The 60948-nt window shown below is 36.8% G+C and overlaps 3 protein-coding genes across 4 annotated transcripts; 2 read left to right on the top strand and 1 right to left on the bottom strand.

The window, feature by feature from the left end:
• The first annotated feature begins 3768 nt into the window (after positions 1-3768).
• Positions 3769-4790, top strand: LOC142619044 (uncharacterized). The gene is made up of 2 exons (XM_075792121.1): positions 3769-4119; positions 4218-4790. The coding sequence occupies exons 1-2, from the start codon at positions 3769-3771 to the stop codon at positions 4788-4790; spliced, it is 924 nt and encodes a 307-aa protein (XP_075648236.1).
• Positions 4791-9003: 4213 nt separating this feature from the next.
• On the top strand, positions 9004-14421 carry LOC142618636 (replication factor C subunit 3). Its single transcript, XM_075791585.1, has 9 exons — positions 9004-9349; positions 9912-10128; positions 10749-10828; positions 10924-11083; positions 11766-11847; positions 12698-12827; positions 12969-13032; positions 13112-13180; positions 13976-14421. Exons 1-9 carry the CDS (start codon positions 9004-9006, stop codon positions 14073-14075), a joined length of 1248 nt encoding a protein of 415 aa, XP_075647700.1. The 3' UTR covers positions 14076-14421.
• Positions 14422-15942: 1521 nt separating this feature from the next.
• LOC142618698 (protein CELLULOSE SYNTHASE INTERACTIVE 3) lies at positions 15943-29372 on the bottom strand. 2 transcript variants are annotated; one of them, XM_075791687.1, is made up of 9 exons: positions 29231-29372; positions 28689-28900; positions 28083-28238; positions 27659-27758; positions 24281-27350; positions 20702-23246; positions 18275-18729; positions 16775-16891; positions 15943-16565 (listed from the first exon to the last, which is right to left on the bottom strand). In XM_075791687.1, the coding sequence occupies exons 4-9, from the start codon at positions 27718-27720 to the stop codon at positions 16404-16406; spliced, it is 6411 nt and encodes a 2136-aa protein (XP_075647802.1). In that variant the 5' UTR covers positions 27721-27758; positions 28083-28238; positions 28689-28900; positions 29231-29372; the 3' UTR covers positions 15943-16403. The 2 variants fall into 2 exon arrangements, with proteins under 2 accessions (XP_075647802.1, XP_075647803.1); XM_075791688.1 differs by lacking the exon at positions 28083-28238.
• Positions 29373-60948: the final 31576 nt, after the last annotated feature.

The raw sequence follows: 60948 nt of genomic DNA, 5'->3' as shown, positions 1-60948 counted from the left end.
TAGGTTTTATAAAATTTTAGACATGTATCATCTTCAATGCCCCCAATGGCATTGCCAAACCACTTCTCTATGGAAAAACTAATGGATATTTAGAATTCAAGAGGATATCTTTATATGGTAAAGCTACTCTTGTCCAAACTGTTACCTTCTCGTGACTCAATCCACCTTTTGTTGTTGGGTACCAATAGTTTAGAGAGTGGGTACCTTCTGACCAAGGTTGTCAAAATCGGGATCCTACGTAAGATCGTGGGAGGTAGGTAAGATCGTGAATCGTAGGATTGGATTGTAGATTGTAAGATCCTACATGTTTTTAGATTTAAATCAAAAAACACATTCATAATGACTTTGTAGTTGAATAATCAAGTAAATTGTGAATTTATCCATAAAAAACAAAAATTTGCATCGTATGATATAATATACATGTCATACATTGCTACGTTTATATTAACAAAACAAACATATTTAAGTTTTGACCAAATATATCTAAAAAGTTCGATAGACGTTTAATTAACAGCCAAATACAAAAATATTTGCCAAAAGCCTTGTAGCTGAATTGACACATCCCTATGCACAAAGTGCTTAGGGGTCTAGAGGGGGAAAAGGTTCGAGCTGCGGGGTTAGCAGCATATTGTAATTATCTCTAAAAAAAATACTAAAATATTTATCAACACATATAATATTTTCTAAGTCAAGTTCCAAGTTTAAAATTCAAAATAAGTTATCAAATGAAAACTAGCTAACTAAAATATGAAATCCAAAAGTAAGATGAATATTAAGGTGAAGTGAACATTTAATTATTTTCATTCTAGGGTTCTTATAACCATTGTCATAATCAACATCATCCATTTCATCATCTATGTATATGTTGTATATTTGTATACTAGACCTGTAAAAGAGATCAAGATGCAACTTCATACTTAATTATTCAAGTTATACTACACTCAACAACAATTACAGAGCATGCCCAAGAAAATCGATCAATCAATCAATATACAAATACAAGCATACTAATAAAATTATATATAAGAAAAACAGTTTAGTAATATTAGAACACAAATTAGTATATTGATCACACAAATTTAACAAAATTATAGCTTAAAAAGTAGCAAAACTAATATAAATTCTTTATTTAGAAACGATGAATCATTCCTTCATTTAGATTACAAGTGAATTAGAAACTAAAAAACAATTGCTTAGGTTAACATAATTTTATATATATATAAAGTCATACCATCACAACATAGAAAAATAAAAACCCTTAAAGCTTCATCAAACACAAAAATTTATCTCATAAAAAAAAAACCGAAAATTAATGTTTTGGTAGGATCTCATACAATCCTACGACCTTATATGATCCTACCATTTTTACGATCCTAGTGCGATCTTAAACGTTTTGGTGAGGTGAGATCATAAAATCATGTAATCTTACAATATAGATCGTGATTTTGACAACCATTCTTCTGAACCTAGCATTTTTAGGTGTCAAAATGGTTAAGACAATCGCACATAGGCAATGGATTTTTGGGGCACACCTGCTTTGCCTTCGCCTTAGAGTTGCTCTTATATCTCACATATATAAAAAAGGCTTACTTCTGTCGAGTCAATCCTGCCAGAACCACACTAGTGGAGAGATCATAGACTATATGATAGTAGATATCCAAAGAATCAAAGACTTCATTTAGTACTTAGTGCCCGTTTGGTTGGGCTTTTAGGGGCTAAAACGCAGCTTTTACATAAAGTTGGGTTTCTTTGGGTGTTTGGTGAAGCAAAAACGCAACTTTTGGGTAAAAGTTGCATTTTGGGCCAAGGCAAAAACGCTGAATCTGTTTAGGGAGGTCTGGAGGTCCATAAGCAAAACGTCCATCAACGTTTTCAGCTATCCGTTGGGCTGAATCCTAAAATTACCGAATCACCCTCTCATCTCATCTCTCTGCTCCGCTGAAATCCCTGACCCTCATTCCTCTCATCTCTTCTCTGCTCTGCCCTCTCTGTGCTGCTATCGATCTCTCTGTGGTAAGTCATCCGTGACTTCTTCTTCTTCTTCCTCTTCTGCTTTCTTCGTTTTCTCTGATCTGTAATTTTTTTAAAAAATTTATTTATGAGACTTTCTGATCTGAGAAAGTCTTTTTGAAGGTACGCATTTGATCAAAAAAGCACCAAGCAATACTGATTTGCTACCGAAAACCACCAGGTACCAACAGTGATCTGAAATTTTTCTTTTTCTTTTTTTTACCGAGTGTGGGAAATTTTTTTTCAGATCTGAACAAACAGGGTGTATTTGATCTACTTACCAAAAATTTACTGTATTTTGTATTTAATCTTTGATCTACTTACCAAAAATGTATTTGATCTTTTGTCTTGACCACTATCTACAATTTCAAAACTTTATACATTGTGGATTCCATATTTATTAGTCATATACCTTCACGGGTTTGAACTTTTCTTAATTATTATATGGCACTGAATGTGTATGAAAGTCTTTACGCTAGCTATCACATGAATTGAAAGGGTTGAACCAACAAACCTAAACTAAGATTATATATATTAATGTTGGCATAATCGTATATTTTAGGTTTATAAATTCAGAAAGCTTGTGTTCTTTTCTACATCACATGTCTGAATCAGTATTCTTTTCTGACAGCTTGTGTTTCAATCATGATTGTGTCTCTAATCTTAAGTAAATATCCATGTTTAAGATGTGCAAGCTAGATCAACAAGTGCACATCAAGACCTAAAAGTAACAAAATTCATAAAAAGGAAACCTTGATGTATGATAATCCAACAAAGAATAGCCTTTGAGTTGTGTAATCCTGAGTTATTTGTTGTGAATTTTGCGTTTTATGTGTTGCTAACTTTCTCTTTAATTCTCTAGTTTTGTGCAATATAGGAGCTTTTTGATTGTAAAGCTGTGAATTATATATTGTTTTAGGCACTGGGTTTCTTTCTGTTTTCATTATTGCATAGAAAAAAAAAACCCTGAACTTTCAGTACTTGAAGTTGAAAGTTTTGTTGAAATTATTATGTGAGAAATTTAGGGAATATAAGAAAAAAAATTGTCCATGGTTTTCCTCCTTTGTCTCTTTGGGTCAAAAAAGAGAGCAGATGAGTATTTCAAAAATTGTTCTCATTTGTTGTTTGGTTGACTTGGTTCCAGCCTCTGCCCAGCAGCAGCAACAGCAGCTGCATCAGCTGCTGCTGCTGGGCATGCCCCATCAGCAGCAGTACATCGCATCGCCAGCGGCTTCATCGCCAGCAGCGCAGCGCCATCGCCGGAGCATTCCAATAAATTGTTTCATAAATAACTTTTATAACAATATGTGTGTGTGCATATATATATATATATATATATATATATATATATATATATATATATATATATATATATATATATATTCCTTTTATATACATAATTAGTGCACAACTTATAGGTAATAAATAGATGGACATAAATGTACTTCCCTCATTAACACATAAAAATGAGTCAACAGATTGACATAAATATCAAGTTTGATGACTTTTTTTGTTTTTTTTTGGAGAAGAATCAAGTTTGATGACTTGGAAGATTAAATGAAGATAATTCACTCTCATTCTCTAGGAATGCACTACATAATAAAAAATATGAACTAGTTACTTGAGCAAATTGACACATATTTAATTATTTTCACTCATTTAAGTGTAAACTTATTTTTTATGTTATTGATTATGCGTTTTTTGCATTTTTTGCAATCTTCTATTTTTTGCATTTCTTATGGTTGGTTAACTTTATAGATGGGTAAAAAGACCACTTCCAACCCTGAGGTAAAAAAGGCTAGAGTAGATTGGGATGTTAATCCAACGTGGACAACTACTTTTTGTAACCTTTGTGTGGAACAAATTCAAGCCGAGAATAGAACAAAAGGTGTTGGCTTTAGTACCAAAGGTTGGTTCAATTTGGTGACCAAATTTTGTGATGAGACCGGTCAAAACTATGATAAGGACCAATTAAAAAGTAGGTGGGATGTATTAAAAGGTGATTGGAGAGTTTGGGAAAAATTGAGGAATCTTGACACAGGTTTAGGTTGGGATGCAGTGAAGGGAACGATTGATGCTCCCGATTATTGGTGGGACCTGAAGTTGAAGGTGAGTTGAGTATTTTATTAATATGTAGTTAGTTGGAGATAGTTTTTTTTTTTTTAATATTATTCTTATATGAGTGAAATTACAATTACATTTTGTAGGAATTACCCAAAGCTAAAAAATTTCGAGAGAAAGGTCCACAGAATCTAGAACAACTTGAGATAATGTTTAGGGATGTTGCAGCAACTGGGGTAGCTGCATGGACCCCTTCTTCAGGTACATTACCTCCAACAATGCCAAAAGAGGGTGCTGGTGATTCAGATGGTAGCTCTGAATTTAAGGATAACCAATGTGACATGAGTTTAGACATTGATAGTTTGCAGCAAGGACATACTAGTCAATCACGTAGTTCAGGACAAAAGCGAGCTAGTGAATCAATACCCTCACAGAAGAAAAAGAAGAAGATAGGAGGAGTTGCAATGTTGGACAATCGTATTAGTCAATTAATAACTGTATGTCAGAATAAGTCTGAAGGTACTTCTCGAGAGTCACCAAGTTCAATTGATAATGTAATGGCGATTGTGAGAGCACTTCCTGGAGTGGAAAGTACGTTTGTGGTTCAAGCTTCCATTATCTTACTAAAAAAGTCATGTAGGGAAATGTTCCTAACTTTCAAGGACCCAGAGTCACAGCTAGAGTGGCTACAAGCAATGATTTATAACCAAAAGAAGTGACTAACCTTATGTGGTATTAACTATGTTGTATTAACTTTAAACTAAGTTAGCTATGTTGTATTAACTATGTTGTATTTGCTATGTTGTATTAACTTTAAACTAAGTTATGTGATATTTAGTATTAGCTTTGGACTAATATATGTGTAATGTAAACATATTTGAAATTTTCATTACAGTGTTATGTACTTAATGTTGTGAATTGTCTTGGTATGTTGTGAATTGTCTTGATTGAGTATTTGTTACTTTGTTGTGTAGCTTAAACCAATGTGGATGATTATAATGGTACTCATGAGAGTGGCCATTTTATGGAACTATTAATGGATGGGGATTATAGAAATTATTGTGATGATCATGATGGTGGTGATTATGACAATGCTGACAATAATAATGATGGTGCAGACAATAATAATGATGGTGATAACAATGATGATGATGATGGTGAAAGTAGTGACGGTGATGATGACAGTGACGGTGATTCTGATGATGATGATAGTAATGACGATTCTGACAAGGAGTTTTACCAGCTTGTGACAGTTACCTGTGAAGCAGTTATGACGTATTTCAATAAGTACATTAATAAGACTCCTTGTTATGATTCTGAACAAACAGGGTGGGATTGGCTGAGACGCTGTATGGAAGGTAATGAGAATTTGTGTTACAATATGTTTAGAATGAGAAATGAGGTGTTTCATAATTTGTGTCAAGTTTTACAACATGACTTTGGACTTCAACATTCATGGAATATAAGGTTAGAAGAGTTAGTGGCAATCTGTTTAGTGATACTTGGTCATGGAACATGTAACTGAATGGTTCAAGAATTATTTCAGCATTCGGGTGAAACCATAAGTAGACATTTTGAGAAGATGATCACTCTGTTGGGTGCTCGCTTTGCAGCTGCATATGTAAAGCCTTCGGATCCAACTTTTAGTGAAGTTCCAACAAAAATACAAGACCATCCAATTTATTGGCCACATTTCAAAGTATGTGTACTATTGTATATTTGAACAAGTGTTATTATCTATAAGATAATACAATGCATGTGAAACTGAAAACTATTAATGTTTTTATTAGGATTACATTGGTGCGATTGATGGCACACATGTGATAGCGATTGTACCTACTGAGAAGTCCATTCCATACTTTGGAAGAAAGGGATATCCAACCCAAAATGTGATGGCTGCATGTGACTTTGATATGTTATTCACATTTGTTTTGCCTGGATGGGAAGGTGCAGCACACGACACCCACATTTTTCTTGATACTATTCGTAAACAAAGTAAGAACTTTTCGCACCCACCACCAGGTTTGTAATTGGTTAATCAATTGTTCATTATAATGACATATTGTGTGTATGTTAATACAATTGAATTTTTTTGTCTAGGAAAATATTATGTAGTTGATTCTGGATACCCAATGATGAAAGGCTATTTGGCACCATACAAAGGGATATCATACCATCTTCAGGACTTTCGAAGGAGAGGTGGAAGCCCTAGAACTAGATATGAAAAATTTAATCATGCTCACTCATCTCTTCGATGTGTGATTGAGCGCACTTTTGGTGTGTGGAAGAATAAATGGAGAATTATTAGAAACATGCCATCTTTTCCATTCCATATCCAAATACTTATTGTATCTGCTACTATGGCTCTTCATAATTTTGTTAGACTAAATGATAGGGATGATAGGGAGTTCATAAATGCCAATCAAGATTCAATTTCTAGAAGAGAACGTAATAGTGAAGCAGGTAGCAGTTATGAGCAGAACTCAGGATCTTTAACAGATCCTGCGATGGTGGTTCTTCGTGATTCCATTGCAAATTCCATTTGGGGGGGTAATAATTAGTAGTTGTATTTTTTTTTATATAATATCATGTAGTACAATTTATATTTGGGTTATTGGTATGTATTTTATATCTTTTTACATTTTTATATAGCACAATTTAAACTTGGATTATTGGTGTATATTTTATCGTCTTTTTACATTTTCATTTTATGCTTCATGATGATGAAAATTATTTAGATTTAATTAATATTAATAAGAAGTCATTAATGGTAATAACAAATAATTATGACACTAAAAAAGAATAATTGCCCAAACATTATTAAAATAATACCAATAATATAAATTTATTATTATTATTATTATTATTATTATTTAGTAAGTATATGAAGTAGTTGATTTAAGTATGAAATAAACTCCCTTATATATACATTGTTCTTTTTGGTAATTTATCCTTCAAACTGCAACTTTTATAGTTTTAGCCAAATACTCAGCTTTTTCAAAAAACACTTTTTAATAGCTTTTACCAAACACTCAGCTTTTTGAAAAATCACTTTTTCATTATGCACTTTTTGAAAACTCAACTTTTTCATTATGCACTTTTTCAAAAAGCCCAACCAAACTCACCCTTAAACATAATATGGATGTTGCCTGCACAAATATCCTTAGCAATCTACATTCTACATACAAATTTAGGTTTGAGATCATTTGCTCTATTAGTTGCAACTTTAATAGTTATGGGTTGCAATATACCCTTTACAAGAGTCTAGAAGAGATACCAATCTAAGATCATGGAAGCCAAGGACAATAGGATGAAATCCACTTTATAAGTTCTTTTAAACATGAAGACTCTTAAACTTCAAGTATGGGATAGTGAATTCCTTAAAAGGTTAGAGAAAAAATATCTAAAAGTTAGTTTTAATTTTTACAAAACCTAACTTTTAGATCTTCTTTTCTCTTGATTTTTTAGATTTTTATGTTTTGAGGGAAGAGAGACATAAAATGGTAGCAAAAATACAAATTTATCATTGTTTTTAACAAAGGTGGATAACTGGAGACAAACATAACTGACTTCTTAATTTTTAAATCCTTGATAGGCAAAAGTGTTTTTTTTGGAAAAACCACAGTTGGCCAAAGTGTAATTTGCCATTTTTATTATTATTATTTTATCTCATGCATTTTTGCTTACTACTGCAACTCAAAAATAATGGTTTTTCCCCCCTATAACTCATTTAGTAGCTATTCTCATGCATCGCACATGTTAGTGACTAGTTGTAATTTTATTATTGAGCTCCAAGACACACTTCTTTTTTCAATTAGATTCTTTGAATTTTTGAAGACTCTTTATGTTCATCATTGTGAGGCCATATTTGCCATATAACACCATTTTCAAACATATTAATTAGTAAGTATCGTTTCTAAACTTATTGGCAAATTAACATCTTGAGTTCGCTATAGCAACTTGAGTTCCATGTGCTGGTAGTGTTGAGGTGGAGTATTATCCACGTGGAACTCGAGTTTTTCCCTCAAACAAAACCAAAACACCAAACCCATAAAACATAGACCACCAAAACCCATAAAACATGGTGGAGGCAAACCTAGAACCTAGAAAACATAGAAACCACCGATGGAAACAAATCCAGAACCCAAAAAACCGATCCTCTTATTCTTCTTCTTCTTCTCTGAACCTCTTCTTCTCCCTCTAAAGAAAAAACCACCAATTCCTGCAAACAACACCATTCTCTTCCACTTCCAGTCCCAAAAACCCAAGAACAAAACCAAACACAAAACCCAAAATAAATACCCGAATCGATCTTGGTAATTTGGCAGAGGAGAGGAAGTAGCTTTGTTGCCCATAACGGCACTAATTTTTCAAATCTTTTCACTAGTGTTTTTTTTTCCTCTTGTTTTTCCTTGTTCCTTGTTGAATCTGGGCAATTATGTGTGTTTGCATTTGGGCATTGAAGGAACTCTCTACATGCAAAACCAAACCTACTTGCAAAAAAATCTCTCCTCCTTCTCTGTGTTCTCTAGTTGTGTAATATTTCTTCTCCAAAACATAAATCGAGTGTATTAGATTCGAGTTCCACGTATACAAAAAATCCACATCAGCCTCTGCCAAAACATTAATAGAGTGTATTAGACTCGATTTCCTTCATTAAAATTGAGTCTTAACAAACTTGAGATGCTAATTTGCTAAAATATTTCAAAACCATGCCAATTAACGAAATTATTACTAAAAATGGAAAAAAAACATCATCGTGAACTTCAACAAATCTTCTCTCATTCTTACTTTGGAAAAAAAAACAAAAAATAAAGGAAAAAAAAATATGAGGCCCGTTTGGTACTTATATTTGAACAACAGTTTTTAAGTTTAAAAGACTTTTTGAAAATACGTAATATCACGAACCGTGTGCGATCGGGCCTCAAATATATGATTGGCGCCATTCATTTGTATTGGCCAAAAGAACCCCGCTTTGTCACCGTCTCACACACACTCCCACTCCCACTTCCTCTTCTTCACTCTCAAAAAAAGAAGAAGAAACACAGCCCCCAAATCCAACAACGCCATAAAATTATCATCATGACGGAGGTAATTTCTCTCATGGACATTGACGACGACGACAACAACAACAACAAGCTTAACAACAACAGCAACAGCAACAACAAGGGCAAAAACGTCGTCGTCCCTGGCGAACCCAAAGCCACTCCCTGGGTCGAGAAGTACCGCCCTCAGTCCCTCGCTGACGTGGCTGCTCACCGCGACATTGTCGATACCAGTTTAGTATCTCTCTCTCTCTCTCATTCATTTCCTAGGGTTTCTCCGTGTCCGTGTCCGTGTTTTTAAAATTTTTTTTTTTTAAAATTTTCCGTTTGGTTCCCGAGAAAATTGTTCGGAAAGAAAAAGTAGAGAGACTTTGCATTTTGGACGAGTCCGATTTTGCCTATTGTTTCTCTAGGGTTTTCTATATTCTTGCTGTAGTGATCTGTTTGCTCCAGGAAATTGGAAAGTCTAGGGAGAGCGTAGTAAATTATATCACAATTCCGTTGTCAAATTTTAGGGTTATGTTTCAATTTGTTTGGTTGCTGAGAAAATTTGGGAAAAGAAAGGAAAACATAATGGTATTGAATTTTAAGATTTGTTGCTTATTTAGGACGCAAGAGAGCAATTTATTATACACAAACGAGCCTAGTGCAAGCTTTACGTCTATGTTGTTTTTCTATCATTTTATTTCTTTTACCAAATTATGGTAGAAAAAGAAAAAAGAAAAAAGAAAAAAGACAATGGAGCTTAAATTTTGATTTGTTTATATATTTGTTTTAATTATTGGGTTTAAATAGTTGATAGGCTGACGAGCGAGAACAGATTGCCCCATCTTCTATTGTATGGACCACCTGGCACGGGTAAAACGTCGACTATCCTTGCTGTGGCGCGCAAGCTTTATGGAGCGCAATACCACAATATGATTCTGGAGCTCAATGCATCCGACGATAGGGGAATTGATGTTGTGAGACAACAAATCCAAGATTTTGCAAGCACTCAAAGCTTCTCATTTGGGTATCTTTCATCATTTTACTCATTATCTTTTTTTTTTTTTTTTTTTAAAATTTATATTCCTTTGATGTTGAGTGTGTCCACTCGGGCTGTGTATATTTCATCAATTCAGCAATGCCTCATACTGGGTTTTGAGTTGTAAATGAACTTAAATATCTGGGCTAATTTGTTATAATGCGTTCCCTGCCCTTAAATGTTACTATAAACGCAAACAATGGAAACTGGCGTTTTGTGGGACCTTCAACACTCTTTGATTTTTTATCCATTCCTATTTCTGATTGTACTTTGACAACTGCTTTAAAGTGTGAAGAAGAGTTCCTATATAATTTATACAATCTGCAAGACAGTAATAAGATTGCCAAAGCTGACTAAACATCATGCATTTCTTCAACTTTCTGGGGGTTTTAAAGTTTTTGTTACATCCTGTGATAGAGTATGCTGGCCAGTTTTTGTATGACCATTAAATTATTTGTTTGTGCTCTAGTTCTAATGTTGCATTTCACATTCAATTCTTGTCAATTTTGCAAGACCCAAGGTATATTGCTTCTTGGCATGAAAAAGTCACTGGGGGAAATGTACTTCATTCCTGTAGTTGATTACAAAATAGTTTTGTTTTTTAACAGTGCAAAGGCATCTGTAAAGTTGATCTTACTAGATGAGGCTGATGCTATGACGAAGGATGCACAATTTGCCTTGCGTAGAGGTATAACTGTATAAGTTGTTACGCTTGCACTTTATTTAATTTTTGCTCCATTTCATTGTACTCATACACCTATTTTATTATGCTTTGTGGTATAGTGATTGAAAAATACACAAGGAACACTAGGTTTGCACTTATTTGCAATCATGTCAACAAGATTATTCCTGCACTACAGTCAAGATGTACTCGGTTTCGTTTTGCTCCTCTTGATTCTTTTCATGTAACTGAGCGACTCAAACATGTTATAGAAGCTGAAAAGTAAGTATATTGTTTTTTAATTATTAATTACATTTGTATTATCTTGAAACTTTTGATGGACTGTTGTGGGAGGATTTCGGCATAAATGTAATTATTAATTACATTTATGTTTTGGATTCTAGTGTTATGCATCAATTGTTATAGGATTACTAGTCATCTCCATCCTTGCTTACGTTTATTGATAGTTGTTCTCTTTCATGACTCCTCTTATTTACTTGGTATATTTCTTGCATACTGATTTTTTTTAATAAAGCATTATTATTCATCAAGGAATTGTTATGAGCATTATTATTAGAATAAATTTGTAAATAGTAAAAACAATTAGCTGTGGTATTTGATTTATAAAGGATATGTTAATCAAGTAGCTTGTGAACAAGCTCAAATTTTTTGACAAGAAAAGATTGAGCTTGAACAACCTATCTAGCTTGGTGGTAAGATTGAGTTTGACTCATGTTTAAAATAAAATTAAATGAACCAATCTTGATCTTTTAATACTCAACTCGGCTCGTATACTACCATACCCTTGGATGGCCACTCCTTTTGTTTTGCTTTAATAACATTGAAAATTCATTGATAAATGATGCCAGAGTACTTATGTTACATTATAAATTTTATTTATTTATTTTTGTTTTGGATTACTAACTAATGATTTGCCTTTTAACAATTTTTGTCATTGGGCTAGGCTTGATGTACCCGAAACTGGCTTAGCGGCACTCGTGCGACTTAGCAATGGTGATATGAGAAAGGCTCTGAATATTTTGCAGGTTATAAGAATTTACCCCCCTCAAATTTTGCTGATGCTGTTGTCTCTATGTGTGTGTTTGGGAGTATAGATGGTGGGGAAGGGTGTTTTATTTTTGTTCCTTACAGACGTGGATTAGGAAGATGATAGGTTGTTACAAAGGTGTTAAGTATGCAATTTATTTCGTAGAAGATGGTACTGGATGCTCAAATGATCATTGTTATTGGTCAGTAACATTGCCAAATTGAATGTGTAGAACAGAAATATGGCCACAACGTTGGTGGTTCAGTGGGTAATCATGATTATCAGTTTGACCAATCAAAGTGGCCCTCAAATTTCTTTTCCTATTCAAATTATTTTGATTAACAACTTATCATAGCCAAAACAGCATATGAAAGAAAATGGATAATTGTGCCATATGTTGATTGGATGAAATGTGATATGTTTTGGGGTAAACTTGAAATTGCTAGTGGTAGGATTTGTGCCCATTGTTGCTAAAGAATGTGAAAGATGTTTCTAGAGTTTCTTGCTTCAAAATGCTCATGACTCGTATGTTATTAAGCTTTGTGCCAATGCATGAAAACATTGACAAGCAAGCATTCTATGAATCTTTATCAACTGTTCTTGTATCTGCATCCCATTATTGTGGCTTTTCAATCTCTCTCCCCCTAAAGAGCAAAAATAAGCCCTTATACTTTTTTTTTTTTTGTTAAAGATCTTAGCCCTTGTACTTGATAATACAGATTTACTTTCTTTGTTCTCATCGTGGGTTCTTGACATTGGAATTCTGGGTTATGTTTGTTTTCTAGTATTTGTTTTTTCTTTGTGAACAGGTCCTAAAGACATTGTCAATATCTTTTTGATGTATGCAGTCAACACATATGGCTTCTCAGCAGATAACAGAAGAGGCTGTATACTTGTGCACTGGAAATCCATTGCCCAAAGACATTGAGCAGATATCATACTGGCTTTTGAATGAATCTTTTACAGAGAGCTTCAAACGTATACACCACAACCCCCTCTTTTTATTTATTTATTTTTTATTTAAAAATATTCTGCTATGGTTAAAACTAGCGACATTTCTGTACAAGTTCCTGTTTCCCCATCCATTAATTTATTTATTTTTGTGCTTAACTTTGATAGGAATATCTGAAATGAAGACAAGGAAAGGATTGGCCTTGGTAGATATTGTGAGAGAGGTGACAATGTAAGTGCTGTTCATTATGCCAGGTGTCCACTGTTAATTTTATTTAGTTGATCTCATCTTCACTGCATTGTTCTAACAGGTTTGTTTTCAAGATCAAAATGCCATCGGATATTCGAGTTCAGTTAATTAATGATATGGCTGATATAGAGTATGTTCCCATATCTTGCTCTTTCATATTTGCTATTTCTGTTCTCAATTATAAAAGTAGATGTTGAACTTCATCATTGTTTCACTTCAGTAAGTGATGTAACCATGCGTGTAAGTGTCCATGATACAATAAATCAGTTCACAGATGTGTACATCTAAAATTGCATCTAGAATATATATATATATATATATTCAATTTAACATGCCTGCATTTTTTACCGTCCGCTATTATCTAGACTTTGATCTATGCAATGGAAGTTTCAAACCATTGGCACCAGAGAAGGGGGCCATGTGGGATCTAGATAGTTATACTAACATGTATAGCTGATGTGTCATTAATTCATTACTAGCAGATATTGGCTAGTGAAGGCATGTACTGTGCATTCATTTTCGGTATTGCATTCATTCTCTCCCACAAAAAAAGATGTTGACTAAAATGACTAATACTATTAAATTTTTTGTTGGTTCGTCTTAATCTCTTACAAATTCTGTTCAAGTTCTACTAGACTTGATAAACCATGAATTAAACATTTGAGGGATGTAGTTCAGTAGTTGTGATTTTGCACAATGCACACATCAAATGTGGTACTTAACTGGAACACCGCTGTTTGGCTGGGAGCTTTTAGTTTTTTGTCTCACTTTTAGCAAATAAGCTACTTGAAATTACATCAATAAGAATTCGGTACTTTTTTCTTTTTGGAGGATTTCATTGGACCTGTTTAAGTGGACTGAAATTGACTTCGGACTTCCTGAGGCTTCAATTGCATTACTCTCTTTTATTGGTTTTTATTTGCAGGTACAGGTTGAGTCTTGCGTGCAATGATAGGTTGCAACTTGGATCGCTTATTGCTTCTTTTACACGAGCCCGCTCTGCACTGGTTGCTGCTGCAAATTAATTATGCCTTGATCTTATTAGGAGGTGTTGCTTTCCCATACGATTTCACTTTTGAGGCATATGGTTTGTTTCATCTCTGTGGGGACCAAAGTTGACAGAATCTCAAGTTGTTCAGTATGATTTTTGACTCTAGAATGGGATGTGCTCACTTATGTAGTCTGCAACACTTGACTAAGAATGTAAAGGTGTAAGTTTGCCATTGTGCATGACAGTCAAGATCTCACTCTCAACTGTTACGTGGGGGATCTCAGCATGTACTATTTGATGTATTTCCATTTGAGGTGCATGATATTTGCTTTGCTCCGTCTTGTGTTAAGGCATATCTGCTCTGATCCATCTTGTGTTCAGTCTTCATGCTGAAATTTCCCATTATAAGCTATACATTAGTCTCATATTCACTTCTGTAGCTCATCTATTCCATCATGTTTGAGAATTATAGAAATTATGATCGATAAGCAGGGTAAACAGTGTAAATGATGGAAATGTTAATTTATGACACGGGTGATTTTTAAATTTTGGTTATTAATTTAGGAGAGCCTAGCATGATAGCATCCCATAGAAAGAACTACAATGGGCCCCGCACTTGATATACAGTATTAAATATATTGTAAGCTTGGTTTTTGAAATCTGAGAACCTTCAGCTTTGAAAACTGCTAACTACATTCATTAACATCCTTTTCTACAAAGCTTCTCGCTGCACTTTTTGTTTTGGGGCTTCTGGCATTTAATGTTTTTTCTTTCATTAAGTATTCTATGGGGTTACCACCGCTCCCCTTTGATGCGGTGGTCATTCTATAAATATAAATGTTTGTAAAGTGTGGGGAGAAAGGGTCGGGGTTCAAGTCCTTTACACACACATGCTCTTAGATTAGGCTAGAATAAAAATTTTATCTTGTATTAAAAAAAAAAAGTATTCTATAGGGTTTGATGGTCTGAATGGAAGAAGAATCTCAGGAAGTGATTGTAATCTCATACAACTGCACTCTTTAAAATTCATGCAATCCATTCAAGGCTTCAAGCCCGTGAGCATGGTTTTGAAATTATGGTAATGCCCTTTTGTTTTTCTTTTATTTTTTTGGGTTTTTGGAGTGGGGGTGGGAGTGAGAAGCAAGGGTTTTGTCCGGAAATTTTAGGTCTTGTGTTTAAATTTAATTAAGGAAAAAAATATTGTATCTAAAGAATTGTATTGGAATTTTGTCACATTCAATTCACTAATCTTCTCAAGTCACTCAAAAAGGGGCTGGAGGATCAGGAACCCTATTAGGAATGGGCGTAGAAATCTCATAATGTATTTATCAGTCTTGAATTGGACTAAATGGGTTTTAGAATTTGTTTAGATATCGCTTATTGCTGAAAACTGAAAATACTGTAACAAAATAATTTTTAAGTGTGTGAATAGTGCCATGAGACCCAGTTTTATTGAAAATTTTGCCAAATTATGTACTTGTGAGTCATGTGAACAGTGCACAAGACCCACCATTCAAAAAGCAAACGTGCTAAAAAACGTTTTCAACACAATCCAAATCAACACTTAATAAACCAAATTAACACTTAATAAACGATTTTCAAAAGCTGGAGTAGAGAACAGTGCCAATGTTCATTGGAAGAGGTTAAAATAAATTAACAGTAGACCAACTCATGATTACAGGATTGAATAATTTACAGCAAATTAACAGTAGACCAATTCATGATTACAGGATTGAATGGATGCACTTAGAGGTTAAAATGGGACTGGGTCAGTGGAGTTTTACCCCTCAAAAATGCAACAGAATCCTTAAGCCTGGCTCTCCATGAATAACTGAGAATGGGTTTAATATAATTGATAAGGAAAAAAAAATGCTTCAAAAAAGCTGTGTCAACTTGAGAGATTTTTATCAGAATCATTTTCTGTATAGCGGCTTTCATATAATTGATAAGTTGCTAGGTACAGCCCAATCTCACTGCAAAGGCACCACTCAGTGCAAAAAAAGCTCAATTCCATCACTTTCAAATACCATTCCTCTCTGGTTTGTTTAAATTGCTAGTGCCTATAAACTGACCTGTACAACAAACTTCTGATCAGCTTTAAAATTCCCTGTACCATAGGACCCCTGTTCAATCCTCTTATGACTTATCACCCCTGCAAATTAATAAATATAATTTACACTTACACCTTGAGCAGCTTAGTCTTTCAGACTACAAAACTGGACCTGCAAAATATGTCAATAATTACAAGCAAACTAATTTCACACGCCCCATCAGGATACCATTAATGCCACCTTTCTCAACTTTCTTTGTAGTTTGCCGCACCAGTATTTACTGTGTTTGCCAATATGGAGATATTGTACCTTTACATGTCTTCATTTGACATCCTGTTGGACCAGATAATCTCTATTTCAAGTGTTCGAGAAGAGCCATCTTTGTTGCTGTCATGATTAAGGCTGAATAATCCGCTGTATACTCCTTCAGTCACAACTTTGTCAATTTGGATGGTCACTCTTCCCAGTGTTGACTGAAAAAACCACCATTATCAATCAGAAATATGAAAACATTGTAAGCGGATTATACTCTACCATTGTGGACAATTACAGAGCACCACATCAAAGTATAAAGGGCACAGTGAAACAAAAGGAGCAAAGGTTTACAATAATAAACTACTTATTTTTCAGTTGAACATCCATACACTGTATGCTAAAAGCATGTAAATGGAAATCTAATTACCTTCCCAAAAGTATTTTTGCTTTTGCAAAGGATATGGAGCTTTTGTCCCTTTGGGGGTACATCAAATGCCCATGTAAACCCTTCTTTCCATTCAGGCGAGGTACTGTGGCTCACTACCTAATAATGATAAAAGGACATTTTAGTATGAAAGTACTTACAGGCTGATTGAAAGATTATATGACAGAGAATAGAATGTGAAACATGTTAGTAAAAGGTCTCTGGCGTGTCAGTCTAGAGTACAAGTTTAAAACTGTGCAATGTGTAGGAAAAATTTACATCATATATTTTTTTTTATGAAGTATTTTCTGGATCCAAGTGAAGGGGGAATGGGAGATTCAAATTAGTGACCTCTACTTTATGAGGCGTTGTCCCCAGCTGATTGTGCATAATATTTCTATAGTTAAACTGTTCAGAAAAAATAGAAAGAAAACTGTGCGAAAACTAAAGTGCAAAGTAGCATTATCCAATAAAGAAACATCATTATGAATTTCATTTACATGTACTGTGTGATAATGATATTAGGTATAATCAAGTTAAAATTTACAGGCACCACATTCAATAAAACTTTAAATAATTCAAATCAATATAACATGCCATGAAATTTTTTTTGATAAAGAAGATTTAGGAAAACGGGGATACACTTCAATTGAGGGTGTCTTTTTGAGAAAGGGAGTGAAAGGTATATGTTTGATTTGCAGGGAAACTGATAAATTGTGTAATGCTCTTACATGAAAAGCAGCATGCAAATTTTTATGAAGTGACATGAATACATGGTTTCATGTGGAAAAAAGGGAACATAGCATATGCGTGTGAGAGAGAGGTTGATACAACTTATTGGTCTACATTTTGCAATTAATACAAATTTATAAGGAAAAATGAAAGAGCAATTGACACATGATAGAGGCTACAGCCTTGCCTGCCCAAGCTTCATTTAACCACATACAAATATCATATTATATATAAGATGTGCAATTCCTGCACTTCTCAAGAAAATTGAAGCCAACTAATTCAAAGGGCAAGTTATGTACCCAGTGAATCCAAGACCCCAGCCTCACCGTCCACCGAAATCTTACAAGGAGAGGAGGTACTTTGAGTTAGAGCCCATTGGAAAATTTACTTGTCATAAAGTTTCAAAAAGATGGGGAATAATATCATTTCCAATGAGAACTAAGTTAGGTGACAGATCAAGGTGCTCCCAAATCATTCAAAGATAATTTTCTAAAACCCTTTATTGCCTTATAACTAGATTGCAACTCCAATGGAAATCAACATAGGGTCTTGCCATCATATGAAACAATCCAACAAAAAGTAAGAGTGAGTCACTTATTCAAAAAAAAAAAAAAAAAAAGCTGCAACAATGAGTCATCATTCCTAACATTCTGCCAAAAGTAAAGAATCAGTATCTGAGCACCCCAAGCCCAAGTTACGATTTCAACCAAGCATATAAGCATGGAAATAAGTGGTTTGTTTTAGCATATATTGATTTAATGGAACAAATACCTTGGTTTGTCGTGGAGGACCATTGCCTATTGTCAATCGACAAAAGGCATTTGTGCCTCCCATTGCCTGCTTTAGGTTGTTCCCTCGCTTAATAGTAACAGTCAAACAGCCTGGTAAGCAGTGCAACAGGCTGTCTGCTCTCTCATGGAAACTTGGAGGGCACGTTTTCATGAGCATTTGCAGGATGGGAATGGCTTCGGCTGCAACCATGGCCTGTGACTTTGCAATATCTATTGGCATGTTTGACCAAGAATGTTTTAATAAGCACAGGGTGTCCAATACAGATTCCTGAGCGGCCTCACTACCAGATTTAAGTGCTCCTACCAAATGGGGAATGCAGAGTGTAGAAGCTTCAGAGATATGGAGCTTAGGAAAGTTTGTGAATATCATATTTAAGGTTCTCAAAACCTCTTCGTTGATTGTTGCAGTGGACCACAACTCTCTTTCTAGTGCAGCTGCAAAACAATGAAATGACAGGATTCAATGTTTAATGGAAAGGAAAGCAAGAGGGTGCCTACTTCTCAACAATCAGAGAATAAACCAGAATATAGGACTTGCATAAAAGAAAATTATAACAATAAGGTAAAAGTTAATTTCTGTTTACATGCTCTGCCAATCCACTATCTTCACAAAGTTTTGTTCATGATCTTTGTCTAGAAGTTTCTTTAATAAAGATATGAAATATTACATTCAGACACGTTAGGCTACTTTATAAAATTGTTATATATAATTATAACAAAAGCAACTTCAGAAGATCAAAAGGTCATTTAGATGTGAAGGGCCAAATCTTGCAACATGCAGTAAGAATTCAGATTTTGTCCATTTGCTCTCTCCCTGATAAGCTTTCCTTTCAAACTTTTATCATAATCAAAACTACAAAGCACTCCATCTCATTGGTGCTCTTAGAGGAGAAAGGTCTATATGCAAAGGGTTACACCAGTCGTCTACTTTTTACTTATGACGTGCCAGGTTTCAGCTATAATAGTGACATTGCCCTTCCATACCTCATTATTTCTACGCTCATCTCAACTAGATTAAATGTGTTCATGTTTCTTCACTTTGCTCTAACAAACAAAAGTTTCCTTGTTCTTTACCTTAATTTGCATGCATCAGTCACGTAGAGCTCCTAAATCACTTTACCAACTGTCTCTTTCGATAAGCCTTTACCAACACTTTTGCCATTCCTTACTTGCAGAAAATCTCTCTCTCTCTCTCTCTCTCTCTCTCTCAAAATCTTTTATGGTTTATTTATTTATATATAAACTTTAGAAATGCTGAGGAAATCAAAATAAGAACAACAATTTACAAAAATCCAAAAAAGGAAAAAAGATCAGTAAGAATAATTAGGGTCAGACTTCACCAAACACGTATTCGCCCTCAAACATTTGGCTATTCTCTTTCAGCCAGATGCAACAAAACAAGCACAAAGGACTAGCCTGCCAAGCTACCCCAGTTGACTCTTCTATAGATTCTCCCATGCCAACCAAAAAATAATTCATGGACTGAACCAGAAATATCCAATGAAACCCAAAGGAAAGAGAGCATAACTCACAATTCCAACCTACTGAACAATAGATTTATTAACCTACTAAACATAGAACACCTGTTAAGAATTGCACCTGTTGATCAAATTATCAGATATCAAAATTTATTTCTGGAGCAATTATCCAGGCAAGTTCTATCATAAGGCTGCTAGTCTAACAATCATGGTTTTGAGAACAGTGCCACTACAAGGATAAGAAGACAAGTTCTAGTTTTCTTGTTGAAATCTTTCCTCTCCAGAAGTTACTCTTTCAAGTAATTTCCTTGACAGATTCTCTATAATTTAGTTCCCAAGCTGAATTCTGTGAGCTCCCAATGATTACACAATAAATGCTTCTCATAGTTTGTTAGTGATGTAGGATACACAAAAAAAAAAATATTTTAATTTATTCTTATTTAATTTTGGATAGTGAATTATATTTTTATTGGTCAATTTTACTTTATTTTAAGTCTTAGTAGCTAATTAGGTTATTAGTATTTAATTTTCTAGAGTCAAGGGTATTAATCTCTTTTACAATCTTAGTCAAATCAATGAATTAACATGTATAACTTTAAGAATATATGGTGCTGACTAAAGAAAATGAGAACTTTAGTATATGATTTTGTAACTGCATTTAAAAATATGCATGAAATTTTACTTGGTGGATATATGATATTGAATAAAAGAACTGAGGACGTGTATTAGTTTGTAACTGCACTTAAATGTATGTACATCATGGAATTTAATTAATATAGTAATGATTAATAAACGCATATAACTTGATGGGCATATGAGATTAAAGAAAAAAATGGGTTTAGTGTCTGGATTTTTTAATGCAATATATCAACACGTATTAAGAAAAAAAAAAAAAAATAGAGGATTAAACCTTTTCAATTGTAACTTACCTGTCAAAGATCTGATGAGCTCATTTGACACATATTCTTGAAGCGTGTGATTAGAAAATAAAAACTTGATCAGCAATGCTGCCTGTCCAGAAACTTCTGGATTAGGAGAGAGTAATAGTTCCTGAATCACCAATATGCCACCTGCTTCTGCAACAGCTCGCCTATTAGTTCTGCTGTGCATGACAAAGTTTTGCAATGCGCAAATAGCCACCATCTTCATTTCTTCTGTTGACTGATCTTCAAGCAAGCTTATTAATGCACGACATGCAGAGACAGAATCACTAGCTCTAGCAAGTCCTTCATGCTGAGAGAGATCTCCTAGAGCGAGAGCTGCAAGAAGCTTGCCAGACTGTGACCTGGTTTGTGGGTCAAGCAGATACTGCGATAAAGGTGCTATTGCATATTTGGAAACCTTCATCTCTCGTACCCTCACATTGTTAAATAGGGCTTCAAGTAACCGTCCAGATTCTTCTTCACACTGATGAGATCTTAAAAGGTCCATTAAGGCATCTATAGCACCAGCTTCAGTAATCTGTTCAGCACTTGAAGCTGCACTCCCTTCATGAACAAGTAATGCGCTAAGAGCCACTGTGATAGTGCTCTCCACTGTTGAGTGCAACATTTTCACAAGAACTATTAAAGGAACTGTAAAGTAATACTCAGCACTGAAACGCAGAACATTAGAGAGAACCAAAGCAGCAGATTCCCACAATGTATGAGGTGGCTGAGGGTCATCTTGAATTATAACCTTTGCAAGCTCAAAAACTCCTCCAGCATCAGCAACTGCCTTTGGCCAGCTTGTGGAGATTTTTTCCAGTGCTCTTATTGCCGTTTGTTGTAAGTTCAATATTCCAATTCCTGCAAGCTGCACAAGGGGCACAACTGCATTTTTTGTTGTTATATCTTGCTGAAAATGTTCCTGAGCAAGAAGATGAGAGAGCAATTCTGTGCCAAGTTGCTGAATGGCCTGAGATGGGGATTCCAGAAACGAAATCAGAGGCTCAATGACTTGACTAGGAGTGAGTTTTAAAGTTGCAAGGCTCTGTGGCTTCTCCAGAATATTTACAAGTGCTTGCAAGGAACTGTGCTGTCCCCACAAATCAAAATCTAGACGACGCAAAAGCAGGAAAAGGGGTTCTACTATGTTTGCAGCATCAGTGCTTCTAGCAATTGCATTACTGTTTGTTAAAATGCGGAAAAGTTCTGCAATTGAGGAGCACAATGAACTGGGTGCAAGTGGTAGTAGCTCAAGACAATTATCGATAATGCCAGATTTGACCATATCCAATTTGCGTGGGGTCCGGTCTTTCCCCAACTTTATGAGTGCAGAGATGCTAGCCTCAATGAGCCGATGGTTTGTCCCAGAAACTAAGCCAACAAGGAGATCCACAACATCGTAGGCTGCTGCAAGCTCCACCTGCTGTTCATCATCCAGCAACCTTTCAAAAGCACAAACACCAGATTCTACTGATGTACTTAAATCAGACTGCATGAGCAATATAAGGGGTTGTATGCATTCAGAGGCAACTGGGTTTTCTCTGAACTTAGTATTACCAAAAAGAACACAACATAGTTGTGCAGCATTTCTCTTCAATTCCAAGGATGAAGCAGAAGATAGTATTTTGTATAAACTCTCCAGTGGGTTTCCTTCCACATCAGTCAACCAGGCAGCTTTAGAAGAACTTCCTGAAGTCAACTTGATCAAGGCAACAAGAGCAGCCTCTTGCTCACTTGCTGATGTAGCATAAAGCATGTCAACCAATGGTTGAACAGCCTGCCAGGCTAATTCAGATTCTCTGATGTTTTCAGCATCAAAAAGCTCATGGAGAGCCCTTGCAGCACTGAATCTAGCACTTCTTGATCCCAGACGCAGAACAGCTATGAGTTGATTTAAGGAACTAGCTGATGCTTCATATCGAATAAGATCAGGATTGCTAAACAATATTCTCAGTAGTTCAGATATGGAGGCCTCAGTTGAATCTTGGGGGCTCAAAGACAGGTACTTTGTCAGAGCATCCAGAGCTCCAGCTTCAGCCATGATTAGTTTATTTGTATCACTTCCATCTGCAATACGGGTCAAGAGCTGAACAGCTATTGGAGGGGCACCTGGCCTATCTGGTATTGGTCTCAAGAGATCCACCAAAAGGGGTATAGATTTGCGTGCAGTGGACCCAACTCTTACATCTTCAATTTCAAAAAGGTGCTCCAGTACAACTTGATCAGGGTTGCGTGCCAGAAAAAATTCTTCTGATAAAGCAACAAGGTTCGGCATATCTGACTCTATGTAACCAATTAGGGTTATTAACCCAGCAACAGCACCTGAATTTGCAATGGCAAGAATTATTCCCTTACTACCATTACAAACAAGACTGGCCATTGCCTGGGCAGCAAAGAATCTATCAATCACTTCATCAGATCTCAGCAGAAGAGCAAGTGAAGGTATGATGCGCATAGTTGCAGGAGAGAGAACAACATTCGGATCTTGGAACAAAATAGCCAGGAGCAAGGAACTAAGCCATATACCTTCTGTATCCTCATATTCTGCCTGTCATTGAATAGAATAATTTGGTTCAGCCACTTAATCCTTGTCAAACAATTCTTAAACATAAGCATGTATGCCAGTTTATCAACTATGAAATCTAACTACAAGAACTATTACAAAAAATCAGAGATACTTTTTAATCTGTGAATGAGTATCTCCATGCATTATTCTGGCGAGAACACCAGTATTTCGCAATTTTTTTTGAGCTACAAGACTCATCTCTTTTTATTTATTTATTTATTTTATTGAAATACAAGATTCAATTCTATAACTACACAAACTCCGTAAACACACTGAAAGCAGCAACCCCCCCCCCCCCCCCTTTCCCCCTCTTTTCTCTCTCCATTCTCTTTTTTATGATTTCCTTACCCTATCAAAATATCAAATGCCAAACTGACATTCACACCTAAGACACAATCCTTAATTGAAAATAATGTTGCAACAAATTAATATAGCATAAAAATAACTTTTCAGCATACAACACATGAGATGAGCCACTAATTTGGATAAGGTAGACTTTGAAAAAAAGAGAAAATGTGTAACGTTTTGTGATAAGATTTCTACTATTGGCCTCAAATTATACATGCAGGGGCATTTCTCTGGTGCAGTGGTAAGGTCTCGGGCAACCACGTGCATGTGCGTATGTTTGAGTGTTGAGAGTGGCTACTTCATGCAAAAAAATGCTGAAGAGTAGGACTTTATCCAAGCTAACCTTCCCACTTAGGTGGGACCAGCAGTGCAGCACTTAGTGATGACCCTTTATAAATGTAGTGGACAGATAAATGTCAGCACCATCTTTATGTATAGGTAAGATTCAGTATTATTGAACCTCACATTTTCAAATAGCCTATCAACTTATGATACCAAATTTAATTCCACAATATTAGCTAGTTATGGGTCTAATAGGACTCAATTTATAGAATGGTAAAGCACTATGAGAGAAACAAATGGTGGCCCAGTACCCACGAGAGAGAGAGAGAGAGAGAGAGAGAGAGAAGGAAAAAAGCTTAACCATTAGAATATCTATTTGGATGTACCTGTGGATTGGAAGTGTAGCTTGCAAGCTTGTCAGAGAGAGCCTCAAGTTCACCAGCTTCCATAACAATGACTTTGTTCTTTGCATGGAAGGAAGCAATTATTGCTAGCAACCACAAGGCAACAGTACCCGCCAAGATAGAGGCTGGATCAGGAACATCAAATTCATCTCCTTCTTGGAACGCAGTTCTTTCCATAAAACCTCTAGGAGTTCTGACTTCAATTTCTAAAGAGGAACAGCTAGAATTTTGCTTCATCAGTTCCACTAAAGCACATATAAGGGGGTTTAAATACCCAGACACATCAAGTGCATCCATTGACTGCTGTTTGTGCTCTTTTGCAGCACAGATGAGCAGTGCAGACCCTCCAACTCTCACTTCTAAACTGGTTGAGTTCATTATCCTATCAGCTAGTGAACCAATGGATCTTGATCTTGCAACCAACAGATCACCCAGCACAACTGGTTGATCCCCACAAAGCCTAGACAAAATTTCTATTGCCTTATCTTGCACAGGAGGTGGCCCCTCAGCCAGACAGCGGACAAGAGGCTCCAACCTAGATGGAACATCGGTAAGGGCAGACCATGGAGGGTAAGTTAAGTGCACTCCTTGTTTTGTCCTAACCAAGAGTACAATTACATCTAAAGCATCAACAGCATCAGCCCCATCCATATCCATTGCATTTAAGGAATCAACAAGTGCCAGAACAGCAAAGCGACACTGAGCATTTCCTGTCAGTACATCACCTACTGGGAAATGCTTCAGCAATTGATGGAGTGCACATGAAGCATTCTGCTTACCTTCTGAGGTTCCTTCTCCCAGTACTCTTGTCAAAGCAGAAACAACATCTTCTGAAAGGGCTTCTGCAGCAATCTGGTGGTCGGATAGAAGATTGGCCAGTGCAGCAACAGCAGTTTCAGCTGCATCAATAGAAGAAGTTTTAGCCAACTTGATTAGAGGCATGACATCCCCTTCAGCAAGATAAGACATCTTGTTCGTAGTTTTGGTCTTGGTTGGGCGGGACAGAGCACCCAATGCTCGAGCTGACTGTGTTGCAACAACTTGAGTTTTGCTAGTTAAAAGCTTCGTGCAAGGATGCACAATCTCATCGGTTGCAAGACTATCACAAATATCTTGCCTTGTGCTGAACAGATCAGCAAGGACAGAAGCTGCATACTCTTGAGATTCTTCATTTGTTGAGTTAAGAACCTCGACAAGAGACCTCAGCCCTTTATTAGCTGCAGAACCCTTCTGCACAAGATCCTTGTGTGATGCCATTATCAGTACATGGCCCAAAACTTTAATAATATGGGCCTTTGAGCTTGGAGATTCTCCTAGGAGCAAAGCCAATAACTGATTTATTGTGGCGGAATCAGCTGTTCGAATAAGCTTTGTCAGTGCCAAAGCTGAGGCTTCTTGCCCTCTTGATCCACCACTTTTAAGGAGCCACAAGAATGCTGGGATGGCTCCAGCACTTTCAACACAGGCACGGATGTCTTCACTATGACAGCACAGGTTCCACAGAACATGTGCTGCATCCTCCTTTGCCTTCTGAGATCCTGTCTCTAACAACTGCACCAGTGGAGGAATCCCACCAGCAGCAGTGATAGCCCACTTGCTGTCATCAACTAGTTCAGTCAAGATTGCAAGCAACTGAACAGCATACTCTTGATGCTGCTCGCTGGATAAGCCCAGCAACGATATCAGTAACTGAATTCCTTCTCTTGTCCCAATTGCATCCCAGATGCCTACCCCATCACAGCATAAGCTTGTTAAAGATAATATCAAATAATCTTGCACATCAGCAGTTGCCATTGTTATAAGTCCGGTAAGCACCTTCTTAGCTTCTGCATGGCTGAGCCATCTTGAGAGATAGATATTGCCATATAGGCTGGCCATAGCCTCAAGGACACGCTCTTGAATCAGTTTCTTATCACGGGGCTTTAGTAGAGCTACCAGAATATCTTCTATCTGCTTCACATCAAAAGGTTCCTTATCCACATCAGAGCTGTGCTCAAAGACCATCAGAGTGTAGGCAAGTGCTCCAACTATATCAGCAACTGGTGCAGCTAGGCGAGGGGAACGTGAAAGATCTCCAAGATACAGTATTAAAGCAGACAGCCCGCCACAAATATTTGCTAAAGCTTGTGTTGCATGACCCTGTAAAGCCTGGCCACACTCACCTTGCATACACTCTTTAGAAGGAGCAACTACCGCCCCTATGAGAACAGGAACACCAACAGCATCCACAATTGCTTTCTTCGCTCTGGTTGACTTCGAAGAAAGAGCCTCTAAAGCATCGGCAGCACTAGCACGGACAGAAGTATCATTTTCTTGGCCTACAAGCTGAAGCAAGGCTTTGACAGCACCAGAATCAATTACTTTTGGGATGCTATCACTGAAAGCCAACATCAGACGGGCCAATAGAGAAGCTGCATTGGACTGAGAAGCAGCATTATCAGAAGACAGAATACCCACAATAATATCCACTCCTCCAGCCTCAAGTGTAGCTCTCCAGTAACCATCCTTATCACCACAAAGATTTCTCAAAGCCCCAGTAACGAATCCCTCCACCACTTTATCCTGCTTGTTCTTTGGATTCAGCTGATCCCACAATGTTGGTACTACTCCTTCTGTAACAAATATTTTTATGCCAACATGATCGTCTGAAAGCCCACCAGAGGAAACTTCATATATCGCCTCTGCCGCTGCCTTCCTAGCCTCAGTTGATTCAGACTTCAAGATTGAGAGTAATGGTGGGATGCAACCACCTAGAAGCACCTTTAATCGAAGGTCTTCATCTTTGCACAGTACACTAAGAGTTGCTGCAACATTGACTTTTGCCACAGGGGTGCCACTCCTGAGAATGCTTATGAATAATGGCATTGCTTGGCCATGGGAACCAATTAGCGTCCGAGCATCCTTTCTTGCTTTAGCAATACCTAGCAAACGTGCTGTAATAAGTTCTTTCTCATGTTGTGAAGACATGTTGGCATGTAGTTGCTCAACAAAATTAGCAACAGTAGCCATTGTGCTTTCTGGATCATCCATTGCTGGTGTTCCATTTAATTCCCTGGAAGTAATGAGCCAGTTCAGTACTGAAAGTCAGAATGAATACCAAAAATTCAAGCATTCAGCACTGCAAAGCAATAAATCTAACATTGATTTAAACTTTTATAGTGGATACTATACATATTATGATGGCAAGTATTATTATGAGTTCAATGTTAGAAGCTTATAAGCTTTTTATTTTTTATTTTTTTAAAATTCACTTTCAATCTATCATTAATATAGGAGTATAACAAATTTACTTTTTAAAGCATGAAAATCGGCAAATTGGGCACCATATTAAAGGGATCAAATACAGAGAAAAATGATAACCTTGGCTGGGAAGTAGAAGAGGATAGGAAATCTCGTGGTTCAGGGGAGGGAGACTTTGACATTTGCACTAAAATGCCAGTTTAGCTCTCTCTTGGGCCACCTGTAAATCAAACTATCCAATCAATTCTACTAATCTAATAAATTGTGGATATGGTTACAACATAAATCTCCTGATAATAAAAATCTTTAAAAGTAAGATAAAGTTTTAAGAGTAGGTGCTCTGTGTTTTTATGTAAATAAAAGTCTTTGGTTAATAGTTGCATATTTTATAGTTAATAAAAATTTAACCGTGCAAGAATCTATGATTTATACATAAACCAAAATATATCAATAAAAAAAAATTCCAATATTTAGCTTTAGATTACTTTCATATGCTATGCCTAAAGAGATGAAATCTTAGCACTCAAGATATAACCATACTTACCGAGAGGTATCAGACAAGTCTATGTCACTTAAAAGCAGCTTCACAATTTTAATTTTCAATTGCTCATGGACTCAATTCTTCAAAACTAAATATCCCAGAGCTATCATAGAGCTACAAGTCCCAATCCTGACCACCACTCAGCATACTGATCTTTGTCTGACATTTAAAAGAGAAGAGAAGTCAGGACTAACCATCCAACTTACAAGCTATATTTCCTATGTGCTTTTCAAGACCCAATTCCCGTAAAATAACAGCAACAACTAATTTTTCCCCAGTATCACAACATGATTACAGTACCCAATTTAAGTACCACCCCAAATCCAAACCTTTGTTTAGAACTCAAAAAACCAGACCCCGACTAACCAACCTTCACTGTATCCACTTTCTATAACCTTGCCCATCCCTGATCCCCAATAACTACTACTAAATTATAACAAAACCCAATTCTAAACAAGACCCAGAATTCAAAACAAACAAACAGATACAAAAGTAGCTAAATTTGCAACAATTCCTTCAAAAAAACGTAAGCAATAAGCAGCACATATCCACAAAAAAAAAGAAAAAGACAACTTTGATCAAGATCAAATCGCGCAAAAAGAAAAGTACCTCGCCGTACACTGCAAATGCCCAAGAACTCCCTCCTTTATACTACACAAAAACCAATCTTTCTTCAATTGCTCACCATCCAACCCAATTTCTCAGAGAGTTCATACAAGCTCTCAGCTAGAGCTTAAAAAAAAAAGAGTGTAAAGAGCACAAGCTCACAGAGTGTAAGCTTTCACTTAAAAACAGTTTCCAAATCAAACCCAGCACACACTCTGCAGACAACCGACATTGACAAACAGGGATCACGGTTTTGAGTCAAATTCAGATCTTCATGCACACACACACACACATATATATAATAATAATAATAATACAATTAAAAAATAACAGTTACAAAAATTAAATAAATAATAATAAAAATGTGATTAAATAGTGAGTACAATAAAGAAAAATTTTACGAAAAGTACGGAGATCAGATCAGAGAGAGAGGGATAGCATCACAGAATCTAGGGCAAAGAGAAATGTCATTTTCTAAAATATCATTCATATTATATACTGTGAAATTAAATATAAAACCAAAAAAAAAAAAAAAAACCCAGTACCAGTGAATTCAGTGTGTGAGAAAGACACGAATGAGAGCTACGTCTATGGAGGTAAAACCGGTATGTACTGTAGTGTGTGTATTTGTGAGAGACAGTGAAGTCTGAGACTTTTCGCTTCCTTTTCCGAGTGTGCATGTTTTTGTTTTTGTTTTTGTTTTTAATGTCTTCTATTTTTTACATGGAGAGTACTTTTTTAAAAAAATTTTAATTTATCTTCTTTTTTTAAAAAGAATCTTTTACTTTATCTTAATGTGTTTTTTTTTTGGGTTGAGAATCTTATAATTTATCTTATTGCTAATTATATATAAAAGGGGGCAAGCGATTCAGTACGGCTGCTGTGAAGAAAACAAACCCATTTGGGCCACTGACTGCTGCACGCTAGTTAATTCCTGTTTTTTGGGGATTCGTGCATTTCTTTTTTTTTATTTCTTTTTACTTTTAATTTATGTTTTATTTTTTTAATATTTTAATAATTTTTTTTTTTTAAGAAGATTAAGATTATTAATTTAGTTCTTTGTTTTACCAACCATAAGATGGTGGGTGTTGTACTTGAATTTATTGTTTGATTAATATTTTCTAAGTATAGTTTATTTTAAGTATCATTTTTTTTTGTTGAAAAAAAGATTTTGAAAATGGTTGAGATGATAATTTCAAATTATAAATTTTTTTATAGCACAGTTTTAAATAAAATGAAAACAAAGAATCTTACCAATTTTTTTCAAATTCTTCTATCTCTTATATTAAATAATTTATCTTTATCACACACAAAAAAAATCTCATACTCCAAAATTAAAACTTATCATTATAAAAAAAAAATTTATAAATTCTATACGTTCCATTTTATAACTTAAAAAAAAAATCAAAAATAGAAATATTTTTCCAAACATTAAGGGATGTTCGGTACATGATTTCAAACAATTTTTAGTTTTTAACTAATATTACATGTATTTTCACATACTTTTTCACTTACATGTATTTTTTTTTTAAATTTTTAAATTAAAAAAATGTTATTTAAACACATGTAACTAATAGGCCATAAAAATCCTCCTACTAAACAGGCTTGCGTTTCCAACCAAAACATCTATGATTAGCTTTTTATCCAACAGTCGAATTATTTAAAAGAGAAGTTTTTAACGTTTTTACACGTCCAAAAAAACGGAAAGGCCTATTTTCTCCTTGTTTTTTTTCCTCTGCTATTTGTGGTTTTGTTTGGATATGGATTCCCCTCCACCACCAATTTCAACTGTCAATTTCAACCACATTTATAATTTAGTCATGCAGTAATTAATTTTTTATTTGATAATAAAAATAAAGTAATGTATTAAGTGTGGTAGATAGATATGTGATAAATACACTTGTTTTTCATTTTTAAATATTTTAAATTCAACTATAAATAGTTAGAGCACTCTTACTATTTATAGTTGAATTTAAAATAAAATTAATAGCTAGCTGATTAATTTTATTTTATAAATCATTAATAATATGATTTTCTTTTCCAATAACCTTTAAATCAAGACTTTTGTTAATAAATACTCTAAGGCAGTGGTTAAATTGCATGTAATGTTTTATTAAATAAATTTTTTATAAATTAAAAAAAAAGCACACATAACCTTAATGAATTTGTGCGTGAGCCAATGAATTATTAACATATTTATTTTTTATTTAAAATGAAAAGAGCATTACAACTTGTAATTGAACATTTATTAAGATAATGTATTCTAGTAATTAGGTTTTTGCTCTTCCAATTTCAATGATCATCAACAAATAGTAAGGCACCAAACTCAAATTCTCTCAACTTCAAGGAGGGAATCTGTGGTGAATCCAAAGGAGAGTAGTTACGGTACTTACACTTTGTTTGGTTTGAAAGGAAGATGAGGGAAAGGAAGAGAAATTAAATTCTTTCCGCTCTTTGGATAGCATGATAGAAAAGAAAATGAACTAAATTTGTTAAAAAATCTGTCATTTGGGCCCACATTTTTCCTTTTTCCCTGATTCATTTTCTCTTCTCTTCCATTCTCTTCCTTCAAACCAAACATAGGATTAGGAATTGATGCTCAATTTCAGAGAATCTCTGTGGATCTGTATTTGCAATTCTCGTGCATTCAAGTATAAACCTTAACTCTAGTTAAATTTTTTGCATGTCATAGTTTTAAAATTTTAACATGATGCTCTTTTATGGTATTAGATGATTAACATGATGACTGTGCAACCATAAATTAGGGTTTAAACATGTTATTCAAATATACTCACAAAATTTTGATTTTGTAAAATTTAACATGTTGAATTTGTTTTTCTACTCACGTCTATTTTATTGTATATGACATGTTGAAATGCACTAATATGCTCGTGTGTTTGGATGATATGAAACTATGGCTATCAATTTGCAGAAGACCAATTTAGGTCGAGGGAATGAGTGTCTAATTTGTTTCACTTCCATAACGTAGCCTCAAAACTTAGATTCTTGGTTCTTGACCATGCTTTTATTCATGTAATTTTTATATTTTCTGTAGAATTTAATTGGAATCAAAACATTATATTTTTCTTAGATTATATCTTATCATTTCTATTTTCTAAGTCAATTAATGTAAATTCAAATATTTTCAATGAATGATTATTTTTTTTCATTCTATTTTGGTTTTTATTATTATTTTACATTAATAAAACAAGTGGCGACTTTATTGTAAACTTTTGATCTAAGATGCACAATATCATGACACGAACGATTATTTTTAGAAATGATTATTTCATGGCCTTCTCGGCTTCTCAAAGCCGCAACCATGCTTAGTCAGAATTCTACACGCTATACGGCTATACCTCTACCTCACTGTAGACACAGAATCATAAACTCTAATTGAGATCTGGCACACACACATATATAAGAAATGCCACTAAAAGTATTAAAATTCTATTGCTAAATTTTTGATTGATGACTGAATTCTTAAGTTCCTCCGTTTTGCTTAGTTTGGTGGCATAGGCCTCGAACCAAGTGGGTTGTTAACTTAAAATCCATTGGCTATGGAAAAAGAGGGCTGGATAAATTGCTTTTTACGTTTCAGCTAGTCTACTTTCACTAATTTTCAACCAGACTTTGCGTTTCAGTTTTAGTCTACTTTCGCATCATACCACCACCCAACCCCATTTCTTCCTCCGTTAATTATGGCTCTTGAAAAAATTGATGCTGACATATATGTAGCATCATGCAGTAGCCAATTAACCGAAAATCTGATCATACACACATCTCGTTATTGCACACTTCATCTATATATTCTTTTGAAATAGCGTTTTTAAAACATAATTTTTATTCATGTTGTATAATAAAGAGCATGTGACTATTATTACTCGCCAATTAATAGAGTTCAGATTCGACCACATAGACAAACTTTGTAAACTCAGGGTCTGTTTGGATACCGTTTATTTTACTGAAACTGAAAATTTATTGCTGAAAGTACTGTAGATAAAGGTAAAATTTAATTGAAATAGTATAATTGAGCCCATGAATAGTATCAAAAAGTACAGTAGGGTCCATAGATAATAGCAAAAAATAAGTTGAATGGTAAAATAATTTTAATTTTTCATTCTTATCCAAACACAAGCTCAGATTGGATCGAACAGCGACACAAGCTTAATGATGTAGTGTTTTATTTATTTATTTTTTTTTGAAAGGGATGTAGTGTTTTATTATTCTAGAGATCATCGAAAAAAATAATTGGTTTGGATGTCTGTGTCAAATCTATTAATGCTATGGAATTATTGATTATTAATTTAGCGTATCGAACCTAATCTGAATTATTATCCAAGATTGTCATGAAAATAAATCTTGATATTAGGAGATGTTTATTTATGATATTAGGGTATATTTGAAACCTTATCAATTAAATTTTATAAGTCGACCATTTGAAAAGGAAATGTGGATCTTAGCCAAACATTTGGTCAAGCATAAATATCAAGTGGAACCCAGCTAGGATATTGTCATGCCCGACAAATCTCAATCCCTAACTCTAACGTGTAGAGGTAAATATATACTACAGTTTGGATGAAAGTGATATTACATATATATAATAACTACATATGATTTGATTGGGTATATATATGATATGGATGAGTGTCAGCATTTAGTGACTGATTCTAAAGTAAGTCTGCTTTGATCGGAATCGTTCATTGGACCCATTCCACCGCTTGTGGATGATAAGCAGCAGGCATCTTCTCTGTAAATAATGCATAATTGTTCTCTCTCTCTCTCTCTCTCTCTCTCTGATGATATCATATATCATATATCCTATTCCTAGATTATAAAATTGGGTACCTGAAAACAGTTTCTCCAAGTTACTCTACTAATACTTTTTTTTTTTTTTTAAAGTAAAATTCTATTGCCTAATTTCAAATAAATTTAAAATGATGCTATAACTATAAAAAAAAAAAAATCCTCTATAAGTACAAGTTTCAACAGAATTAAAATAAAATTTAGGCCAAAACATATTATTGTGCTCTAAATTTGCCATTTGAGCGGTTTTAGACTTTTAGTCCATAAGATTTAGAATAATTGATTTTAGTTATTAATTTTTTAAAAAAATGAGCTATTTTTTAGCGTTCTTTTATGTTGCACTAATTTTCTTGTATATGTGGTTAACATAATAATGAGGTGGTAACTAATTTCTACTAATTTGGAATCGATACATATCGACATTCTCTTAAACTTTGGGGGCTTGGGGACTTTCTATTTATTGTTAGAAGTATGTGGTTAAATGATTAAATTTATCATATCTCAATAATGTAAGTTTTTTGGACAATCGTTAATTTAAAATGGTATTAGAGTAAAAAATCTTAAGTTCGATCATTGTCTCTTCTACTCTAATTTCCATTTAAAATCTCATATGTTGGGCCTAGTTTCAACCTAGACATGAGGGGGAGTATTAAGACTATTAAAAGGACACTTGCAAGATATTATCACTTGTGATACCTATACCCACCACTATTTATTTTGGTACTGACATTACCCTTCGCTTATAAAAGTTTAATCTTTTATGCTTTTAAGCTTATCGATTTTCAAGTTTTGCTTTTTGTGGTCTTCGATTCCTAATTGATAATGGTTAGTGCTTTATTGAAAAAATTGGTAAGATACTTGTTGGTTATTATAATTACACACGTGTGTGTCGGTGCGTGTAATTATCTTAGTTACTTTTAGTTAATAATACACTTTATGCAAACTCCTTTTTTCTTTTTCTTGCATTAATTCTTTGTGTTAATTATTTGTTACTTATAAGCAATTTCTTTTTAAGGTGAAAATATTCATAGATTGAAGTGTTAAAAGATTAGAGACTTCGCACAAATTTTTTACAATACTTAGATTGTTGCATGTTTGGGTATTATCTAATCAAATATGGCATTGCGTTTGTGTTAGAATAAGTTTATGGGATATATTTTCATGATGCTTAGGCAGTTAGGCTATAGCTAAATCAGGTTGCGCCTTGGAACCCTATTTTGATATTGCCATTTTTAATAAACATTTTTTAGTACTTGAGTTCTACCTATTTAAAAAAGTGAATTTGTTTGCAAGTTCAAATTTATTTATGCTTCTGTATTTGATTAAGGTCGAGAACTTTTTGGTGATTTAGCTTTTGATTAGTTCATTGAAATTTGCTGTATAATAAGGTTGTAACATTTTTTCACTGAAGTTGAATTCCAGTAGGTCATGTCTCAAGCAGCTGCAGTGCGGTCTAGAGAGGAAGATGAGCGACTGGAAAGGAGCACAAAAAAGGTGAAGGAGAATCACTCTCAGGGAACGGTCAGGTTCCTTTCGTCACCAAGAGCAGGTAGGGAAGGGGGGGGGGGGAGCTCATACAGGGAAAAACTACTGGGGGAGATACCAGGAGCATTTGAGCAGGCTTTTACAGTTGAGAACGACATGGAGTCTGATGACGAAACATCAGATTTAGAGGCGGGTATTGCTGCAGTGAACTTGTCAGGAGAGCGAAAGTCTAGCGTCCGAGCCTAATGGTCTAATGCTCTGATTGTGAAAGTAATCGGGACGATTGTGGGTTACCAGACAATGTCGACAAGATTGCTAAGTTTATGGAAGCCATTTGGCCGAATGGACTGTGTTGATCTTGGCAAGGGATTTTTTCTCATCAGGTTCTCGTCTATGGAGGATCATGGTAAAGTTCTCAAAGAGAGTTCGTGGTTTGTTAGCGGCCACTTCTTGTCTATCCGAAGTTGGGAGCCCAATTTTAACCCTGTCAAGGCTAATGTAACTACTATTGCAGCTTGGGTATGCTTTCCAAATTTACCTATAGAGTACTATGAACCTTCAGTTCTGAGGGACATTAGCAAAGCCATAGGACCAGTTTTGCGAATCAATACGCATACAGCAACAGAAACAAGGGGAAGGTTTGTGAGATTATGCGTCCAGATAAGCTATGATATGCCCTTGATCAAACTTATCAAAGTAGGGGGAATATCCCAACCTGTCCAATACGAAGGGCTTAACTTAATATGTTTTTCGTGTGGCCGTGCTAGTCACAAGGAGGAGAGCTGTCCACACAGAGTAAGAGTTTCGGAGAGGACTGATGGAGATGATGCAAATGGGGAAAATTTGGAGGGAAATAAGCCCAAGCCAAGTGACAAGAGCTACCAGACAAACGATAAGTTTAGGCCGTGGGTATTAGTAGCACGAAAAAAGAAAGTCTACAAGGCCTTTGGGAAGGATGCTCCCCAGCCTTCCTTTTATGGGCATCGTAACCCATTGATAGCTGGCCCTAGTCAGACCATAAGCCCACCCTACCCAAGATTTGACTATACGGAGTAAGAGAAAGGCATGAGGAATCTTGATCATGTGATGCAGTCAGCTTCCGATGATCTTTTGGCATATCGCACTAACTTAGCCAACGGTGAGGATCCGTCTAGACTGACATGACCTCATATGCCAAGCAAAAGTCATAGTAGAGTGTAGAAAGCTAAGCAAAAAATTCGGAACCCTGTTGGGACTAAAGGCAATCCGATGAGCACCCCTGACAAGGACACCGGACCTCAATCGTCTGTTCGGATTAGTAGCAAGCTTACCAAGATGCCGATGAAGGAATGGTGGCCCTTTGATTAGACAGAGCTAGGATTTAAAGCTTTCACTACTGGGGGCACTCTGCAGGATGGGTTTAAGGGTGACACTGAGGTGGAGCCTAATAAAACCTCTGAGGTGGTAGTTGGAGATATCACCATGGTTCCTATTGAGATAGGTGCCTAGTCAGACGCTGCAGAGAGCATCTCGAGGGCTAATTTGAAAAAGATTGATCCAACTTTGAGATCCAAACCGGAACCTCAGTAGTTAAACGTAGGAAATGCTGTTCAATCTTTTGATAATGATGGAGTCTACTTGCAGGCCAACATTAGGAGTCGCTATGACAATGATGAAATGCAATTTGATGAGGGAAGTGGATTACACCGCTCCTGAGTTTATTTTCTTCATCCTTATCTTGTTAATTATGAATATTGTTTGTTGGAATTGTTGAGGTCTTCTTAACCCCTCTTTTAATAACTCTGTGCAAGATTTAGTTCAAAATTTCTCCCCTGCTATTTTAATTATTTCTGAAACCAAGGTTAGTGGTGCCAGGGCTAAGGCTATTACTGACATATTGCCTTTTGATGGAGCCATCCATGCTAATAATATTGGTTTGACTGGTGGTTTGTGGGTTCTCTAGAATTCAGGCCAGACTGAGGTCACTGCTTTATCTTCCACCAAACAAGAAATTCATGCCATTGTCAAGGATTTTTCTCGGGGTACTTCCTGGCTCTTTTCAACTATTTATGCTAGCCCCAGATATGCTGAAAGGAAACTGTTATGGGAGAACCTTACCACTGTTGCTGGTCTTCACTCCATGCCCTAGGTCATGGCTGGCAACTTTAATGAAGTGTTAGATGGTGAAGATAAATTTGGGGGCAGAAGGGTTAATCTGAACAGAGCTATGATGGCTATTAAAATAGATTTAGAAAAGGCATATGATCGCCTTGAATGGAGCTTCATCCGAGATACGTTAAATTTATTCAACTTCCCAAATCATCTGACCTATCTCATTATGAGTTGTGTATCCACTACATCCATTTCGGTGCTCTTCAACCTGGGGGGGGGGGGGGTCTTGATTATTTTATTCCGTCGAGAGGTATTCGCCAAAGGGATCCCCTTTCCCAGTACCTTTTCATTTTTGTATGAAAGTCTTAGGGGCTCTAATTTCTGAGAAGTGTGAAGCTAAGTTGTGGGACCCCGTTAAAGTTGCCCTAGGTGGTTTAGCTTTCTTCCACCTTTTCTTTGCGGATGATTTGGTTTTTTTTGCTAAGGCTGATTAGAAAAACTGTATTGCAATCAAAGACACCCTAGAGACCTTTTGTGTGCTTTATGGGCAGAAGGTGAATGAAGAAAAATCCCGACTTTTCTTTTCCCCTAATATCTCTAGAGAAACTCGAGAGGACTTATGCAACACACTTGGGTTCCGATCTACCCTAGCTTTAGGGAAGTATTTAGGGTTTCCCATTAACCCTCATGATTTTGGTTTCGTCATTGAGCGAATTCAAAGTTGTCTAGCTGGCTGGAAAGCCCATTTGCTCTCCTTTGTTGGAAGGCTTGTTCTCACACAAGTTGTTACCGCAGCCATTGCTAGTTACACCATGCAATGTTCAGTCCTCCCCCAAAAAATCATTAAGTGTGTGGATAAGCTTAATCGAGATTTGGGGTTCGTCTAAAAATAAAAAGAAAATCCATATGGTAAGTTGGAAGAAGGTGACAAAGCCTAAGAAGGATGAAGGTCTTGGATTGCAGGCAGCCAAGGAGAAAAATATTGCCACGCTTGCTAAGCTGAACTGGCAAATGCACTGTGAAAAGATTCCTTATGGGCTTGGGTGTTGACTCATAAATACATCAATCGTAGGAGGCATGTTGGAAACCGGGTCAGTTGGGGAAGAATTAAAGGATGCTCCACTGTTTGGAAAGGTATTAAGGAAGGGGAAACCATTTTTAAAAAAGGCACAAAATGGATTGCTGGCAAAGAGAGCAATCTGTCCTTCTAGTGCGATAAGTGGCTCAATAAAGGGACTTTGCGTGAGCTCATTGCTGGCCCCTTTAATAGAGAGGAAGTACACCTCCAGCTCAAAGATGTGTTCAAATGCTGATGGGATTTTGGGTGCATATCCTTTGATTTTCCTCCTACTCTTGTTCAGGAGATTAAAGCTAACCCAATGCCTTTTTTGAATTCTAGTGAAGAACGCATCTCTTGGGTTTTGTCCCCAAGTTGGGAATTTGTTCTAAAGGATGCCTACAAGCTTGCTTGTCTTGAAGATGAAAGCAATACTTTTGAAGTTGACACTGGTAATTGGGTTTGGAGGATTCCTACCCTTCCAAAAATTAGGTACTTTCTCTGGCAATGTTGTCACCTCAGTATTCCAATCCGAGAAATTCTTGCTTACAGAGGGATGAATGTCTCTCACCTTTGCCCCCTTTGCAATAGTGATTCTAAATCAATCATTCACATGCTGCGAGATTGCCCTATGGTCCGACAGGTTTGGGATTCCCTTATTCCTCCAGCTGCTATAGGATCTTTCTATGTTTTAGACCTGATGGATTGGCTGAGTAGCAATTGTAGATCTCATACCTGCTCCCACTTGGGAATTTCGTGGAATGTTATTTTTCCTTTTGGTGTTTGGAGTATTTGGCTGCACAGAAACAAGGTCATTTTCAGAGATAATAACCCCCCAAAGCTGAATAAAGATGGAGTGATCCCTAAGGGTGCGTTTGTTTCGACAGTAAATCAATTCCGAAAAATGTTTTTAGCATTTGCGGGTGTTTGGCAACACCTGAAATTTTGGTCAAACGGAAAATGAAACCAGTTGACCGTAAAATCAACCCTCCCCACCTGTAAAATGAATTCCATGTCTTTTTTACCTTCAAATAGGAATTTTCCAGAAAATTCAGAGAGAGAGAGAGAGAGAGAGAGAGAGAGAGAGCACGGAGAGAGAGTAAAGAGAGCGAGTCGCGCCCCAACCCGTGCCAGCGAGTCGCGCCTTCACTTCTCTCTTCGCCGAACCCAGTCCCGGCGACATCGCGCCTTCGCCTCTCTCTTCGTCAAACCCAGTCGCCGAACCCAGTCGAACCCAGTCCCGGCAAGATCGCGCCTTCGCCTCTCTCTTCGTTGAACCTAGTCGCCATCGCCGATCACGATCTCGCCTTCGCCTTCGCCGTGCTGCGCTGGCACGATCTCCCCTTCGCCATCTCCAGTCGCCTCTCTCTCTCTCTGTCTTCGTTCTTCTCTGACCGATTTGGGTTTTGTTGATTTGTATTGAGAAAAATTGATGATGAGCTTTTTTTATTTTTGGGTTTTGTTGAGCTGTATTAAGAAAATTTGATGAGTTTTTTTTTTGGGTTTTGTTGTTCATGATATTTGTTTGGAAGCTGAGAAAATGTGAGAAAATGTGAGCAACAAATACAAAATGCATTTTCTATAATATTTTCAAGATGACAACCAAACACCGGAAAATATTTTCCAAAGTATTTTTTAAAATGCCACCAAACATCTAAAAATATTTTCCTTTCCCGAAAATATTTTCCTTTCCTGAAAACATTTTCCGAAATTGCTTTACTGTCGAAACAAATGCACCCTAAGGCAACATAATTTGCTTGTTTGGGTGTGAATGGCAAGGCTGCTAGGGTGAAAACCACTATTCAGGTGAAATGGATACCGCCCCCGGCTCAATGGTTCAAACTCAACTCAGATAGGTCTTCAATGGGCAATCCAGGGCGTGCGGGTGGAGGAGGCATCATCAGGAATGCTGAGTGCAGTTGGGTAAAGGGGTATGCGAGAGCCATTGGGTACACGACTAGCGTTGCTGTTGAATTGTGGGCGTTGAGAGATGGCATCCAATTATGCTTAGAGTTAAATCTTCCTGCGGTGATAATTGAGTTGGATGCTGTGATTGTTGTTGATATGATAAAAAATACGAATCACAGCCCAAATGGAAATAACAACATAGAAGCAGATTGCAGGGAAGGTATGTCTAGAATCCCAAGAGTTCAAGTTAAACACTGTTTTAGAGAAGCGAATAAATGTGCGGATGCAATAGCTAGGAGGGGAGTGCTGCTTTCTTCTAATTTTTTTTGGTTTTTGATTCCCCTCTAGCAGACGTTGCTCTCTTGTTAAATCTAGATGCTGCTGGAGTTTTGTATGGACGTTGTATTGTTCCTGTTCCTGTTTCTTAGTTTATAAACATTTCATTTTCAACCAAAAAAAAGAAATTTGCTGTATCATTAGAAACTTCATTAGTTTTATTGTTTGGTTGTAGAGAAAATTGAGTAAAAAAAATGGAGAAGTGACCAAATTAAAGATAAGGGAAATTGAATTTTCTTTTGTTGTGTTACTTTTTACTAGTATGTAACCCGTACGACACTAATGCACGAGAATGATAAATTGTAGTGGTCTATTGATGTTAACTTGAGCTATTAAATATATAGGACATTAGTTCGACTAGGACATTTAGAAGTACTAAATTTCCTTGAATTTTTCATGATATTGGTTACGCTAAATTTCTCATTATACTGCTATTACATATATGATTTTAAAATCACTATTAGATACTATATATACAATATCAATTCATAATCATTGTCAGTAAAATTCTATTAAATAAAACACATTACAATTTGTTATACATTACACATCACACATTGTAGTTTGGTCCAAAATAATCTCCTATTGGGGATGGGTGCATGAGATTTTTTAGCTCAATTGCAGTTTGTTATGTTCAAGATTTTATTGAATAGAAACAGTTTAAAAAATATATGCATTAGTTTAGAGAAAAAATAATAGAAACATCATCCCATAAGTGAATTCGCTTGCCATTACCAAACCAAAGTCTAACCCAAGTTTTGCCTGAAAGTCTCTTTATACCAAATAATACCTTTCTAGATGTAGGATATTTTAGACATGAGTTGGTCAATTTATTTTTGGCATGAGAGAGGTACTTAGCAGCCAAATATATATGAGCACCATGGCCTTTTCTTTTCCTTTGGAGAACCTTATAGCCACTTCATAAGAAGGGATGACTTGATTGAAGTCCACCTTCTTTGTTAAGGTGATTGAAAAAAATTCAAACCATAAAAAAGATTTCATTTTTTGTATAGGATGTTAGTAAGGATGAACATGATGAGGTCTTATTGCATTACTTTAAAAAAAAATGAAAATTCAAAGATCTTTATTTCGATAGCAAAAATCTAAACAATTTAATTTTAGTCACGGTACATTACATAAATGACTTATAAATTTGAATTATTAATTACACAAAAAATGTATCATATATATAAAATCATTCAAACTCTTTCTTCCTCTAATAATAATAATAATAATAATAGGTAAAACTGAGAGAAAATCCAATTAGAATTCAAATTGGAATTCAAATAGAGTCTAATTTTGCGCCACATGTCTCATCTAATCTAAATTTAAAATTTTTGTGCCAAATGAGTTAATTCAGTGTAAAAATTAGATTTCAATTAGAGTTAAATTTTGCGTTACGTGTCCCATCTAATCTAAGTTTTAAAAAAAATTGTGCTAAATGAGTTAATTTAGTGTAGAAAATGAAGAGTCTAATATAAATAAACCATAAAAAACCTAATCATATAATTAAAAATAATTCAAATTTATAAGTCATTTATGTAATATACCATGAACTATGTGATATATATATATATATATATTAGTCAAAGTTTAGAGAAAATTCAATTAGAATCAAAATTGAATTTTGCTTGTGTTAGTTTTCCATACAAATTAAATTATTTAGATTTTTGCTATTTTTTTTGAACTAATGAGCATATTTTTTATACAGTTTTTATTCAGATATTTTGTATGTGAAGATATTGAACATAACAAACTGTAATTGTGCTGTATGATCCCATACACATATTCCATTTCAATTTAGAAAATTCTATTTAACCAATTTATTGTTTTATTTTGAGTTGTATTTAGTAGAATTTCACAGATAATAATTATAAATTGATATTGTATATGTAATGTCCAATAGTGATTTTTAACATCATATACGTAACAGATTTGTAACGAGAAAATTTGTGTGACCAATATTATGAAAATTGTAAGGAAAAACTATTTTAGTATTTCCAAATATCTTGGTCAAACTATATTCTATATGTTTAATAACTCAAGCTAACATCAACAGCACAACTACAATTCGTTATGCACGTGTTACATACTAGTTTTATATATAGAGTAAGAGTTAGATATATGATTAGGTATATATGGTTTATTTATATTGAACTCCTCGTTTTCTATACTAAATTAGTTCATTTAGCACCAAAAAAAAAAAAAAAAAACTTAGTAGATAGGACACACGATGTAAAATTAAACCATAATTGAGATTTAATTTTTATACTAAATTAATTCACTTGGCACAAAAGTTTAAAAACTTAAATTAGATGGAACACGTGGTGCAAAATTCAACCCTAATTAAAATCTAATTTATAAATTAAATTAACTCACTTAGTACAAAAGTTTAAAATCTTAAATTAGATGAGACACATTATGCAAAATTATACTCTAATTAATTTCAATTTGAAATTTAATTAAATCTTGTCTCAGTTTTGTCTATATATACGTGTGTGTAGATTATCTGCAGGCCATCTTGGTTTCCTTTATTATATGTGTATATGTATGTGTATGTGTCTGTTTCTTTATTGGGTTCTCTGTGGCTTTGTATGTTGAATTTGATTCTAAAGTATATTATTTGGCAGATTGAAAATGAATGGGCTTTTGTTGTTTTGTTCTTTAATTTGACCATGTTGTTAAACCAGTCAACTCATGTACAAAGCACTGCAACTCATGAGCCTTCAATTAGTGTAATATAATCCTACACTTGTTAAGTAGTTCATTGTAAATGTTACACGTTGCACAACATGCTTATTCTATATGACTTGTTTTAGTATCTTAAAATTATCAAATTAATTAATTATCGAAAGTCCTTGCAAGAAATTTGAAATAAGTTTCTTTATTAATTTTAAATTATTATAATCACCTACTATAGTTTTTGGTTTTTTGATTAAAAAAAAAAACTGGCTCCATACATGATGTTCTTCAATCGCGGCTCTAGGAATATTTGTTAGGGGTTCATTTAAATTTTTGTTAGAAAGGTTGACAATGGCTTCTTTATAAATATATAATATTTTCTTATTTCATTTTGATCATTAGAATAATAAAATAGATATTTTCTCATAAGTTGTAACCATGATCCGAAGGAAATTTTTTTAAGTCAACATGAGTTCTCTTAAAAAATAAATCTTATATAGGAGATTAATCTTGTGAAAACATGTGATTTCCTTATAAAAAAATTTATCCATAGTACTAGCAAGAGAATAAAGGATAAACTATAAGTTGATGGACGTATTGTTTCGTAGTATAATGAAAATATTAATTATCGTATAATTATTTTTGTTAAGTGAAATTTAATTATTATTACTTAGAATAATTTATTATTTATTAGTTTTTGTCTTTACTCTTTTCAATTCTTTTATTTAACAATTCAAACCAACTTTGAAAACTTATTGACATTTCTAATTCATAAGGAAGAATTTTTGTTGTGTCTTTTACATTACTTTATTAAAAATTCAACACAACAATACAATCATTAAAAAAAAAAATTGTCTCCATTCCCCACTATCCTGCACCTTATTTCCACTACCTGACACTTAATTGTTTTTTAGTATTTACACTTTACTGCTCACTTAATTGTATTTTTTTTTACCACCGCGCACCCTTGGTGCGGTGGTTACTCCACAAGTATAAATGCTTGTGGCGTGCAAAAACTAGGGTTCAAGTCGATCTCCAAGAGGGAACTTCACACACATATACACTTAAATTAGGCTAGAGTAGAAATTTTATCTTGTATCAAAAAATTGAATTTTTTCTAAGATTTAAGATCAACAAATTACTAATTTTTGTTCTTGGACTTGTTGATCTTCTCCTTCTTCTTTCTTATTTTTTCTAGATCAAATTGGTTTGTTGTTGAGCTTTTCCTTTTCGATTAAAAATGTCAAGATAAATGTTAGTGTTGGATTGGTTTGTTAAGGAGATTCTTTTAGGGGGTTCAAATTTTTATTTTAGGGAGGTTATATAAAAAAATGATAAAAGTATTATATATATATATATATATAAAATTGTCCCAGAGACTCAATTGAACCCCCTCAAGACAATGTGGTGCTGCCATTGATGTTCTTCTACATAACTTAAACTAATATTCTTTTTATAATCATTTCAATTTTGAAATATTCTTTTGATACATCTCGAGTGGGAGAAAAGAAGATTTGAATTTTGGGCATCTCCGTTAGAAACACCAGCCAATGCAATTGACCTAAAGGTCATTGATTTTTAATTAAACCATGACATTAGTTATATCTTAAGTTTAACTCTTCACCTCACAAGGGACTGGTTAGATTCTTTAAAATTTACAGTACAAAATTTTCAAAATTCTCTAACTGTTAATTATTAAATAAGTGTTTTAGATTTTGTCACATCAATTGATATCTATTTTTAGTTATGAAATGATGAAGCAAAATTTAAATCACTCATTAATAATGAATGATTATGATATAGAAACTTTATGGAAGAATTATGAGTTACGACATCGAAATTTTAATAATTAAATGCTGTTTTTTTAATGCTGCATTTCTTTCTTCATTAGGAGCTTGAATCAGCTATTACAGTTCTCTGGTGGTATCAGGCATGTGATTCCTAGAGGACAGAACCATGGTAATCTTTTATATTTTTCGCTGAATCCATATTCCATATATACTGATGAAGCAGTATCTCGTTGATTTGCTGGGATTCGTCCAAATGGCTCCTGGAAGTACTCTGACGACCCTGCGGGAGCAAGAATTCACTCAAGTGGTCACCGGTGTGGTGCCTGCCACAACACCTCCGATGATAAAGTCAGTATCGAAGAAGATAATAATCGAAATACCAAAAAATGATTCAGGTTGTGATGTTGTTTCTGTATGTACCTTGTTTTGGTGTTGAGAGGGTTTTATATACCCTTGGGGATTGTATCCGTTGGGGCATTAATGCTTCTTCTGATAACGTCTTCAGGGGAGTAATGGGCGTTAATGCCTTCCCGTTGGTTCGTCCAGCTGGTCTTGCAACGGTTGAGGCTTTATTGGCAGCATTCAATGGCCTTAACTCTTTTTGATGACGTGGATACTGGTCATGTTCGTCCGTGAAGGCAACTTCGTCTATACTTATCTTCGTCAGTTCCATATTCGTCAATACCATCAGATGCCCCCGGGCTTCATGGTCGTCAGTGACGATCGTGGAAGCCGAACAATTTTTTTTTTTTTTTTTTTGCCCTTTGGGATTTTGTGCCGCATTGAATGCGTTATGGCGGCGCTACGTGGGTTGTGGCCACGTGGCGTGATGTGGTTGGAAAGAGACTGACCCTTGGGTTTCCCGCCGATTTTCGGTTTTCACTTCTATTTGGTTTTTAAACTCCTTTCTTTGCACTTTACTTTTCATTTTCTTCCAAACTCCAGTTCTTCTCCTCTAAGCACCCCCTTCGTACATTTCTTTGCTTCTTTTTGGTGATTTGCTTGGCTGTTGGGCTTCTCGCTTCTTCGAGGTAAGCTTCTTCTTCCTCTCCCTTCTTCTTTTTTCCTTCTTCGCAAGTATCTGATTTCTGGTTTTTTTTTGTGTGTTTTTGTTTGTTTCTTCTTTCTTTTTTGTGGGAATTTTAGTATTCTTCTTTTTAGACTGGGGGTTCATGGTCAGTAATTTAGAGGTTAGGGAAGCTTGACCTTCAATTTCTTTTCTCTTCGCTCGCTTAGGGGGTCTTTAGGTGCTTTTCCCAATTTGAGGGGTTTTGTTTCTGAGGGTAGCAGTTTAGGTGTTGCTTTGGGTGATTTATTTCCATTGCTCCGAGAGTCAGTCGATTGGTTTGAAGGTTTGGTGAAGAAGCTGCAGTTGATGTCTGAGGTTAGGTCTAGTGACCTCGATACTGGGTTGTCGTCTAGCGACGACCCTATGGAGGGAGATACTGCCGTTTCGACTTTTAGAGAGGTTAGGGCTTTTCATGCCCTCGTGGAGCCGTGCGGGTTAGATTCCGACACCGTCAGTCGGTTTAGGGATAGGTTTTAGTTCCCAGAGCGGGTCCGTGTTCGTCGCCCTACTGACGATGACAGGGCTTGCTCGTTTTTCCCCGGTGAAGTGTGCTTCTACGAGGCTGCTTTCACTTGTGGACTTAGGCTTCCTGTCCACCCATTTGTGATGGAGCTCCTGGCATATCTGGGGATTGCCCCCGGGCAGCTTATGCCCAATTCGTGGAGAATAGTGGTCAACTGTATGGAAATATGGTTGGCCGCTAACGGGGATATGATTAAGGTAAATAAGCTCGTTTATTTATACCGTCTAAAAGAGTCCAAAGAGTACGGGTATTACGAGCTAGTACCTTGGGAGAGAAGAACCAGGATCGTCAAGGGCTTACCTTCGTCCTTCAGGTACTGGAAGTCCAGATTTGTGTTTGTGTCTGGGGACAATTTTGAGACTCCCTCTAGCCAGGACTGGGGTGAGATCCCCAGGTTGCTTCGTCGGTGGGGAACCTCGACCTTAGGTGCGTCAGTCTCCTTTCTTGCTTTTTTTTTTTTTTTACATATATATTTTTTTGATGATTGTTGCTAATTTCCTTCGTTCTTGTGCAGCTAAACGAAGACCGAAGTTGAAAAGTAGGTACAAGGAGCGCGTCGAGGCGGCCATCACGTATTCCCAGTCCATTGAAAATTGGGACGACTTGGTAGACCCGAGGACACTCTCTTTCTACAACCTCGGCCCCGATCCGTCCCCCTACGTCTTACGGAGCCTTGATATCGAGGGAAAGAAGAGTAAGCTTCTGAGTTCGTCGATCTCGACCTTGAGGCTGTACTTGTTTGATTTGCTCTTTCCCTTACAAAATCTTTCCCTTTTGCAGAGATGACGACGAAATTCAACAAGGGTATGTATGAAAAAATGAGGTCCAAGAAAGACGAACCCTTGTCGAACCTCGGGAAGAAGGTGCTTCGTGTGAAAGGCAAAGTTGCTTCCGTTACTCCTACGGTCTCGACCACACCCGTGGTTTCGGGTGCCGAGATGACGAGGACGGCTTCTCCGGCCACTTCGGTAGAAGAAATCCCGACACCTGCTTCCAAGAGGCCTCGCACATCGGATAAAGGTAAGGAGGCCGGCGGCTCGTCCACTATTTGGGATGACGAGAGGTTGGCGACGGATCGGGCTCATGGGGTCGTGAATGCTGAGGACCTGAAGGCACTTTCAGGTTCGACTCCAGTTGAGTTGATGGGTCGTCACATCCATAAACTCGTCCAGGTAACCTGTTTGTTTCTCATGACGCCTTTGCATATATGCCCATCCCTTTCTCATTTATTCTTTTGCATGCCTTTTTTTTTTTTTTTTAGGTGTTGGGGGAAGCCGTCCATTTTTCAGTGGAGTACCAAGCTCAGGAAGCCAAGGTCGAGTCTTCACTTTCTCGGATCAAAGTCCTGGAGATGGAGAACTCGAGGCTGAAGAGGGATCTATCAACCGCGATGGAGGACGTTCACCAATACAAGGACGAGGTCAAAAAGCTGGGCGACGATCTTAAGGTTGAGCAGCAGCTGGTTCTGGAAAAGGACGAGCAGCTCGTAGCAGCGAAGGAAACAATTAAGGTCGTCGCCACTAGGGCCATCGAGGGCTTCTAGCAGACCGAAGAGTACAACTCCGTGCTCTTCAGCTGGTACTTTAAGGGGTTCGAGCTCTTGAGGAGGTATTGCATCAAGCATCCTTCCGGGGTAGATTTGGAGGCGCTGGATATGGAGGAGGTCGACAAGGAGATCTCTGCTGACGAGGCCGCCCTAGCCGCCGTCGCCGAAGCTCTTGGGGACGTTCTTGATGCTAGCGTATTCGATGCCCCTGCCCTCGATGCCCCAGCTGAAGACGATGCCGATCCGGGCGTTTGAACTTGTTATTAAGAAGTTTGTTTCTTCCCTTTTTTTTTTTTTTGGTGCCTGACATGTTTTTCAGGCTTAATTTCCTGGACAACTAGAAATTTTTATGTGTATTTTTAGCCCAGTGTTTATGGGTTTTTTTTTTTTGAACAATGGCCTTTGGTTTTAGGCTTTTATGATATCGTATCTACTTGGACATGTTCACCTGTGTGTCAATTTTGCGTTCACCATCAATGTATGCTCGTCATTGCTTAAGCTTTCCTCTGTACTTAGGCGTATTTTTTTTTTTTTGATTTTGCCTTCGTCAGTAATGTACATCCATCGAGGCGGAATCTTATTACTTAGGCTTTTTGATTTTGCCTTCGTCAGTAATGTACATCCGTCGATGCAGAATCTTATTACTTAGGCTTTTTTTTTTATTTTGCCTTCGTCAGTAATGTACATCCGTCGAGGCGGAATCTTATTACTTAGGCTTTGCCTTCGTCAGTAATGTACATCCGTCGAGGCGGAATCTTATTACTTAGGCTTTTTTTTTTTTTTTTGCCTTCGTCAGTAATGTACATCCGTTGAGGCGGAATCTTATTACTTAGGCTTTGCCTTCGTCAGTAATGTACATCCGTCGAGGCGGAATCTTATTACTTAGGCTCTTTTTTTTTTTATTTTGCCTTCGTCAGTAATGTACATCCGTCGAGGCGGAATCTTATTACTTAGGCTTTTTTTCTGATTTTTTTTTTTTTGGGGTCTCCGGGACTTGGTACCTGCACGAACACTTTATTTGAACCATTATTTCATTAATTTTGAGGAATTGGTACATTCTCGATTTACATTTGTGGGTGGTATTTCTTCAAGTGTTCTATGTTCCAAGGTCGTGGGAGTTTCTGTCTGTCTAGGGTCTCCAAGTGATAGCTACCTTGTCGGGAGTAGTGCACGACTTTGTATGGTCCTTCCCAGGTGGGACCGAGTTTCTCGTGGGCGGAGTTTCCAGTTGCATTCGTCACTTTACGTAAGACGAGGTCGCCAATTTCTAGTCTTCTGAGCTTGACCCTTTTGTTGTAGTATTCAGTCACCTTCTGCTGATACTTCGTCGTCATGTTCGAGGCTTTGTCCCTTACCTCGTCTAAGCAGTCCAGATTGATTTGAAGCTGGTCGTCGTTGTTCTCCTCGCGGAATACTTCTCGCCTGGTGCTAGCCATACCCACCTCGACGGGGATTACTGCTTCAGTGCCATAAGTGAGCCTGAAAGGCGTCTCTCCCGTGGGGGTTCTTGCTGTTGTCCTGTAGGCCCACAAGACGTTGGGCAATTCTTCTGGTCACGTGCCCTTAGCTTCGTCTAGTCGTGATTTGATGATCCTGAGCAGCGTTCGATTAGTTACTTACGTCTGTCCGTTAGACTGTGGGTGCCCGGGTGACGAGAACTTATTCTTGATACCTAGCCCCGAGCAAAAGTTTCTGAATCCCTGGCTGTCGAACTGTCGGCCATTATCTGAAATGATCGTTTGCGGAATCCCGAACCTGCAAATTATATTTCTCCACACGAAGCTACGGGTTCTTGCCTCTGTGATCGTTGTTATCGCTTCTACTTCAACCCATTTAGTGAAGTAGTCAATAGCGACGAGTAAGAATCGTACCTGTCCTTTTCCCAGGGGTAATGGGCCGACGATATCGATCCCCCATTGTGCGAATGGCCAGGGGGAGGTAATCGTTGTCATCTTTTCTGCTGGCAGCCTTTGGACGTTCCCGAACCTCTGGCACTTATCTCACCTCTTGACGAGCTCCATAGCGTCTGCCTGCATAGTTGGCCAAAAATATCCTGTTCTAATAACTTTGCTTACCAAGGACCTGGGCCCGGCGTGATCTCCGCAAATCCCCTCGTGGATTTCGTGGAGGACGTACTTAGCTTCTTCCTCGTCGATACACTTCAAATAAGGCAAGGAGAATCCTCTTTTGTATAAGGTATCATTCAAAATTGTAAACCTGGCCGCCCTTGCTTTAATCTTCCTGGCCTCCATTGAGTCATGAGGGAGATGCCCGTCTTGAAGGTATGAAACGATTGGTGCCATCCAACCACCTATGTTCTGGATGGGGAATACTGGGACCTCCTCAATGCTAGGGTATTTCTGGATCTCCATGAGAATCTCCTTGTTCGTTGGTTCTTCTATGGAAGAGGCCATCTTGGCGACCTTGTCTGCCTCTGCATTCTGGTTTCTCGGGATCCTGACGAAATTCAACTTGTCGAACCCACGAGCTAGATGTCTGACCAACTTGAGGTACTTCTGCATCCTTTCTTCCTTCGCCTCATATTCTTCCCTGATCTGCCCTATCGCCAGTTTCGAGTCACTCTGAATGAGCAAGTTCTTAATCCCGAGAGCATTGCCAAGTCTTAGTCCCGTCAGTATGCCTTCGTATTCAGCCTCGTTGTTGGTTGCTGGGAATTTTAATTGGACTCCATATTGGAGTTTTTCTCCATTGGGGGTGTTTATAATGATCCCTACTCCTCCCCTCTTTTGGGCTGACGATCCGTCAGTCTGAATCGTCCACTGTTCCGCCTCGTCCATGCCGTCACCATCGTCTGGGAGGGTGAATTCTGCTATGAATTCCGCTAGAGCTTGCGCCTTGATGGCCGTCCTGGGATGGTATTCGATGTCGAACTGGCTGAGTTTGATTGCCCATTGGACCATTCTCCCAGCTGCTTCAAGCTTGCTCATGGATTTCCTGATTGGTTGATCCATCATTACAAGGATAGGGTGTGCTTCGAAGTATGGTCGTAGCTTTCGTGAAGCCATTATTAGGGCGAAAACAATCTTCTCAATCCTAGGGTATTTGGCCTCTGCTCCTTGGAAGGCTTGACTGACATAATAAACTGGGAGCTACTTCTTGTCTTCTTCTCGGATTAAGGCCGCACTGACGGCTATGGATAAGGCTGCCAGGTATAAATAGAGGCTTTCCCCTGCTTTTGAGGGACTCAAGATGGGCGGGCTGCCTAGGTAGCGCTTGAGTTCTTGAAAAGCTGCCTCACACTCGTCAGTCCAGGCGAACGCTTGCTTCAGTGTCTTGAAAAATGGGAGACACTTGTCCGTCGCTTTAGAGACGAACCTATTCAGTGCAGCTATCCTTCCCGTGAGCTTTTGGACTTCTTTGACGGTTTTGGGTGATGCCATGTCGAGTATCGCTTACACCTTCTCCGGATTTGCTTCTATTCCCCTTTGGGATACCATGAACCCTAAGAATTTTCCCGAAGCTACCCCAAACACACATTTACTAGGGTTGAGCTTCATCTGGTATTCTTGGAGGGTATTAAATGTCTCTCCCAGGTCGTCCAGGTGAGTCAACTCTTCTTTGCTCTTGACGAGCATATCGTCCACATACACTTCCATATTTCTTCCAATTTGCTTGCTGAACATCTTGTTCACCAATCTTTGGTACGTTGCTCCTGCGTTCTTCAGTCCGAAGGGCATTACCTTATAGCAGTAGAGTCCTTGGCTTGTGATGAAAGTGGTTTTTTCCTGATCTTCCTCAGCCATCTTTATCTAGTTGTAACTTGAAAATGCATCCATGAATGTTAGTAATTTATGTCCAGCCGTAGAGTCTACCAATTGATCTATCCTCGGCAGGGGAAAACTATCTTTCGGGCAGGCCTTGTTTAGGTCCGTGAAGTCTACACACATTCTCCATTTTCCATTTGCTTTCTTCACTAACACTACGTTGGCCAGCCATTCGGGATAATAAACTTCTCGGATGAAGTCTGCCTGCAACAATCTGCTAACTTCTTCCATGATTGCTTGGTTTCGTTCGGGGGCAAAGACTCGTCGTTTCTACTGGACGGGTTTCTTCTCAGGATCTGTCTTCAACTCGTGCTGGATTACCTGGCATGGTATGCCTGGCATATCTTTGTGGCTCCATGCAAATACGTCCAAATTTCCTTTAAGGAAACGGACGAGTTCATTCCTCATCTCGGGGCTTATGGTTGTACCTATCCTCGTCACCTTCGAGCTTTCCCCCTCAACGAGTTCCACCGTTTCTAGGGCTTCCATGTTGTCTTCTTTCTCTCTTTCAATCGTCCATGTGTGGTTTTCTCCTGCAGCCAACACGGCCTGGTAGCATTCTCTGGCCAAGACTTGGTCTCCCTTTACTTCACCAACTCCGTCTTCAGTTGGGAATTTTATCTTTAGGCAGTAGGTGGATGTTGCTGCCTTCAACTGGTTGAGCGTGGGCCTCCCAATGATCACATTGTACGAAGAGGGGCAGTCTACAACCAGGAAGTCCAGATGACGGGTCTGCTGTTTCGGGTAGGCGCCTATCGTGACTTTTAGTGTCACAATGCCCTTGGGGTATACCCGGTCGCCGCTAAAGCTGACGAGGGGGGACTCAAACGGACGCAATCTACCAGGACCTAGTTTCAATTGTTGGAAGGCCGATAGGTACATAATGTCTGTAGAGCTACCGTTGTCGACGAGGATCCTTTTAGTATTGAACCCTTCAATTGTGAGTGCTATCACCAGAGGGTCGTTATGGGGCTACCTGACTCCCCTTGCGTCCTCTTCGCTGAAGAATATATCTTGGTTCGTCCATCTTTGTTTCAATGGGGATTCCATATGGACACTGTTTACTTGTCTATGGTAGGCTTTCTTGAGGGACTTGTACGATCCCCCCATGAAAGGTACTCCTGTTATCGTGCATATCTCCCCGATCACTTCTTGTGGTTGAGATCGGCGATTCTCGTTTTTGGACGAGGGCTCTCGTTGGCTCGTGTCGCCCTCTCTGAACCTGTTGGAGTCCCCCTTCTTTACATACTTCTGAAGTTTTCCTTTCTGTATCAGTTCTTCTATCTGTCCCTTCAGATCTCGGCAATCTTCTGTGTAATGGCCGTGGTCCTTGTGGAATCGGCAGTATTTGCTCTTGTCCTGCACACTTGGTGACGAGTGCAAGGGCCTCGGCCACTTTAGGTGGTGTTGATCCTGGATCTGTGTCAAAATTTTGTCAACAGGCATAATTAGGGGCGTGAATTTTACCGGTCGTGGAGCTTTCTCGTCTTTTCGTCTGTCGGTGTCACCTCCCCGACGGCTCGGACGCTCCCTCTTTTGTCCCCTGCGTTCGTCTTCCTTCCTTCCTTCCGTCTTTAGCTTCCCCTCGTCTACGATGGCTACCAGTGCGTCCTCAGCATTCATGTACTTTTGAGCTTTCAATAACATCTCTGCCATCGTCCGGGGCGGATTCTTTGCTAACGAGACGATGAATTCTCTGGACTTAAGCCCTGCCTTAAATGTCGTCAGCTGGACCTTATCGTCTGCATCGTCCACTTCTAGAGTCTCCTGAGTGAAGCGTTTTACATACGATCGCAAGGTCTCCCTCTCTCCTTGCTTAATAGTGAGTAGGTGATCCGCTGGTCTCTTGGGGCGTTGCCCCCCGACGAAATGGCGCAGGAAAGCACTACTTAACTGCTCAAAGTTGTCGATGGAAGAAGTGGGCAATCTTGTGAACCATTCTCGTCCAGCTCCCTTCTGCGTAGTGGGGAATGAACGACACATGATCTCGTCAGGGGGCTGTTGAAGGCCTAAGGTCGTCTTGAAGGTATTAAGGTGATCTTGGGGATCTTTGAGCCCGTCAAAAGGCTCAAGCTGAGGCAGTCGAAATTTCGCTGGTACCGGTCGTTCTAGGACTGCCATGGTAAAGGGGGAGTCCGTCGCTCTGACCATTTTATCCAGGCTCCGATCGGTCTTTTCTTTGATAGCGTTTCTTAATTCATCCATCTCCTTCCTCATCTCTTGGAGGATGTCAGAATGCTGCTCCTCTAGGGTTACCGTTCTCCGTCGGTCACTCCTTCCGTGGCTATCCCCCTCGTCTTCTTGGACAGCTCTTGACCGGTTCTCCTCTTGCTGTAACCTCTGTCTCATCTCTTGATTCTGCCTGGTGAGTTCTTCGACGGTGGCTGCGAGGTTTCGCACTTGCTGCGCCAAGGCCGCTGAGTCCTGGTTAGATTCCATCTGGAGCTGGTAGGAACCACGTTATGGTTGTATGAGAAAGTCGTCCCCACGGACGGCGCCAAACTGATGAAGCAGTATCTCGTTGATTTGCTGGGATTCGTCCAAATGGCTCCTGGAAGTACTCTGACGACCCTGCGGGAGCAAGAATTCACTCAAGTGGTCACCGGTGTGGTGCCTGCCACAACACCTCCGATGATAAAGTCAGTATCGAAGAAGATAATAATCGAAATACCAAAAAATGATTCAGGTTGTGATGTTGTTTCTGTATGTACCTTGTTTTGGTGTTGAGAAGGTTTTATATACCCTTGGGGATTGTATCCGTTGGGGCATTAATGCTTCTTCTGATAACGTCTTCAGGGGAGTAATGGGCGTTAATGCCTTCCCGTTGGTTCGTCCAGCTGGTCTTGCAACGGTTGAGGCTTTATTGGCAGCATTCAATGGCCTTAACTCTTTTTGATGACGTGGATACTGGTCATGTTCGTCCGTGAAGGCAGCTTCGTCTATACTTATCTTCGTCAGTTCCATATTCGTCAATACCATCATATACTATAGTCATTTTTTGCTTTTTATGTATACCTTTTCTTTCCTTTTTCATTCTTTGGAGATTGCTGATCTCTTGCTGAGATCTGCATGTGCTTGTGCATGACCTAACTGTCCACAGAACTTGAAGTGTCTTGGTTGTGCATGGGAGACTTCATAAATGTTCTAGCTTTATGTATATTCTAGCAGTTTGATGCTAAGATATTTGGAAGTTGCATATCTAAATTATGATATACGTTTGACATCTCGAATGGGATTGCCCTTTATTTATTAAATGCTTATGTTATTCAATAACCTTGACTCACCTTTGTTAAGAACTGTTTACCCAAATTAAAAACAACTGTAATTTTCTTTTCTCATACGTGATTTCCATGTAATAATTGGATGACTCTTCAAATCAAATTAATGCTTAAGAATGAAGTGACTTGAGAACAAGGCATTGTAGGTGTAACAACCAAACAAAGCCTCGATCACTTGACAGGTTTGTCACTATCAATAGGATGGAGCCTATCTATTGAATCGGTCTCTCTTCTTGATCTTCTTTACGTACCAGTGATGTTTCCTGCGTTTTCTGTGCATGAGGGAGCATAAGGGAGCTTGACTGTGACACCTGCTCATCGTGTAGGGACGAAAATCTGACCATAGATATCCGACAGTAGTATCAATTTCAATCAATATGACCTGTGATTGCTCAGAATGTAAAAAGAAAGAGTGGACACTCAAATCTACTTGAAGTTTATTACTTATCAAGGAGGGTTTGTTCAAAGTTTACCACTCATCAAGACCTTCTTATATAGCGAGGTTCACAGGGTAATAATTGAATATGAGAGGTGAAGTGTGTGTGTATATATATCTTTTTTGGGGGGCAAAAACACAGTAAGGAGAGTGTAAAGGCGGCAGCCTCTCATAATACAGCCTAGGATTATCATAAAATAACAATATACATAAGTCCACCTATCAAAAAATATAAAATTTTAGCTTCAATTTGGACCCTTTCTTATCAAGGGATCTGCACATTTGTTTGCTTCATGGAAACAATGTTTCATTCTCACTTAAAGAATCTGGTTGATGAAGGTCTACAGTCCATAATAAGATAAGTATGATGTAAGTTACTATTAAAATCTTCAGATACCCAATCAAACACAATTTTTGTATCAAGCTCAATCTCAACTACCAAAAGATTTAAACTAACACAAAACATCAAACCATCCCTAAGAGCCCAAAGCCTGGTGTCAAGACTAGATATATGCCACCTCTATATTCAAACTTATGATAAGACAGTAAATATTAGAAAAATAACAAGTTTAGTTGAGTATTAAAAGTTCAAAATGTTAAAAACAAATAACAATTTTTTATGGCTTTTTGGCTAGTAAATCCAAGAGTAGGATAAATCTAGTGACGAAGTTCATGCTTGCAAGATCCCAAAAGTTAATGTAAAAGAGGGTGCATGCAGGTAAAATATTCATTTTCCTTTGATCTACTAGAATTCTTCCTTCAAAGTTTACATAATTTACAACATATTGATTTCATATGCTTAGTTTCACTAAATTAGCTAGAAGAATACATAAAAATGATTATTAATTAGGTTCAGTTCAAAGTTGCTTCTAAAGTAGATTTGATAATTTTAGCATATGTTGTTTTATTTGTTGTATTTTCCTTTTAAAATTGTTAGAGATATATTAAATTATTAGTATAGGCCAAACTTTGTATGCAAGTCAAGTCTCCTACTTGTATTAGAAGTCTATTAATCTAGGGTTAGTCTACTCTATATATATATATACATGTTATGATTAATTGTAACACATAATTTATACTACACTTTAATATATTATTGATGTAGTCATTTAAGGTTCTTTCTGTAGATGTAAGCTATTAGGCTGAATCATGTAACTCTTGTGTGTTATTGTATTCTACACGTTATACTTTCGCTATATTAGCATATTCAATATGATTTATTAATTCTAATATTTAACTAAAATATTAGTAAATATGTTTTTATCATGCATTCACATGATTATGCATCATATTTGACACATGATTACATGCTACAAATAACAAGTACATCATTTAAATAATAGGCTATATGTGTCAAATCAATTGTGTTTTCATGTTCCTCTTATCATAACTTTTTTTGTTGCATTTTAGATCTGTGGGTACACTGAATAAATAATTACTCTCTGAACCATGCCTAGACAATAATGGCTCGAGTGTTTAATGTAAACTGTTTTCGACGTTGCTTCTTCTTAATTTGAAGCAAAAACTACTAAAAAACGCCTTATACATTTGACAAAGCATCTTGGCAGCCCGACATATTCATATTATTGAAGAAGCTAGGTTCACGCTAGTGCATAGGAGGCTTACACAAGGCACGGAAATGGAGCAACAAAAGGCTCCTAAACGGTCAAAGTGCGTACTAAAATTAACAATTATATAGACACATCTAATTTCACGCCATGTTGAGTTGTAAACTTGTGATAGAACTGTCTTTCGTCTAAACGATTATGTGATTCAGCCTTGACTCACCTTTGTTATGCAATTATTTTTTAATCTTTGCTTTCGAATAAAACTAAACGTACGGCAATCCAATACTTCTATTTTCTTTCCATTTATGTGAAAATTAATTGAATGAATGTTCAAATCAAATGGTAACAAACGAAGTGACTAGTGAACAAGATATTGCATGTGCAACAACCAAATACAGCCTCATCGACTTGAAAAGGTTTGTCCCTACCTTCGCATGCAATTACATGGAGCTATATAAATTGTTGAGTCACAGACAAAGATAATAAAGATCTTATACTAGCTAGGAACGAGCAAGTATCATTATAAATTACTATGATTTGTCATTTTAAGATAATGTAAAAAGAAAGGAAGAGTGGGAACTGTGATTACGTTTAAATCTTGTAAAGCAAACAGTGCTGTTACGTGTTACCTATTAAAGAGCGTGGTTCAATGCTTACTGTATACACTACTTAAGCCTTGTGATTCAAGTGTTGCAACTTGCAATTATTCATTTGTTTTTCATCTTAGACTTAGATTGAGTACATAAAACTTTTAACTTATAAATATGGTACAAGAAGATGAACACACAAGTTTGATCTCATGATCACGTAACTTCAATACTATAGTAATAATAAATAAATTATAAAAAATTACTATGAAAAATTACTATTTATCATAAAAAAAAATAAATTGAAATAGAAAAATATAAATTTCATGATTTAACCAATAATTTAACACTAACTTGAGTTGTGAAGTAACAAGACGACTGGTTGCACATATTCTAGGTCATCAAAGGGATCACGTTATTGTATTGTGCATTATTTTCAAGCATTATTTACCAAGCATGTTATTTATTTATTTAAATTTTAGACCTGATAAAACTTTCAATAATTTATGATGTTTGCTTTATAATAATTACTTTTTATTATCAAGTAAAAAGAATTTTTAATTTATGGTATTTGCTTCATGATAATTATTTTTTATTATCAGACAAAAACACTAAATAATTTTTGATATAAACATGATTCGAACCTCAATTTCACTAATTAAACAAACTAAAACTCACTTTTATATATATATATATATACACAGACACACACACACACATGCACTATAAACAGTAATAAAAATTGATCCCAGATGTTTTACTAAATAAAATAAAACAACCGCGGCCATGTTACTTTTGAGTAGAGACCAGAGAGAAGTTGTTTGATGGGATGGTCCAACCTTGCACATGAGCCGTGTGAGGAAAATGACAAATTGGAGATGTGACCTCCCATTTCCAAATCCCCTGGTATGAAAAATGAAAATTGGGCTTCAAACTCTTTTTCCCCGTAAGCGTTTGGGGTTCGGCCCAATACGACTGTAGGGCCTCAATCAGGCTCAACATACCCCCAACATTGCCGAAAACAAGTCTCTCTTTCCGAGTCTAGAATATGCTCTCCTTTGGTTGGATTAGTCATGTCTTAATGGGTTACGATAATGACTCCATAAGTCTTGACCAACACACACACACACACACACACACAAAAAACATTAATTTGGCGACTTGACGTGATTATAAAAAGCTCATCATGGAGCAGACATATATATGAAATACTATTTTGTTTAGCAAAAAAAATAAAAACTATTTTTTCTCTATAAAAAAGGAAAGGTACAATATTATTTAAGCTTCTAAACTTTATCAAAAATAACTTTAAAAAGTTAATTTTTCATCTATAAACTTTGTAACGAGTTTTTAAAAAAAAATAGTTTTGAGACAAAAAAATAAACTTTTTTTTAATAGTTTAAGTATGAAAAATGATTTTATTTATATAATTATTTTAAGAATAAAAAGATAAACATTTTCAATAATTTAGGAATAAAATAAAAACTTTATAAAGTTTAGAGATAAAAAAAAAAATTGTTGATAAAATTTAAAGACCAAAATTATATTTTAACATAAAAATAATGACTCCACTAGTTTATCTTTCTTTACTTCATTATCTCTTTAAATCTGACCAACAAGACGCATTGAATCTAGTTTCAACATAGTTCGACCATTTTTTATTTATTTAGATGGGAAACTTCATCCTAGTTCAATAAAAGCATGTCCACGTTCACGTCTGCGTTTCTCTTCATTGCGCGTTTTCAGCTTCTTCTTTTTTTTTTTTTTTTTTTTCAGCCGCTGTTGTTGACCAATTCTCCTCATGAACAGTGCATCCGTGCATTGTTCATGGACCCACAAATTTCATTTTTCAGCAACTTTTTCATTAAAAATGGGTCCCACAGCACTATTTACACATTTAAAAATTATTTTACTACAGTATTTTCAGTTTTCAATTTTTAGTTTTCAGCAATAAGTTCTATCCAAACGGACCCGTTGTAGCAGCACCCTGCACCCACCTGTCCACTCAAAGCTACAAAACAAAAATGCATCTGGAATGGCATACTGTTGAACGAACAACGAAGAACCTGTAATAAGGGATTCAAATTTTGCCAATTTATTTTAAAAGATTTGAGGTACAATTGGACTGATGTAACTTTCCCAGTGTTGGTGAATGTAGAAGATATAGACCCGCAGGGTCTATTGCTGCGCCGCTTAGGCCGCGGTTATAAATGCGGCCATAGAAAACGCGGCTTCAAGTCCAAAGCCGCGTTTTCGGGGTCTATAGCCGCGTTTTTGAAACGCGGCTATAGACCCCGTTTTTTGTAGTGAGGCCTGAATTTACAAAGAAAAACTGAAGTTATCTTCAATACAATCTATGGAAATCTAATTCTCTTCAAGAAGATTTGAGTCTTTTGCAATTGGTAAAACCTAAGAATTAGTATATTACACTTTCTTTTGATTTGTATCCTACAAGATACAGGCCTGATAGTTTTTGCAATTGGTAACAACCATGCACAAGTAGGCGAGTCCATAAACTCCACCAAAAGATGAATACCTCTTTTTGCCATAAATTTCTTTTTAGCGTTTGTGTAAAATGTTTGCTTTTTTTTTTTTTTTTTTTGAGAATCATTGCTGGTAAGTTTTAATAATCAAGAAAAGACCTGTCAGCAAAAACAAGAGTACAGATATCAGAAGGAATAGACTTCATTCAGACAATTAAAGAAGAGCCAAATCTGGCTTTCTTTGCCAAGGTATCGGCAATAGAATTACCCTGCCTATAGACATGGGAAAAAGCATAGCTTTGTAAGGAATTTACATAAACCAACATGTCCTAAATAAGATGATTAAACGTATATTGAAACATATCACCTTTTCAAAGGGAGTTGATGACAATTTCCGATAACTTTTTTAAAGCTTTATGTCCTATCCTTATTGTTTTTTTTTTTGGTTGCCCACAGTGTATCCTCAAGGCTTTCAACCAGAGACTAATCACTGTTCGTGCCGGGAGAGCCCTACGAAGGGGTAAAGCACTGGCCCAGGAAATTCTTTTCAAAGTGCAGGTAGCAAGACTCGAACTAGGGAGCACACCCAGTCGAGCCCAGTACAAGCACTTTGAGATTTAAAGCTCTACCAACTCAGCCAACCCCCTGGGTTATGTCCTATCCTTATTGTTATACTTTACATTCCACTAACAGCACTCTGTCACACATTTATATTTCTTTCCTATTAAAATAATCTAAGTTTAAAAAAAATCAAAACTAATCTTTATTTAGAGCCCAACAGTTAGTCCATTTGGTGAATCAATGGCTAATTATTTTTCAATAAAAGTGTGTAC

This window comes from Castanea sativa, chromosome 12, assembly GCF_040712315.1.
Source record: "Castanea sativa cultivar Marrone di Chiusa Pesio chromosome 12, ASM4071231v1".
In the NCBI taxonomy this organism is placed as follows: domain Eukaryota; kingdom Viridiplantae; phylum Streptophyta; class Magnoliopsida; order Fagales; family Fagaceae; genus Castanea; species Castanea sativa.
The sequence above is the reverse complement of the archived record's forward strand: the minus strand, read 5'-3'. Positions and strand labels throughout refer to the sequence as shown.

What these genes read in the sequence shown, in the direction of transcription:
- LOC142618698 (XM_075791687.1), bottom strand. Translation starts at nt 27,720, where the DNA reads ATGTCAAAGTCTCCCTCCCCTGAACCACGAGATTTCCTATCCTCTTCT. An exon ending in GCTCATCAGATCTTTGACAG is followed by an intron (nt 18,730 to 20,701) that starts GTAAGTTACAAT and finishes ATTGTTTTGCAG; the next exon opens with CTGCACTAGAAAGAGAGTTG. An exon ending in GCAAAAATACTTTTGGGAAG is followed by an intron (nt 16,566 to 16,774) that starts GTAATTAGATTT and finishes TGGTTTTTTCAG; the next exon opens with TCAACACTGGGAAGAGTGAC.
- LOC142619044 (XM_075792121.1), top strand. Translation starts at nt 3,769, where the DNA reads ATGGGTAAAAAGACCACTTCCAACCCTGAGGTAAAAAAGGCTAGAGTA. An exon ending in GGTGGGACCTGAAGTTGAAG is followed by an intron (nt 4,120 to 4,217) that starts GTGAGTTGAGTA and finishes TACATTTTGTAG; the next exon opens with GAATTACCCAAAGCTAAAAA.
- LOC142618636 (XM_075791585.1), top strand. Translation starts at nt 9,004, where the DNA reads ATGATTGGCGCCATTCATTTGTATTGGCCAAAAGAACCCCGCTTTGTC. An exon ending in ACTCAAAGCTTCTCATTTGG is followed by an intron (nt 10,129 to 10,748) that starts GTATCTTTCATC and finishes GTTTTTTAACAG; the next exon opens with TGCAAAGGCATCTGTAAAGT. An exon ending in ATTGTGAGAGAGGTGACAAT is followed by an intron (nt 13,033 to 13,111) that starts GTAAGTGCTGTT and finishes TTGTTCTAACAG; the next exon opens with GTTTGTTTTCAAGATCAAAA.